The sequence below is a fragment of the Mustela erminea genome, chromosome 19, assembly GCF_009829155.1.
Source record: "Mustela erminea isolate mMusErm1 chromosome 19, mMusErm1.Pri, whole genome shotgun sequence".
Classification (NCBI taxonomy): domain Eukaryota; kingdom Metazoa; phylum Chordata; class Mammalia; order Carnivora; family Mustelidae; genus Mustela; species Mustela erminea.
In genome coordinates, this window is record NC_045632.1 from 23,411,679 (window position 1) to 23,483,293 (window position 71,615).

The 71,615-nt window shown below is 46.3% G+C and overlaps 1 protein-coding gene across 13 annotated transcripts; it reads left to right on the top strand.

Annotated features, from left to right (window-relative positions):
• Positions 1-12,884: 12,884 nt before the first annotated feature.
• Positions 12,885-42,045, top strand: LOC116579740 (ribonuclease P protein subunit p29-like). 13 transcript variants are annotated; one of them, XR_004281392.1, is made up of 7 exons: positions 19,413-20,905; positions 21,069-21,130; positions 23,221-23,320; positions 26,043-26,625; positions 30,009-30,102; positions 30,214-30,357; positions 40,393-42,034. XR_004281392.1 is itself a non-coding variant. In XM_032325428.1 (4 exons), exons 1-4 carry the CDS (start codon positions 19,270-19,272, stop codon positions 26,065-26,067), a joined length of 477 nt encoding a protein of 158 aa, XP_032181319.1. In that variant the 3' UTR covers positions 26,068-27,930. The 13 variants fall into 13 exon arrangements, 1 of the variants encoding a protein (XP_032181319.1); XR_004281391.1 differs by having other exon boundaries at positions 30,009-30,357; XR_004281393.1 differs by lacking the exons at positions 30,009-30,102; positions 30,214-30,357 and having other exon boundaries at positions 40,393-42,031.
• Positions 42,046-71,615: the final 29,570 nt, after the last annotated feature.

Genomic DNA, 71,615 nt, shown 5'->3' on the forward strand with positions numbered 1-71,615 from the left:
AGGCTCACCCAACTTCCCATCCCCTGCCCCTTCAAAACCCTCAGATTGTTTTTCAGAGTCCATAGTCTCACATGGCTCACCTCCCTCTCCAATTTCCCTCAACTCCCTTCTCCTCTCCATATCCCCATGTCCTCTGTGTTATTTCTTATGCTCCACAGATAACTGAAATTATATGATAATTGACTCTCTCTGCTTGACTTATTTCACTCAACATAATCTCTTCAAGTCCCATCCATGTTGTTACAAAAGTTGGGTATTCATCCTTTCTGATGGAGGCATAATACTCCATTGTGTGCATGGACCACGTCTTCCTTATCCATTCATCTGTTGAAGGGCATCTTGGTTCTTTCCACAGTTTGGCGACCGTGGCCATGGCTGCTATAAACACTGGGGTACAGATGGCCCTTCTTTTCACTACATCTGTATCTTTGGGGTAAATACCCAAAAGTGCAATTGCAGGGTCATAGAGAAGTTCTATTTTTAAATTCTTAAGGAATCTCCACACTGTTTTCCAAAGTGGCTGCACTGACTCACATTTTGTGATGTATTTATCTGGTTTTGATATCAGGGCAATGTTCGCCTCCTAGAATCGATTTGGTAGTTTTCTTTCCTATTCTATTTTTTGGAATTTTTTAAAGATTTTATTTATTTATTTGACAGAGAGAGATCACAAGTAGACAGAGAGACAGGCAGGGGAGGGGGGAGCAGGTTCCCTGCTGAGCAGAGAGTCTGATGCAGGGCTCCATCTCAGGACCCTGGGATCATGACCTGAGCCAAAGGAAGAGGCTTTAACCCACTGAGCCACCCAGGTACCCCTAACTTTGGGAATGGTTTGAGACAACTGGGTATGAACTCTTCTTTAATGTATGGTAGAATTTACCTGTGAAATATATAGATATAGATATAGGTAGATATAGATATATAGATATGGAATATCAAATATTCTGTAAATATATTTGGAATATTACTCAGCCATCCATTAAAATAATGAAATCTTGCCATTTGCCATGACGTGGATGAAACTAGAGGGAATTGTTCTAAGCAAAATAAGTCAGTCAGAGAAAGAAAAATACCATATAGTTTCATTAATAAGTGGAATTTAAGAAACAAAACAGGCAAACATCGTGGAAGGGAAAGAAAAATAAAATAAGACAAAAACAGAGAGGGAGACAAACCATGAGAGACACTTAACTACAGGAAACAAACAGGGTTTCTGTAGGGGGAGTAGGGTGTGGGGATGGGGTAACTGGGTGATGAGCATTAAGGAGGGCCATTGAAGAATTGAGCACTGGGTGTTGTATGCAACTGATGATTCATGAAATTCTACCTTTGAAACTAATGATACAGTATATGTTAATCAAGTTAAATTTAAATTAGAAATTAAGAAATAATTGACCTACAAAACCACCTAGTCCTAGACTGTTGTTTGTTAGGAGATTTTTTATTACCAATTCAATCTTGGTAATAGTAATTGATTTGTTCACATTTCCTATTTCTTCCTAATTCAGCCTTGGAAGATTATGGTTCTAGTAACGTTTTTCCTCTAGGTTGTTCAATTTATGGGCATACAATTTTTCATAGTAGGTCTCATAGTTCTTTGTATTATTTGTGTGGTGTCAGTTGTAACGTTTTTTTTTTTCATTTCTGATTTTGAGTTCTCTCTCTCTCGTTTAGCTAAAGCTTTATCAATTTTTTTCTTTAAAAAAAAATAGCTCCCAGCTTTATCTTTTCTAGTTTTTTTTCATTTACTTACACACTGATCTTTCTTATTTCCTTCTTTCTGCTGACTTTTGGCTTTGTTATTCTTCTAATTCCTTCAGGTGTAAGGTTAGATTGTTTGAAATTTTTGTTTCTTGAGGTAGGCCTGTATTGCTGTAAACCTCCCTCTTAGAACTGCTTCTGCTCTATCACAAAGATTTTTTTTGACCACATTTTTTAAATTTCTTTTCAGCATAACAGAATTCATTGTTTTTGCACCACACTCAGTGCTCCATGCAATATGTGCCCTCCTTAATACCTGCCACCTGGCTCCCCCAACCTCCCATCCCCCACCCCTTCAAAACCCTCATATTGTTTTTCAGAGTTTGTTTTTCAGAGTCTCTCATGGTTCACCTCCCCTTCCAATTTCCCCAACTCCCTTCTCCGCTCTATCTCCCTATGTCCTCCAAGTTATTTGTTATGCTCCACAAATAAGTGAAACCATATGATACTTGACTCTCTCTGCTTGACTTATTTCTCTCAGCATAATCTCTTCCAGTCCCATCCATGTTGATACAAACATTGGGTATTCATCCTTTCTGATGGAGGCATAATACTCCATAGTGTATATGGACCACATCTTCCTTATCCATTCATCCGTTGAAGGGCATCTTGGTTCTTTCCACAGTTTGGAGACTGTGGCCATTGCTGCTACAAACATTGGAGTATAGATGGCTCTTCTTTTCACTACATCTGTATCTTTGGGGTAAATACCCAGTAGTGCAGTTGCAGGGTCATAGGGAAGCTCTATTTTTAATTTCTCGAGGAATCTCCACACTGTCCTCCAAGTGGCTGCACCAACTTGCATTCCCACCAACAATGTAAGAGGGTTCCTCTTACAGTGCCTGTTCATATCTTCTGCCCATTTTTTGATATGATTATCTGTTTTGTGTGTGTTGAGTTCGAGAAGTTTTTTATATATCCTGAATATCAATCTTTTGTCTGTCTATACTGCCTAGAGCAATATATACTTTTAATGCCATCTCTATTTTAATTTCAGCTCTATTTTTAATTTCTTGAGGAATCTCCACCACTCTCACCACTCTTGTTCAACATAGTATTAGAAGTCCTAGCAACAGCAATCAGACAACAAAGGGAAATAAAAGGTATCCAAATTGGCAATGAAGAAGTCAAACTCTCTCTCTTCGCAGATGACATGATTCCATATATGGAAAACCCAAAAGACTCTACCCCCAAATTATTAGAACTCATACAGCAATTGAGCAACATGGCAGGATACAAAGTCAATGTACAGAAATCAGTGGATTTCTTATACACTAACAATGAAAATACAGAAAGGGAAATTAGAGAATCGATTCCATTTAGTATAGCACCAAGAACCATAAGATACCTGGGAATAAACCTAACCAAAGAGGTAAAGGATCTGTACTCAAGGAACTACAGAACACTCATGAAAGAAACTGAAGACACAAAACGATGGAAGACCATTCCATGCTCTTGGATCAGAAGAATAAACATTGTTAAAATGTCTATACTGCCTAGAGCAATCTATACTTCTAGTGACATCTCGATCAAAATTCCACCAGTATTTTTCAAAGAGCTGGAGCAAATAATCCAAAAATTTGTATGGAATCAGAAAAGACCCCGAATCACTCGCTATGGAAATGTTGAAAAACAAAAATAAAACTGGCGGAATCACGTTACCTGATTTCCAGCTTTACTACAAAGCTGTGATCACCAAGACAGCATGGTACTGGCATAAAAACAGACACATAGACCAGTGGAACAGAGTAGAGAGCCCAGATATGGACCCTCAACTCTATGGTCAAATAATCTTTGACAAAACAGGAAAAAATATACAGTGAAAAAAAGGCAGTCTCTTCAATAAATGATGCTGGGAAAACTGGAAAGATATATGTAGAAGAATGAAACTGGACCATTCTCTTACACCATACACAATGATAAAACCGAAATGGATAAAAGACCTAAATGTGAGACAGGAATCCATCAGAATCCTAGAGGAGAACATAGGCAGTAACCTCTTCGATATCAGCCACAGCAACTTCTTTCAAGATATGTCTCCAAAGACAAAGGAAACAAAAGTGAAAATAAACTTTTGGGACTTCATCAAAATCAAAAGCTTCTGCACAGCAAAGGGAACAGTCAACAAAACAAAGAGGCAACCCACGGAATGGGAGAAGATATTTGCGAATGACAGTACAGACAAAAGGTTGATATCCAGGATCTATAAGGAACTCCTCAAACTCAACACACACAAAACTGACAATCATATTAAAAAATGGGCAGAAGATATGAAAGGACACTTCTCCAATGAAGACATACAAATGGCTCTCAGACACATGAAAAAATGTTCATCATCACTAGCCATCAGGGAGATTCAAATGAAAACCACATTGAGATACCACCTTACACCAATTAGAATGGCCAAAATTAGCAAGACAGGAAACAATGTGTGTTGGAGAGGATGTGAAGAAAGGGGAACCCATGCTGTCTTGGTGATCACAGCTTTGTAATAAAGCTTGAAATCAGCAAAAGTCATACACATACATGTACAAAAATATAACATTGAATAGAGAGAAAGGAAGCCAATAATGAAGAATATATCTATAATGTAAATGTAAAAAATGAAAGTTTTTAAAAAAGAGTTAAAAACAAAGAGTTGATATACACTATGGAGTATTATGCCTCCATCAGAAAGGACGAATACCCAACTTTTGTAGCAACATGGACAGAACTGGAAGAGATTATGCTGAGTGAAATAAGTCAAGCAGAGAGAGTCAAGTATCATATGGTTTCACTTATTTGTGGAGCATAACAAATAGCATGGGGGACATGGGGAGTTAGAGAGGAGAAGGGAATTGGGGGAAATTGGAAGGGGAGGTGAACCATGAGAGACTATGGACTCTGAAAAACAATCTGAGTATTTTGAAGGGGCAGGGGGTGGGAGATCGGGGTACCAGCTGGTGGGTATTATAGAGGACACAGATTGCATGGAGCACTGGGTGTGGTGCAAAAATAATGAATACTGTTATGCTTAAAATAAATTTAAAATAAATTTAAAAAAACCAAAGAGTTGATAAAAAATTTAAAAAAAAAACAGAAATGGAAAAATTTAACTGAAAGATAGATAAATCATGAGAAAACCCCTCAAATTCTATATTCTATTTTCCCCTGGCACTGGAATTTAAGTCTTCTATGGTCTGTAGTCTTGTGTTTCACATGTTCTTCTAGTTGGTTTTCTTGTGGAGGGAACCTGTTGTGCTGATTCTCAGGTGTCTTTACCTAAGCGGAGTTGCTTGCCCCTTTCCAGTGGGCTGGGCTCAGTATATGCTGCTTTTGGTTGCTCTGTGTGGCTTTTGTTCCCTGAAGACTTTTGCACCTCTTTAGTGGATCAAAATAGAAATGAACATCCTGAGTATCCACCCCAGTTGCTGAAGGATCAAGGTCCCCTCTGTTTGGTAAACCACAGGGAAAAACAGTCTTCAGTGTTGTGTGTGCCTAACTCTGCAGACTTCTGCAGTGCATGCCTGCACTTCTTCTCCCTGGAAAGGTGGAGGGCCCCTTGATTCTGTACTTTGTAGGGCCTTGGCATAAAGAGTTGTTTCCTGATCATGCATGCATCCACTCCACCCTTTCTGGGGGAAAGTGGAAAGTCACCCATTACTGTCCTTTACAGGGCTCCCACCCTGAAAGCTGTTGCCAAGTCGTGGGTGCACCCATTCCACCCCTCCTAGGGGAAGGCAGATGGTCGCCATGCAGAAAGCAGTCACCTGATCAGACTAAGGCTCATGGTTTATGGTGAACCAAACTGAAAGCTGCCTTCCAGCCTTGCTGACCATAACCAGTTTCCCCATTATAATGCCTGGGAACTCTACCTGCTCAGACGCCCTCATTCTTTCTGTGACACCTGGGATCCTGAGACCACACTGTGTGCCATACAGAATTCTGCCATTTCACCACTGAGCACCTTTCAAGCAGGGATGTCTCTCACTGGAGCCGATTTCTAAGGGTTCTGATTTTGCACTCTGGGTCTATATTACTTTCCAGCAGCTGACTTACTGAAGCTCCCTCACCCCATCATTTATCTTCTAATATATCCCTTCAGAATCACTTCTCCACATGTCCTACTTGCAAGAAGTGTTCACTTTTCTACTGGTGGAGTTCCAGATATTCCTTTTTTACATCTCAGGTTGAATTCATGGGTATTCAGAATGATTTGATAATTATTTAGCTAAATTCAAGGGACCAGATGAAACGAGGTCCCCTACTCTTCTGCCACCTTCCCTTTTTTTATAAGTTTTCTGTTCCTTTCTCTCTCTCTTCTTCTGGGACCCCTATAATGTGAATATTAGTAAGCCTGATATTGTCCCAGAGGCCCCTTAACCTATCCTCATTTTTAAATTCTTTTTCCTTTTTACTGTTCAGCTTGGATGCTATACCTTGTCTTCCAGGTCACTGATACATTCCTTACATCCCCTAATCTACTATTGATTCTCTCTAGTTTTCTTTTTATTTTTATTTTAAGATTTATTTATTTGAGAGCTCACACAGGAACTGGGGGCGTCAGAGGGAAAGGGAGAAGCAGACTCCTTGCCTGAGCATGGAGCCACACTTGGGGATCAATTCCAGTGCCCTGAGATCATGAACTGAGCTGAAGGCAGATGCTTAACCAACAGGGCCACCCAGGCATCCTGCCTCTAGTGTATCTTTTATTTCAGTTTTTGTATTCTTCAACTCTGATTCTTTTCTGTGTTTTCTACGTCTTTGTTGAAGTCCTCTCTGAGTTCATCCACTCTTCTCTCAAGTCTGATGAGCATTATTATGACCATTACTTGAAACTCCTTTTCAGGTAGATTGCTTATCCCTATCATTTAATTCTTTTTCTGCATTTTTGTCATATTCTTTCATTTGTAGCATAGTCCTCTGTCTCATTTTGTTTGACTGTGTTTGTTTCTGTGAATTAAGCAAAAGAGCCACCTCTCCGAGTTTTGAAGGAATGTTGTCTGTGTAGACTGCATGTGCCTGGTAACCTTGGCTGGCTGAAGCTGGAACAGGAGGAGGTTGGAGGTTGGAGGTTTCACTTTGTGCCAGGGTCACCCTGGTGAGATGACTGGAGCTGAGGTAGGCCTAAGTCAGAAAGTTGCAGGGGCTCTACACCAGAGCCCCTCAGGCAAGACAGCTGGAAATGGGAGTAAGCATAGGCCAGGTACTCCTGTGAGGCTGCATGGAGCCATGCTGGCAGAACATCTGGAACTAGTATGGGGTCTGGTAGGAGTTCCAAGGTACTCCATACTTGGGCCACCTGGGCAAAACAGGTGAAACTGAAGCAAGCATGGCCCAGGTGGTCCTGGGACACTCCAGGTTGGTGCCACCCTGGCAATTTGGCTAGAGCTGGGTAGGCACAGGCTGGGACCCTCCACACAGGGGGTGCTCTAATGGGACCATTGCCACTGAAGTGGGCATGGACCAGTGGGCCTCAGGTTGCTCCATGCTAGAGCCATCATGGTGGGATGGCTGCAGCTAGGAAGAGCATGGGCAGGCAGGCCTCTTAGGAGGCATGGCTGGAGTCACTGTGGGCTAGCAGCCAAGGTTCACTGAAGTGGTGGGCCAGAAAAATGCCTGGGCCCTGCTCCCATCTCCCATCTGTTACCAAGACAGAGAAGAAACATCAACAATGGTGCACGCCAGTGCCTCCAATCCCAGAGAGAATTCCAGAAGTTTCCCCCCAACATTGGTGGACTATCTGGTGTTAGTAAATGGGTTTTCTTACATATAGTCTAGTGGCCCTCTAAACCACTGTTTTTTGTTTGTTTGTTGTTTGGCAGGGTTTGTTTTGTTGCACATCAGGCAAATCTGCATGTGAGTCACTCTATGTTATCTCTCCCTATCATAGTTCATAGCATCAGGAATGGGGTCCCCAACACTACTGTGTCTCCATTTCTCCTGCCATTTTCTATGTGGTCCCACTGTCCTTCATTGTGCAGCAGCTGTTCCAACAACCCTCAGTTGCTTCTTCAGGAAGTATTTTTCCATGGGTACGTATAGATTCAGTGTGTCCATGGGAAAAGGCGATTTCAGGATCGACCTAGGCTGCCACCTAGGACTCCTCCTCCTGTACTAGCATTATAAAGTTTTTAAATTATTATAAAAACATTTTAAGGTATTGTCTTCCAATCCAAACATCTGGGTCATATATGGTTCTATGCTGGTGACGATCTTTCTCTTGATTATGGGTGAGAGTTCCTGCTTCTTTAGATGTTAGATATACTGGTTTTCAAATTTTAAGTTGTATGCTGAATATTAAAGAATAGAAGAGACCAAAGGAAACTAAGAAGTAGACCCATTTCTCGGAAAGGTCACACCTTTTCCTGTCAGGCAGGAATTTGCAGGTCTGAACTCTTCACTAAATCAGATTTCTAAATAGTTTCAGGTCCCCCAAGGAGATGAAGGAGATGCTGGGGAGGGAGAGAACTAATTTCTGTTGTGCTTCGTGATCTGTTCAGTGTCACTCTGTACCCTCCACATATATCCCTTTGTGAGATTTAAAAAAAAAAAAAAGTAGTACGTCGACTTTCAATTTTTCACAGCCTCAGCCTAGTAAAATGGTCCATGGGATAAACAGCTGGCAGTTTATCAGTTGTATCTAAAACTCAGATTGATTACATAAATGCCACAGCTTTCTGAAAGTTTTGATTTTGATTAACATTGACAGGATTACTGTGTGCTGAATTTTTTCTTTTAACTGAACACTGTGATTATGGGGTTTTGTAACTTAGCAGAACTCTTACTGGTAGAAAAACTAGACCTAAATTATGTGTAACTTTTTGGAAAGTTTAAACTGATAATCAAACTAGTCACGGAAATAACAGTTCCTTTGTAAAGTTGTACAGAAAGTTATAGAAATTATATTGTGATGCTGGGACGCAGAGTGAGACCCCTGTCCTGTGACAGCAACTCACAGTAGTTCTGCCTGTTTGGGGGGCATTACAGACACTTGGCCAGTTTGAGCTGTTGCCACTCAAAAGTTCATGACTGCAGATGTCCACAGTGTCTTCCTCTCCATAAACTCGAAGCCTAAAATAGAAACTCTTTGTGGCGGATAATTGGGTTTTGACACCGTGAAAAGGCCCAGTGCTCCTAGACCACGTGACCAACACCCCTTTCCCACAGCCATCTTACTGATTTGCAACTTGGGCTCCAGTAGTGGAATCTGTTTTCCTTGTAACCAAGACCTAAAGAAGAGGAAAGCCATGTATCTTATAAATGGCCTTATCTGTTTCCTTTCAGAGTCATGCTCTGCAGATTGCCTTTCACTTAAGAAGTACTCAAATATCTTGAAATGGAAGTCTGTCCCCTACTTTGGGATTCAAACAGAACAAAAACCAGGTTTCTTTGCTTTCTGACCTTGCCCTAATTCCAGTTTGGGTGATTTTATATTAGCTCCTTTCTCCCACCCACTTTCCCATACTTTGGCCCAGAATGGACTCATACATATGTTAACACATAGCTCTTAGGTCTGGAGTTGATGGCTGCTTCCCCAACATTGAGCACAGGAGAGGGGGAGTGTGAGCTGCATGCACACATGCTCCATGAAGCTGCAGAGATTCCCCTGCAAATCCTTCAAATGACTCAGCAATTACCCTTTGAATCTAGTGAAAGAAATCTCTTAGGACCCCAAAGAGCCTCCTCTTCATTCAGACATTCCATCATGAAAAGCAAAAAACCAAGACTGCATCAGTGGGTTTAGCTGAGAAGGAAACTTCTTCACGGAACTGGAAGAATCTATAATGTTGCACTTAGACATCTGGGATCAAGGTGCCCTTGAAGAGTCACTTTTGGATTTTGGAAGACTGAAAAGTCTGGATTTCAAAAAACGGTATTTCGCTACACATGCTAAGTGTTGTAATCCCTGCTGCTTGGAATTCCAAACAGTTGACCTGAAATTGACTTAGAGCTTGGTGCTGTCTCTTGACCAAAGGGGCTGGTAGGTCATCCTTCATGAGCATCAACTCTTTGACTCTTGTAGCCAGAACACCCCATCGCCTAGCTGGAAAGGGGTTTTCTGGCAGGAATGTCCAGTGTTAGAACTGGAAACTTACTGCCCTCTCTCTTCACTTTCTGTCACACAGTGAATCTCCTACAGCACTATTAAGCCTGAGGAATGACTGCTGGTGCCACTGTGTCTAGGTCCCCCACCACCAACACTCCAAGCTCCTTTGTCAATCAATATGCCATGTTTGGACCAGCCTACAGATCAAGGGGCGAGAGACATTCTTAAACCTGAGTCTCAGGGATGTGCCAGTTTTATGAGATTTCAGATAATGATGGCTGTCCTGTCCAAGTGTGTCACCAGGCTCTGCTTTAACAAAGGCATCACCTCACTCTATGCCATGTTTGTTTATTCAATAAAGCAGGTTCCAACTTTCATAGATATCCACTTATTTAGTAGTATTTGAGGCTTAATTTTTTACTTTAAGTATGAAACTTTTGAGTACTCAATCTAACAGCCTGTCTTAAAGCAGCAATGAAATGAAACCTGTTCAAAGACAGCAAAATATGAACTGGAGAACTTAAAAGCATATGAGTATTTACTGTAGAATTCTTTCCATTTTTCTGCACCTTTGAAATCTTTCACAAGTTGTTCAGGGGGAAGGGGATGATCATTTCAATGATGCTCTTGAACTGTGACTTCCCATGGAAGTTTCACAGAGCCACTAGTGGGAAAACACGTGTATCCATGTTTGAAAATTTATCATTTATAGCTGTTAAATGAAAAAAAAATTAAGAAAGTCTTATTTTCTCTAAAAAAAATTTAGAAAATAGACAAAAAGAAAAAAAAAATCTCTTCATAAGCTCACTTAGGCTGCTATTAAAAACTTCCTATATAGTAGTATGTCTTTCTAATCCTTTTATGTATACATTTAGTTTTGTGTTAATATTTTGTAATCTTTTAAAAAATTATAATTTGGGATTCCTGGGTGGATCAGTTGGTTAAGCATCTGCTTCTGGCTCAGGTCATGATCCCACCATTCTGGGATCGAGTCCCACCCTGGGGTCCTTGCTCAGTGGGGAACCTGCTTCTTCCTCTGCCTGCCACTCCCCCTGCTTGTATGTACTCTCTCTGAGAAATAAATAAATAAAGTATTTAAAAAATTATAATTCAAGTGGCTATGTGGTGTTCTATCACATTAAATTCTACAAATGCATCATACTATAGTTCCCAAAACTAATTACTGAACAAAATCACATAGGAACTTTTTTTTAAAAAATACTGATTCTTTTTTTTTTTAAAGATTTTATTTATTTATTTGTCAGAGACAGAGGGAGAGAGAGCAAGCGAGCACAGACAGACAAAGAGGCAGGCAGAGGCAGAGGGAGAAGCAGGCTCCCTGCCGAGCAAGGAGCCCGATGTGGGACTCGATCCCAGGACCCTGGGATCATGACCTGAGCTGAAGGCAGCTGCTTAACCAACTGAGCCACTCAGGCGTCCCAAAAAAATACTGATTCTTGAGACCCATGTACTAAATAAGAATCTCCAGGAATACTGAGGAATCTGAATTTTTTAAGTTCATCCTGTGATTTCAATGCACTTAATTAACCTACTTAATTAACACATACTTCATTTACTTAATCAACTACTATTTAGTATCAGGTGGTTTCCAAGTTTTTGCTATTATAAATAACGATCACAAGAATACTGATATCGGGAAGGACAAGTACCAGTCTGCACACACAGACATCTGCTTCCTGAGGACAATAAAGTGGTTTGTTTGCTTTTTAAAAAACAATGTAGTGATCAGGGAGTTACAAAACAACTGCACTTCTCAGTGCTCACCCCACCACAAGCAGGGAACTCCATGGAAGACTGGCAGTCCTCCAAGCTGACTTGGACGCCTTCAAAAAGGTCAGCTGGGACATAAAGAGTTTTAACAACCTTAAAAAAAGCAGCTCTCAAGAAGGGAGAGGTCTGCCTTCTTCCTTGTCACCATAATCACAAAGGTCCTCTCAAAAGGGCCCCCTTGTGACTAGAGCACTGAAGTTGGCTCTTACTATCTTCTGCTGTCTCATGCGGCTCTTTTGAAGTTCGCATTTGGTAGTTCACATGGTATGGATCCCCAATAGCAGTTTCTCAAGCTTAGTCCCATAGACTCCTAACTATTCTCAGGCATCTACAGGTGCAATACATTTAAATCTGCAGTGTGTAATTCCACTTCGATGTTAATATACACACAAGGTTCACGTTCACCAGGACAAGCCACATGATAGCCACTGCATTTCAGGGCCTGCAGTCCTACGTTTAAGATCAAAATGGCTCAAGGTCACCACCCAAAAACAATTAAATCAATGTTTCCCAAACTAGGATCTGTGGACATACAACCTCAGGGTTCCTAGACAATTTCTGCTCCCTTAAAAGGACTTTATACCTTACTGGAAGTTTGGCCCGCTGACTTAAAGTGAAGGGGCTATACTGCTCTCCTGACCCGCACTCCGCAGAAATGAAGGCTGCACCGTGCTGCACACCAGGTCACTTCGGAGACGTCTGCACTGGCCTCCCAGCCGCAATTCTTGACCCCTCCCCAGAACAATGGGCATCAGATCCTTGCCTTTTGACTTCCTGACAGAAACTAACATTCTGGGTCTCAAGAAAACGTTCAGACTATCAGGCCCAACCCACTCAGAGTGCTGGGAAAAGGGACATTGGAGATGGGAAGTGCCTTAAGCGAGGTCACACAGCTAGTTTAGCAGCAGGACAAAACTAGAGCCTAAGCCGTCCATGCCAACTTCAGGGCCTCGGCTACTCTGTAGAGACGGCTGATGAGCGACCCCATGGACCTCATTCCCACCATCTTTGTCCCACTTCTGTAGTCCCCTGATACCCAAAGTCCCCGGAGTCCTCTTTGGGTCGACTGGCCCCGCTCTACTCCAGCTCTTCACAAGCAGTCCACACGCCCGAACCACAGCCCCGGGGTTTCTGGCCTTCCCCCGCCTACAGTACACGGGAGCTGAGAAAGCCTCACGAAGGAGACACCGTCAAGACGAGCCGTGCCTGCTGTGTAGCGGAGCCTCCACCCGGCGCATGCGCCCCCGTAGGTCGGCGCGCGTCAGTGACGTCACAGACGACGCCACCTGAGAGCGCGCGCGCGCCTGCGACTCCAGGTGAGAGTTGCGGCGTCTCAGTCTGGCGACTTAGCGTGGCGCGCGAGCTCGGGCACAATACCTCCCTCCAGCCCAAACTTTAACGAGAGTTTTGATGGCCGAGGGCTGCTGAGAAAAGTGAAGAGAGGTAAAGAGAGGGTCGCCCGCAGGAAACGTCATCAGAACGCACCGGAAGCGGCTGGAGGATGAAGAGTAAGCGAGGTTGATGGCCTGTGAGCAGGGGAGGGGTGGGATGTAAAGGGTCGGGAACTTGGTGCTGGTAGGTGGACCGGTTCGCAGCGGAGACCGACTGAAACTGCTAGGGGAATTGTCCCGCCTTGCATCAGGGAAACCGAGGCCCGGAGTCCCGTTGGCCTGGCTCAGTCTCTGCGCTGAAGTTTGATGTCAGAGCTGGCGGCAGGTCCCCTGGGGCCCGCTCAGTGTGCTAAAGGAGGGCAGAGGGCCTTGGGCCGACTTGGCCGCTGCCTGCCACCTGCTGACGGTGGTAAAGGCCCCGATCCTCTCTACGACCTCGTTTCCCCTTCTGTGAGGTGCTGATGGTGGTTCCTGCCCTGGCAACTGTTCTGTGAAGGACCCTTCTCTGGTGGAAAGTGATGTGGAAAACAAAGGCAGAGGAAAAATTATTAAATTTCCTTACTACCTGCAGCCCATTGGCAAGTCCTTGAAACAGGGAGAGTAGCCTTCCTCTAAGGACTCAACTGCCTTGATGTTGACATTTTGCTAAGGGCATAGAGCAGTGCTAGCCCCACCCCGTCCCAGTATCTTATAAATGTACTTTAACATCTAAAAATCCTTTTGGATGGGGTGCCTGGGTGGTTCAATGGGTTAAGTCCCTGCCTTCAGGTGGCGTCCTGATCCCAGGGTTCTGGGATCAAGCCTCTCCTCAGGCTCTCTGCTCAGCAGGGAGCCTGCTTCCTCCTCTCTCTCTGCCTGCCTCTCTGCCTACTTGTGATCTCTATCTGTCAAATGAATGAATGAAATCTTTAAAAAAAAATTCTTTTGGAAATTTCCTTTATTTTAAGCCCCCGAAAATCTGTGTAGGCGATCATCTCCCAAGCATATGGACCACTGATTAACTTCTGAAGGGCCTCATGACTCAGGTTTTATTAGATAGTAATAAATGACACTTTTTAAAAAATTTCTTTTCAGTGTTCTAGAATTCATTGTTTATGCTTCACACCCAGTGCTCCATGCAATACGTGCCCTCCACAATACCCACCACCAGGCTTACTCAACCCCTGACCTCCCCTCCCCTCCAAACCCCTTAGTTTGTTTCTGAGTCCACAGTATCTCATGGTTTGTTTCCCCCTCCAATTTCCCCCAACTCACTTCCCTCCATCTCCCCATGTCCTCCATGTTATTTTTAACAATAGCTATCCCTCTCATGACCCTGGAAACCTTGCTTCCAAAATTCCACCATCCCTAACCCTGTCCCAACCTGAAAGTATATAAAGGGCCACTCTTCATGACGCTGGTCCAGCTCTTTCTTCCCATGGGTTGTGTCCCTGAGCTTAAATAAAACTACCTTTTTGTACAAAAGAGGTTTCAAGAATTCTTTCTTAGCTGTCAGCTTCAAACCCTAATGTCGTTACTACGTCCTGATCTGAGCATGCTGAAGAATGGTATCATAACCCAGGACCCTGGGAGTTGAGCAGAGAATAGCTGTGTCAAGGAAGGGAGCAATCCCTCAGGGCAGTTGTAAGCAGGGGAGTATAGACACCATTAAAACTGGTCTTTGGACCACTACGTTCATCTCCACCTCTGCCACTCCCTATCTCTGGGATCCAGTTATGGGTCTCAGCATATCTGAGCTTCAGCTTTCTCATGTGCATTATAGGAATAATGTCTACTTTAAAGGATTGTTCAGAAAATATAACAAGATAAAATGTGTAGCTTCTAGCCAGGTGCATGACAAATAATGAGTGCTCAGTAACTTTTAGATGTGGTTTATTCCAGAAAAGACTTTCAAGTCTAATCGAAGCACCTGTGACAGTTGAAGCAAAGTCATTCTGGGGTTGCTCTTTAGAAACAGGTTTTAACGCCATTCTTGCATTTGAAGCAAAACAAGACTCTGTACATAATATAATATAATATAATATAATTAATATACTGTGTATATTGTATAATATAAGTGCTTTGGTTTTCTTGTCCAGATGTACTCCAGGAAGCCCAAGGGAGCTGGGGTGGAATTTATAGAGTGTTGTGTGAATCAGATTTTGTAGTCTCTTGGACCTGAAACCAGGCCTTTCTGCTATACATCCTGCATTTACACCCATACTGTGTTCCCAAAGTCATGTTTTTCTTTATCAGAAAATTAAGTAGAAGCAAGAGTGTGGAAGTTTTTAAGGCTGAAACTACATAGATCAATATATATTCTTAGCTTAAAGAAAGACCTGTGTTTCACCAGTGAAGGACACCATTGTTGTATGACACACCCAATTTCTTTTTTTTTTTTTTTTTAATTTCTTTTCAGCGTAACAGTATTCACTGTTTTTGCACCACATCCAGTGCTCCCTGCAATACATGCGCTCCCTAACACCCACCATCTTGTTCCCCCAACCTCCCACCCACCTCCCCTTCAAGTCCCTCAGGTGGTTTTTCAGAGTCCATAGTCTCTCATGGTTCACCTCCCCTTCCAATTTCCCCCAACTCCCTTCTCCTCTCCATCTTCCCTTGGCCTCCATGCTATTTGTTATGCTCCACAAATAAGTGAAACCATATGATAATGGACTCTCTCTGCTTGACTTATTTCACTCAGCATAATCTCTTCCAGTCCCGACCATGTTGCTACAAAAGTTGGCTATTCATCCTTTTTGATGGAGGCATAATACCCCATAGTGTATATGGACCACATCTTCCTTATCCATTCGTCCGTTGAAGGGCATCTTGGTTCTTTCCACAGTTTGGCGACCGTGGCCATTGCTGCTATAAACATTGGGGTACAATTGGCTCTTCTTTTCACTCCATCTGTATCTTTGGGGTAAATACCCAGTAGTGCAATGGCAGGGTCATAGGGAAGCTCTATTTTTAATTTCTTGAGGAATCTCCACACTGTTCTCCAAAGTGGTTGCACCAACTTGCATTCCCAGCAACAGTGGAGGAGGGTTCCTCTTTCTCCACATGCTCTCTAACACATGTTGTTTCCTGTCTTGCTAATTTTTGCCATTCTAACTGGTGTAAGGTGATACCTCAATGTGGTTTTGATTTTACTCTCCCTAATGGCTAGTGATGATGAAAATTTCTTCATGTGTCTGAGAGCCATTTGTATGTCTTCATTGGACAAGTGTCTGTTCATATCTTCTGCCCATTTTTGATATGATTATCTGTTTTGTGTGTGTTGAGTTTGAGGAGTTCTTTATAGATCCTGGATATCAACCTTTTGTCTGTACCAACATTTGCAAATATCATATCCCATTCCATGGGTTGCCTCTTTGTTTTGTTGACTGTTTCCTTTGCTGTGCAGAGGCTTTTGATCTTGATGAAGTCCCAAAAGTTCATTTTTGCTGTTGTTTCCTTTGCTTTTGGAGATGAAACATATCTTGAAAAAAGTTGCTGTGGCTGATATTGAAGAGGTTACTGCCTATGTTCTCCTCTAAGATTCTGATAGATTCCTGTCTCACATTGAGGTCTTTTATACATTTTAAGTTTATCTTTGTGTACGGTGTAAGAGAATGGTCACGTTTCATTCTTCTACATATAGCTGTCCAGTTTTCCCAGCACCATTTATTGAAGAGACTGTCTTTTTTTCACTGTATATTTTTTCCTGTTTTGCCGAAGATTATTTGCCCATAGAGTTGAGGGTCCATATCTGGGCTCTCTATGCTGTTCCACTGGTCTATGTGTCTGTTTTTATGCCAGTACCATGCTGTCTTGGTGATCACAGCTTTGTAGTAAAGCTTGAAATCAGGTAACATGATGCCCCCAGTTTTATTTTTGTTTTTCAACATTTCCTTAGCGATTCGGGGTCACTTCTGATTCCATACAGATTTTAGGATTATTTGCTCCAGCTCTTTGAAAAATACCGGTGGAATTTTGATCGGAATGGCATTAAAAGTATAGATTGCTCTAGGCAGTATAAACATTTTAACAATGTTTATTCTTCCTATCCAAGAGCATGGAATGGTCTTCCATCTTTTTGTGTCTTCTTCAATTTCTTTCATGAGTGTTCTGTAGTTCTTCGAGTACAGATCCTAACCTCTTTGGTTAGGTTTATTCCCAGGTATCTTATGACACACACCAATTTCATGGACATAAATATGTGAAAAATCTTTTAAACATCTTACAGTGAACAGAATGTAATTATTTCCAAAATCTGCATGCAGGGAATCGCTATCATATAACTTTTATTAAATATTTATTTATTTATTTATTTGAGAGAGAGCACACTCAGTCAGGAGGGGAAGAGGGAAACAGAGTGATTCTCAAGCAGAATCACCTGGAATTCAGAACCAGACACAGAGCTCAATCCCAGGACCCTGAGATCATGACCTCGGAGAAATCAGAGTTGAACACTCAACTGACTGAGCCACCCAGGCACCCAGAGAAGCACTGTTTGAAAGCACACTCTTGTAACTCCTAGGATGTGTGGCCAGAGGGTAGAATAAGAGGCATCCAAGAAAGCTTAGAAACCTCTAAGAAGACAGCAGCCCTGTCTTCTATGTCTAAATAACCATAGTTTCATAGTTAGAAAAGTCATGAGTCTTATAGTCATGCCCAACCTGAATTATCATTTCTTATTCGTTTGAATCCCCCAGGTGTGGTCTACCATGCCTTTTCTCAGAAAGAGGCCAAAGAGTTCAACATTCAGATACAGTGGATGGCAGGAAGTCTGGGAGCAGCAGAGTTGATGACAAGGATGGCTTGATCCCCAGCACTGCGTTAGATGTCCTTCCCATGTCTTACTCCTCATCCTTCCAGTAGATGTGTTGGGCTCCGTTGAAATCTGCTGTTCTGACAGCCTATTTCCAGATGCTGGCCTTTCTCCCTTGTTTGATTAACTGAAACCTCTTGATCATGTGTCCTCTCCCATTGTGTAGGGGACACTGGCTATGCCCACCTGAAACCTGCCCTGGTGAGCTCTGTTATTTGACTTTGTCACTGCACACCCTTCACTCTTGAAGAGGCCAGGTGATCACATTTCCTAAGTGGAATTTCTGGATTATATCTGGATGCTGCCAACATGCTTTGTCAGTTTGGCAGAAGCTCCACTGGGGACTCCTAATGAGGGAGTTAACAGGAAATCAAGATTTTGAAAAACTGTACACTTTTATTTGGTTTCTTCATGAAGAAGGCCACTTAGGTATTTTTAAAAAGTAAGTAATTGCCATGTCATGGTAATAATACTGACGATAATGAATCTTTAGTTAGTATCTAAGGTGCAAAGTCAAAGCTGACTGCCCTCCTGACTGTGAGCTGCCTTGAAGGTCCAGTGTATCACATCATTCCTTCACTGCCCGCTTCTCCATAAGGGAGAGTGTAATTATTGACACATTAGCTTCCCAGGGTTTACAGCCCACTTACTGCAGCAGGGGGTCAGGAAATCCCCAGCCAAGAGGCAGGACCTGCATAGACACTGCCTGGGCTGTGGCCGACCTAGGACGCAGGCAGCCAAATGAGGAGTAGACCAGTGGAACTCCCCACGTGAAAGGCAGGGACATTTGAAGTTCTCTCAAGAATTTCACACTATTAGTGCAGTTCTTTTGCCCACATGTCCTAGGAGTCTGTGCTGAGTCACGGTCAAGTGCCGTTGTGCTCTTGGGAGAGAGTGAGCCCAGGAGGCTGAGATGCATTGGTACTTCCTTCCCCCAAGTGCTGCAGGAGCAGACTTAGCGAGTAGCCATGACACATCCATGGGGTCAAACCCAAGTAAAGGGGATTACCACATGGGCACCATGTCATTCCTGCCCCCAAGGTGTGGCCCACCCTGGGGCACCAGGTGGTACTGTTTTCACAAGTGTTCAGATAATTCCTTTGAGGCCATAGCTTGCCTTCATCTGGTCGTGACTGAATAAATATTGTTAGCATACATTTCTCAAGCTTTCCACCCTGCCAAGGATCAGAGAAGTCTTTCCTTCCTAATGTTAAGGGATTTGGGCTTTTTTCTTTGTAATCCCTTCACAATAACGTCAGAGATGTATAGTAGGAAGTTGAATTTTGACGTGGCTGTTTTGTGCAGCATCTGAATTGGTATTTGAGGGTGACTTTCACATCTGGACAGCTGCGGGGAGCTCACCTTCAGCAGATGAGAGGCTGTGTGAGGCTCAGTCGGGAGGCAGGTGGGTCAGGGAAGGCACCTCACCTGCTGTGTCTAGGAGGGCCTGGGGTCTGCGGCTGCCCCCACCAGAACAGTGGGCCCTGTGCCGCCCTGTCCCCATGCGGCTTCCGGGAGCCCAGCAGGCCGAGACCTTCGTGAGGGCCTTCCTGAAGCACAACACGCCACACATGAGCCAGCAAGCCCGCGAGGACCAGCTGCAACGCAAGGCTGTGGTCCTGGAGTACACCACTCGCCGGAAGCACAAGGAGAAGAGAAAGAAATCCAAGGGCCTCTCTGCAGGCAGAGGAGGGAGCTGCACCTCTTTGACATTAAGCCAGAGCAGCAGAGGTATGCCAGGGCATTTCTCCCAAAGGCAGCTTCCTCCTCCTGGAGTGGGTGTAGCTTTGGGAGACCCAGTTCCCCTGAAGCTAAGAGAGCTTCTCCCACTGCCACCACAAGGGGGCAGCCTCCCTTTACCAACTCAGGCTGGGTTTGCACTTGGCTTTCACAGCAAGGCACAGCCAGGCTCTTGCTGTTTGACTGTCTGGCTCCTGTCCTAGCCTTAACTAATGTGCCCCCACTGGAAGTGAGTCTGTTACCCATGGCAACAGGCTGTTTGTCTTTCGGCTTTCCCAGAGACAGGGGAACTGATGGATCTTAGTATATACTCTTTATAGCTTTTACTAGCACTAGACAGAATCATCCCCTGGGTTTATTGCCAAAGAACATGCTGCCCGCATGTTTCAGAGTTTCTGAAAAGGACGCATCACTCTGGGAGGACATGCTCTTCCCTCCAGCTGACACTGCATCCCTCCTTGGTCACGCTTCTGCACATGCTCGTCATCGGACGGTTTGTAGATCTCGCTCCAAGAGCTGCAGCCAAATAGCCTCCCACAGACACAGTCAGTCACTGTGTCTGGGACCCCGCTTGCAAAGAGAGCTGTGCTGCGGGTGGAGGAAGGGGCCACTTCCTGCCCAGGTTTCCCTCGCTGGTGTCTACACAGGTAGAACCCACTTTGAGTTTGAGCCTGAGGTTTCCCAACAGTTTCCTATAACAGGTTCCCCGTGAGGCACCAGGACCCATAATAATGACCCCAGAGGAAAGCCTCTGAGATCCTCTCACCTGGTCCCTCCCTGGCATCCCACCACTGGCCTACCTTTCAGACACACCTGGTCCCTTACGTGGGGACGTGTATGGCAGCCTGCAGCTCCTGTCTGCTCCCCTCAGGGTTGGCTTCTGTAGCAGATGATCTCAGAGAGCAATGTTGAAGCAAGATATAAGTTTAGTTCATGAAAAGCCGTCCAGATGAGCACATCCTGCCCCCTGGGCTGGTGTGGCAGAGACTTGGGCAGTGCTGCCCTGGGAGCACCCGGCTGCTCCCATCTGTGCAGGGTGCCTTGTGGTGTGAGGGGTGTGCTGGAGTGCTGGCCATCCAGGCTGCATGTAGCCAGCAGGAAGGATGTAGGGGCACCAGGAGGGTTCTAGCAGCAGAAACCGGTTCAGGAGGGGGACGCAGATGTCAGTCTGTTGGGTTATCTGCTGTGGAACTAGGATCTGCACCCAGTTCCCCATGACCTGGGTAGGGCTCCGTGGCATCAGGCTGTGCTCTATGCCCTGTTGATGTCACAATCCCAAGCTCATGTCGCTTAATTCTTTACTTCTTTCTACCTTAGCCACAGATAGTCTTTTTCCCCCCTACATGAACTCTGGAAGCAGTACATCCGGGACCTGTGCGGTGGTCTCAAGCCAGACACGTGAGTTGCATGCCTGCAGACCTGCCCTTTGGGGCAGAACCCAAGGCTTACGATGACTGTGAATGCAGCCTTCGGAGCCAGCTGGCTGCAGAAGTTCGTAGACCTGTGTGCCCCTTCAGAACTCTCGCTCATGGTGAACACAGGCCTTCTGCTTACCTTCTAGGCAGCCGCACGTGATCCAGACCAAGCTGTTGAAGGCGGATCTTCACGGGGCTCTCGTTTCAGGTACCTCGCCTATGAGCCCACGGTCCCCCGAACACCCACAGCATCACTCAGCAGCGCGGCTCTGTGCCACAGGGCTAGACACACTCTTGTCACGTGGACGTTTCCAGATCACCAGCGTTGAGGGTGGGAGAGGACTAGCTACCCCAGCCAGTCCTGGCCACTTTCTGGATACATTCTAAATGATCTTTATGTGTGTCTTTCCACACGGGGACCCCTGCTGCTCTCCCACGGGGCACAGCAGCTGTTGTACGTGTCCCCAGCCCTGAGCAGAGAGTCCCTTTCACCCATTTCCCCCGCTCAGTCTCAGCTGCGGACTCCCAGCTCCCAGTGTCCTGTCCGGGGCAGACCGTCCCCTGAGCGTCGTCATTCATCCAGCCGCCCTGCACACAGCTGCCCCCCGTCCAGCAGGCCTCACGACCCGTCCATACCCAGAACTACTCCGGCCTGCTCACATCAGCCCCTGCCCTGGGGTTCCCAGCTCCGATCACGGTACCAGTGTTTACCCTGGTTGTTCACCCAAAACCTGGGCGGTAACACCTTTCTTCTTCCCTGATCCATTAGCACATTCCATCCGCACGTCCTAGCTCCCAAATCCAAGCCACTGCCATTGCCCCTGGATTCTGGTAGAAGCTGCCTAGCCCTCTCCCTGCTGGCACACTGCTTCTCCCCAACCAGGCAGCCCGAGGGTAGGTTTAAGGCCAAAACTCAGGCCATGTTTGTCTTCTGTTTCCTTGCTGTGGTCTAAAAGGCCCCTCTGGCTCTATTGAGCACCAGGTCTAACCACATTGGCCTGCTTTCTGCTTCTCACACACTAGGCCCTACCTCAGGCCTTTGCTGTTGCTCCTTCCCTCTGCCCAGAGTTCTGTGTGTCACAGACTGATTGCTTCTCAGTATTCAGGTCCCTACTCACACGTCACTTCCCCCCAGGGCTTACCATCAAGAACAGTGAACCTTCTCCCCATGACCTTGTGTATTTTCTTCATAACAATTACTACGATCAGAAAATGCAGTCATACTATGGAGTATTATGCCTCCATCAGAAAGGACGAATACCCAACTTTTGTAGCAACATGGACGGGACTGGAGGAGATTATGCTGAGTGAAATAAGTCAAGCAGAGAGAGTCAATTATCATATGGTTTCACTTATTTGTGGAGCATAACAAATAGCATGGAGGACATGGGGAGTTAGAGAGGAGAAGGGAGTTGAGGGAAATTGGAAGGGGAGGTGAACCATGAGAGACTATGGACTCTGAAAAACAATCTGAGGGTTTTGAAGGGGCAGGGGGTGAGAGGTTGGGGGAACCAGGTGTTGGGTATTGGAGAGGGCATGGATTACATAGAGCACTGGGTGTGGTGCAAAAACAATGAATACTGTTACGCTGAAAATAAATTTAAAAATTTTAAAAATTGTATTAACAAATATCATTGTATAACAAAAAAATTATATTAATAAATATCAGTGTATAATGAAAAAAAAATGCAGTCATCTGATGTGGCACACATTCCCTCCTACCATTAGAACATCAGCTCCATGATAGCAGAACCGAGAACAGTCTTGTTCACTGTCATGCCTGGCACTGACCTCAGACGGTGCCAGGTATGTGGTAGGTGCTTGGTGACTTGTCTACAGGCTTCATGGGACATGGGTCAGGAGAGCCAAGGGGCCAGCTGCCTGTGGTGGCAGTTCGCCTCAGTCACTGCTTCAACGCCTGTAGCAAGATCCCATTCTGGCCAGAGTTTGGTGGGTCGTGGGAAGGATGTGATGCGCTGGTCTTCCTTCAGATCCCATCGCTGAGACTTGGGCCCATCCCAGCAACCTGTGGATCTTGGTGGTGCTGGACACACATGTGACTTCTTGGCTCCAGAGTCCTTCCCAAAACCCCTGTAGCTGCAGGCCCTCCAAAGGACATCTTGTCAGAACAGCTGAGAGGCTACAGAGCCATAGTCAAGGGACAGGGACCCTGGACTCTCATCCAGCTTGGTCCCTGTCCAGCTGAGGAGCCCCCCACTCCCCACTGCCCCCACCTAGCTGGTTGTGGCTGCCCAGCACCCCCAAGGCTGAGGGTTTGAATGCCCTTTTCCTTTGCAGTCACGAAATCCAAATGCCCGTCCTATGTGGGTGTTACAGGAATCCTCCTACAGGAAACAGCACATTTTCAAAATCCTCACCGAAGAAGACCACCTGAAAGGTACGGAACTGTCTCAGGGTGTGTGGCCTGTGGCCTCCCTGGCTTTGTCGGCCCTTTCCTCGTGGCTTCAGTGAGTCCATTTGGCTTCCTCAGGTCAGCACAGATTGCAGATCCCAGCTGGTCCTGCATTCCACGTCTGCTGAGAGTGCCCCTGCCCTCATGGCTCTCCCCAGGGCATCTGGAGCCTAGCCAGCAGCGCAGCCAGATAGGACTGGGGGGAGGGCTTCTGGGCTGCGCATCCAGATAGGAGGGTCTGTTTCTATGACTGAGACCTTCCCCTGCCCCAACCTCCTGCCCTGCCCCAAGGAGTGGAGCTAAGCAGACCCTGAGGGTAGCTAGCTTAGTGCTTGTCCCTGGGGTTCCAGGATCTGGCCCTTTCCGGTAACCCTTTGGGTTCCAGGAAAGCAGGTGCAGCCTCCCCTGCTGGGTGTGCCAGAGTTCCTTGTTCTGGCAGATGAGCCTAAGCATCTGGACTGTCGACATTTCCACACCCCTTAAAAGCAGATCTGAGATTGCAAAACCACAGTGGGAGGCTTTTGTTCCTTTATTTTGGAGTTTGCTTTTTCTTGCTGCTTCCTTCTGTTTTCTTGTATGTTCTTGTCTCATTTTAGACCTCAGAAAGTGGTGTCTGGGTGCCCTCACGGCATAAAGCCATGAGTCAGTCTGAAAACTATGCGGGGAGACCTGTTTTTTGCACTTTTTCTGGGAGTTTGCTTTAGAGCATTTGATCCTAAAAATTAGTGTTGAGTTATATCCAAATCTGAATACATCAATCTTAGGGCAGAAAAACAGCCTGTTGTCCTGGTGCTGCTGAGCTTTGTGGACTCTCTGTTCCTTACTAGCTTACGTTCTAATGTCTAATGTAGACATTTTAGGAAGGTCTTGTGCTTCAGCGTGAGCTTAACTGTCAGGATGGGTTTTTTTTCCCCTTGTCCTTTTTCTCTTGGTTGTTGTTGTTGTTGTTGTTTTTCCCAGTTATCCCCAAGCTAAACTGTGTGTTTGCAGTAGAAATTGATGGCTTCATTTCCTACATTTATGGAAGCAAATTCCAGTTTTGGTCAAGTGAGCGATTTGCCAAGAAATTCAAAGTGAAGTGAACAGCTGACCTGTGAGCTCTCTGCTGCGGAGACAGCCGTTTGGGACCCCAAAAACGGGGACACCTGCATGCCCACCTTTCAGCGGAGAGACGACGGGTTGGTTCTGCTTCTAGATCACCCCAGCCCATTAACATCGGAGTTAAGAACAGTTCATCATCCGGGAAGAAATGTCTCTTACTGAGCAAAGTCAGGGAATGGAGGGGTGTCTGTTTCTAGGTGACGACCGGTGTGCATTGCTCCCGTGAGAGAAAATCCTGGCAGGATCGGCACAGGTTGACCTGACTGGTGGCATTATTAGGTTTTTATTATTTCTCTTTTATCCTTTTCTTTGTTTCCTGAGTGTTCTGTAATGAATCCATTGTTTATGTAATAATAAAGTACATGTGTCAGCGATAAGGGGGTCCTGGTGAAGGACCGAGCCCATGGCCCAGCCTGGCTGGAAGGGAGGTGGGCTGGAGGCTGTCCCTGGTAGGCAGTCCCACTTCTATAGTGTAGACAGCTGCCCTTAGGTGCCTGCTTCCCGAGGGCAGGGGCTTGGAGCATCTGACATGTTAGTTTAAGTCACGTCCCCTGTGGAACTCTTGGACCTAACTGCTGTTTCCAGAAAGCTGGAGAGTGAATGGTGAAGTCGCAGAGGGCCTTTGGGCTCACTGGCTCTGGAAAGTAGTACGGGGCCGGGGCCAGGATGCAGGATGCCAGGTAAGCTGGTGCTTGCAGTGGTCGTTCAGTACAGGGAGCTCCGACCTGCAGCTCCTTCTCATTGCCGTGGCTCTTAGGCTCCAGGGTGGGCTGAAGGGGAACAAGACTGTAGCTCTTCCCAAGCTCTCATGTCCTGAAGAGTCCGCAACAGGGTCCTCGCTGCGTGCTGCCGCCGGAAGCCTTGACTCTTCGGTCTGACTCAGCCTGTGTGCCTTGTGTCTACCAGGCATTAGGTGAGGTGCTCGCAGGCAGGCCCGAGTGGGGACAGGGCATGGGCGGGCCGGCTTCCACTGTGTGGTGGTCGGGAAGCCCCATGGCTCAGAAGGACGGATGGCCTGTTCCTTTGAGAAGTCCGCGTTTGCCGACCAACCAGGTGAGGGCAGAAACGTTGCTGGGAACAAACCAGCAGCAAGTCCATGAGGTTTTTTTTTTGTTTGGTTTTTTTTTTTTTTTTTTTTTTTTGCTGCAGGAGCAGCAGCGGGTCCAGACACTTGGCTTTGTCCGTATGTCCCGCTGGGCCCCTGCACTGGAGGAGAAAGGCCGTGGGGAGGGAATGTAAACTCCAACTCTGATGGGAGAGCAGGAAGCCCTCACTCAGTGCCTCTGCACCTCCCAGAGGCTTGGGGAGCGCCCGTGTCCATCTGTGTGGGGGCCGCGGCTCATCAGGATGGTCCAGGGTCAGCTCAGATGCTCTCCCACTGCCGCCATCACTGCCTGTGCTGCAGGCCTCAGGTCCCAGCCCCGCTGGGGACAGGGCAGCTGGCTGGCCATGGACGCCTGTGCTCTGACAGCCTGGGTTTGCCACATTGGGCTCAGCCTCAGGGCTCGCTACGCAGGGCCTCACCACCTGAGAGGGCTGCCAACGTGTAAATATACAACTGCTTCCAGAACCATTGGTGCCACTTGGTTTGTGAAATGTTTTTCAGGGTGCAGACTCAAGTTTCTCTGTGAATGGCTGTTCATTAGTAGCCTTCTCTCCCCGCTTCCCCGAGGACACTTGACAAGAACGCTCATCTGCCATGACGCTGCCACTGTGCCCGCCTGTTTCCAGGATGCCCTGTTGTCCCCACAGCCCACCTAGGGTCACTGGGTCCTATGCCCTGAGGACTGTGCCCCTGAGGTCCCAGGCTAGGCAGGACACTGGCTCTCAGTGAGCGTCCTAATGAGGCCACACCAGCTGCTCCCCAGAACCAGGCTGAGGCCTCCGGCGGTGGACCAGGGCTGGCCACGTCCCCACAGCTGTGGCACAGGGCCGGTTGTGGAGGGTGCTGTGGTAGCCTGCAGTCCGGGCTCCTACCTCCACTGCCTTGGGAGCAGAACCCCAGTAGAGCTGTGGCCTTGGAGGTGTAGGCCTGTGGGAGACAGCTACGTCAGCCTCACTTGTTGGTCTCACCCACTGGAGGAACCAGAGAGGCCCACGGAGCAGCAGAGTGGTGACCACCTGGGGACGGGACTCAGGAGCCGCAAGGCCAGGACACATCAGCCCAGGCACCCACTGTTCTCCAAAAAGTGAGTGGGCCCGTGGGCCCTTTACGTTCCCTGGAGTTGACTGCGTGTGGGGAACTGAGACTTCCTGCAGGGCCCATAGAGGACAGGCGCCTCCAGAAAAGGATGAAGCACCTGGAGGAGGAAGCGAGGGCAGCACGGGTCATGGCCCCTTCGTTAGCTGGGGCTGCCCTAACCAAACTGCAGACGGGCAGTGTAAACAGAACATCCTTCCCCACCGCTGCAGAGGCTGCAAGTCCGAGTTTAAGGTGCCCTCCTGGCTGGGGTCTGGTGAGAGCCTTCTCCTTGGCCCCTTCTTGCTGTGTCCTCCTGTGGCCTTCCTCAGTGCACACCTGCAGGGAAGGATAGCCATCTGGTGTCTCTTCCTCCTCTGACTGGGACATCCGTCCTGTAGGTTAGGGTTCCACTATACGACTCATTTCACCGTGATTGCCCCCTTAAAGGTTCTGTTCTCAGTGCAGTTACACTGGGGATGAGGGCTTTGAGAGAATTTGTGGGGACATGATTCAGTCCAGAACAGTGGTGGAGCTGCCCACCCAGAACAGAAGCCCCTAGCAGAGCCCCTCAGAAAGGCTGCAGTAGCCAGCCTGGCTCCCGTCCTCAGACACTGGCCTGGCCGGCCTGCAGCCCTGACTAGGTTGCTGGCGCCACTAGCCGGTTCAGCTGGTCCAGCTGCTGGGCCCTGAGCTCCCCTCAACACTGGGTCCCATGCCTGGCTCAGACGGGAGCTTAGGTCCAGCGGCCTCTCCACTGCCGGCTTCCCTCGCTTCTGCAAACCACTGAGCTCCTCCGTCACCCTCCCTTCAGGCACAGGGACAGTGGTGGGGGAGGAGACGCACCCACGGGGCGGGGTGGACAGGGAGGCTCCCTGGAGGAGGGGGCTCGATGCAGGTTGCCGTGGGATGTGAAGAGGGACACTGAGGCTCAGGACCAGGCTGGCAGAGCAGTCATGGAGACCCCAGGACAACGCCTGCCCATGAGACTCAGGGCCAGCAGGAAGGAAGGTGGGAGCGGGTGGCAGAGCTCTGGCTACTGATCCCAAACCCATAGGAGGTGCTTTAGGTCCTGCCTGGTTCCGTGGGAGGGGAGAGGTGTTAGAGAAGTTGTAAGCCCCTGGGACGGGGCAAGGTGCGGAATCCTGCTGACCCGTTCGCCCAGTCCTGACATGCTTGGGGGCCTCCATTTCACCAATTGGCAAGTGGGGCCATGAGACCAGATGAGGGTTTCCTGAAGGGGGATCCTGGGGCTTCCAACACATGCATCAGTGTCACCAGGACACCCATTCGAAGCAGCCAGCTCCTGGGCTGCTGTCAGCCTCCAGGGGCCTAGACGACTTCATGGGTCTGTCAGACCCCAGCTGGCTCCTCCGGTCACTGAAGTGTGAGGATCGTGGATCCCAGATGGTGGCGCAAGTGTCTTCCAGCTCTGACACCTGGACTGTGATTTGAGATTTGGGACTCTCGGGATGGCGTTTTCCGGATGCTGGAAATGCTGGAAAAGATTGTCAGTGACGGATCTCTCAGGTTCTGAAGAGTAAACATGAACATTCCCCCAAAAAGCCATAAATTATGGTAAAAAGCTGTCTTTCTGGACAATGGCTTTCGTTTTAATTTAGTTTGCATTTCTTAGCTATAATGTCTAATTAAGACATCTGTTAAATGTCTATAATATTAATTTGATGGGGGGTTCTAATAGAACTGTATTGGAATTGTCCATTTAATTAACCTCATGGGCCTTTAATGGATGTCTTAAATAGACATCATTAACAAGAGTGCTAGACAAATTAAAATTAGAGTCAGTAACATTCTTGGTAATTTTTCCTGAGCTGTGAAGGACGAGTGTTGCTAAGTAGACGGACGCAAAGACGGGCTGCACAGAGGAGTGTGGGGGCTGGTGTCCCCAGCAGGGCTCCAGCACGGACGAGGCCCCAGGTCGGGCTCAGCCGTTCTGTGTCCTGGCCTCCCCTTCGTGCACCTCCCACACACAGCGCTTGCTGAGCTGTCAGATCGAGCTCTGATGAGGAGAAGGTAGCGAGGGAGGAAGAGGGACCCAAATCCCGGGTCTCTGCATGGCTCGCATTGAGATGGAACAGACATGAGACAGGACAGACCAGGATGGGGCAGGCTGGGCTGGGCTGGGGGGGTGGAGTGCGGTAAGAGGGGAGGAGGTGGCCCATTTCCCCCACCACTCCGCGGAGCAGTCTCCCTCGGGTGAACTACACTCCCAAACCCAGGGCTGGGTTCCCCATCTCCACATCCCAGGTGGCCTCTCAGGGCGGCTGACCGTTAACCACTGCCTCCCTCCTGAGGCACTTGTGTCCCCACACTCCCTGACAGTCCCCCCCCTCCTGGCCACTCCCTCTCTGTCCTTTCATGGAACCTCCTCCTCCTCCTCCGAGCTTCTAAATGTTGGAACGCCCTGATCTCCGTCCTTGGACTCCTCACCTTTCCCCTCAGCTGGTCCCACCCACAACCCCCAACACACCTGACTCAGAAGATCCTGTTGGCAGCCCTGCTTCTCCCCAACCCCACTGCCGAATCTGGAGCTTTATCATCGGCCTCCCCTAATTCCAGTGGGAGCTCCTTTGAGCTCACGGTGGCTCTGTTTTGATGGCTGATGTGTCCCCAGTGATCTAGAAGCACTCGCTGACCTGGAATGGGTGCTCAGTGAACATTCGCCGGGGGAGTGGAAACCACGGCTGGTTGACCAAACCCCTGGGAGTGTAATGGGCTCCTGACCTGAAGAGGCTGGGCAAGAATCAAGGACTCTCTCCCACGAGGACGCTCCCCTTCAACCGCCATCTCAGTGAACAGCCTCTGTCTCTCCATTTAGGTCAGAAACGCAGGAGGCCTCCTACTCCCTGCCTGCTGTTGGCGCCTGCCCCCATCCGGTCTCTCAGGAAGTGCTGGTGGCGCTCCCTTGTCTTCCCTGCGCCCGCTCTCACCCCCCCTCCCACCACCCTCATGGCCTCCCTGCCTCCACATGTGGCCCCACACAGCTCAGGTGACCGTTGGGAAGCAGGACTCAGATCGTGTCACTCTTCTGCTCAAAACCTACAAGTGACTTCCCAGTACACTTAGAACTAAACCCAGTGTCTGACCAGGGTCATCAAGGGCCCCCCAGGACCTAAGCCCAGCCTGCCTCTCCCAGCTCCCCAGTGTCCTGCCCCCGTGCCTTCTCCACAGCTCTGTCCCACTCAGACCACTCGCACCTTCCCGGGACCTGTGAGCACAAGGCAGCCCCCTCCTCTGCACTCAGCTCTGCACCGCTGGCCAGCCTCCCTCTCAGCGGTCCCCCAGCGGTCCCTTAGCATGTGACCTCATTTCACACTGGACACAGCGCCTGTCAGTAACCTTCCCTGCTGGGTCATTGTTTTCTTCCAGCAGAACGTACGCGTCATGAACTCCAAGACTTGGCCTGGCTCGTCCACCCCTGCAACCCTTGTCCCTCAGTGCCCTCTAGAGCACTGCCCTCCACGTAGTAAGTGTTCCGTTAAATACTTCTAGTCTGACAGCGAGCCGAGGGTGTGGCCCTAATGGTGGCTAAGGGTGGCCACACCCAGCCATGGTGACCCCCATCTGGCCCCTACAGACGCCTTCCCCCACTGTGGCTTTCCACAGCAGAGCAGCACCGCGTCCTGTGACCCCCAGGCCACCCCAGCCTTTCAGGCAGGCAGGCGCCCCAGACAGCAGCAGTGCCTGGACACCATGTGGGTCCTTCTCGCATCCCAGCCAGGTGAGAGCTTACACACTGCGGGCAGCTGTGACCTGCAGCAGGCGTGGCAAAGCCCCTCTGTCATCTCCAACTTTACCCACTGGACCCAAGGTGCAGGGGGAGGCAGGCGGGGCTGGTGCTGGGCAACCCGGCCTGGAGTCCCTGAGTTCAATCAGGAACCTGGCACTCAGGATACCCAAGTTCAAAGTCAAATTACTCTTGACTTTCATTTTCAACCACAAGGGACAAGGCTGAGTGTGGTGTTTACAATAGATTCATTGAATCTGCAGGAATTAAACTGCAGCCCCTGTCAGGAGGGAGGGAGGGAGCTGCGGGTGCCTTCCTCTCTGTTCTGGGGACATCCGCCTTGTGGTGGCTGAGAAGGAGAAGCACCCCTAGTTGCTCTTCATCTCCCCGGAAGGGGTGTGAGCAGAACGCAGTTCCTAGTTAAACCGCCGCTAACCAGTGGTGTGCTGGCCCGGGGCTGGGGGCTGGGAGCACGAGCACCTCACTGGCGGATAGCTCGTCGGGCTGTAGTTTAGGGTTCGTGACCTTGCTGTGTGTGTTACACTTGGATTAAAACTGTGCTTGTCAATGACCCGCTGAGTCCGCGGTGTGGCTGCTTCCTCACATCCGAAAGGGAAGCGTCTCTCTGTGCTGGTGTGTTGTTCCCGATGGCCATGCCCGTTACCCTCACGGCCCTTGCCTGAGAATCAGGGGTTTCTAGCAAGGAAACCCAAAGTGCTCACGGGGGCGTTATGCCCTGAAATTCACCCTCTTAACATCTCCCACCTCTCTCCCCTGGACCTCCAGGGACTATGACATCAGCAATCCTGTCACAAAGGAGTGGTTGCCACAGACCTGGTCCGCACGAGGCTCTCAATGAGTGCTGGTAACGGCAGCCATGAGGGGTGTGGGCTGGGCTGGGGAGGGACACAGTGCCCATGTCAGAGGGACCTGGCGGGTCTGGAGGTAGAGCAGGCTTCCCTTGGGAAGTGACTTTAAGATGAGGCCAGAGAGCTGAGTGGGCTTCAGTCAGGAAAGGGACCCCCTGCAGAGGAACCTGAGGTGGGAAGTAGGGCCTGGAGTGGACAGCAGGGACTGGCAGCTAGTGCCTGGGGCACTGGGCAGGATGTCAGAAGCCAGGGAAGGGAGGGGCCAGAGTGAGGGCTGGAGACCAGTAAGGAGGCTGAGGGTTGTGAGGGCCATCTGTGGCCTGACCCACGGTGTCGGCTTCAGAGATACACAGAAACAGGTTTGAGGGGTGCACGTACCACCCCACGAATAAGATCTTAGGTTCACATGCCTCCACAGGTCTGCACCTGACCATCCACTCACAGCCACGTGGCCTGTGAGGTTGGAGTCCAGCTGGGTGAGCAGAGGTCGACCCCAGCCTGCCAGGCTGATAAACAGAGGGGGTGAGTGCAAGACCAGCAGGGCCTAGGAGGTAGGGGAAGCCACTGAGGTCTTCTCCGAGAAAAGAAGAGGGGACAGGTGGGCAGATCGGCAGGTAAGGAAGGAAGAAGGAGCCCTGGGTCAGAAATGAGGAAGATGGCAGAGCTGGGCCAGGGATGGGGAGTGGTGTGGGCACATCCCCGGGATGTCCTTAACTGGCTTGGCTCTGTGACCTTAGGCAAGCCACCTCCCAGTGCCTCAGTGTCCTCATCTGTTAAGTTTAAGTCTCCTGAATAAAGCAAAAGGAGCAAGGTTTACCACGTGGTCTCATCTGAAAACTCGGAGTTCAACAGTGTCCCGTCTCATCTTCTAAACACATGGGACCTGTCGCTTGTCAAAGCTGTCCCCTCCAAGCCCACACTCTTGGTGGAGCCTTGGAATATCCCCCAAGAAGTTAGCCCTACTGGCCTGTGTGCTGACCAAGGACACTGAGATCACCCGTTCCAGAATCACCCAGCCACGGTGTGGCTAGGCCCCCTCCCCAAATCAGAATCCATGAGGGCTCCCTTTCCCTCTGTATTTTAAGCCCCCACTGTCTGCCATGGTGAGGACAGGTCTCTGGTTTGCAAGACAGGACCCCTGCCAGCTGCTGGCTCTGGGCAGTGCTTGCTGCGGAACTTAAAGACCGCAATAACTATTGAACATCCTATTACGAGGCTGCCTAATTAATGCAAATGAGAGTTATCGTCCGCTCACAGAGGCTGATGCTTCTCCAAGGAGGCCCTGCCAGTCTCCCAGGCCCCATTCCAGGGCCATTTATGGGGGCAGCCCCATTCTGGCTTGGTTGAGTTACAGGTAAGTCATGGCCCTAAATAATGAAGACAGAGTGCTCACGAGTCCCCAGGAGTCAGGCGGCTCGGGCTCCAGTCCCCGAACCAGAGACACTCCCTCTCTGCTTTCCTCAGACCCAAAGGTTCAGCTGTGCCCTGAAGCCCAAGGAGCAAGAGACTCTTGGCCTTCTGGCAGGGAGGCCAAGGAGCCTGTCCCCTGGTCTCTGCACTTAATACAGTCCTTTGAGGCCTGTAGGGCCGGGCCGCCTACCTCCAGACTGCCCCCCGCCCCCATCCTGGAGCTGCAGGCCAGGTTTGCTGGGACCAGTCAGGTTTAGCACAGTCCCAGGCAAATCGGGACCATTGGCCATCCTACTCCAGCCCTGCTAGGATGCTCTCTCGGGATCAATATCCAGCTCCTTTTAGCTCCTGGGGGGACAAGGATCGCACTGAAGGCCGCCTTCTCTGAGAGGCCTTCCCAGGCAGTCTGTCTTAGTCAGTCCCCTCCTTGCTGCTCACCCCTGGCCATATAGTAGAACCCTGTAGCGAGTTTTTCAAATAGTACCAAAGCTCAGAGCTTATCCCCTAAAACTACACCAGAATCCCTGGGTGCAGGACCCAGGTATCTGTAGGTTTTCACTCAGTGGTAGAAAAATCTGAGTTCAATTCCCAGCTCAAACACTGCATGGCCCTGGGCAAGTCACTTGGCCTCTGGGAGTCCGGGCTTCCTTGTTGGAAATAGGAATATCTATCCCATGTAGAAAGAAGCCAAGAGGGCCAGGCACAGAGTAAGTCTCATTAGGTTATGCTCTGTCCTGGCTCTTTCTATTGCTGAATGGTTGGTTCCTGAGCTCCAAGAGCTAGCCTGAGAGCTTGGGCTTTGCCAACCATGGTGCTTTGCAATGACAGACACATGGACACAGTCTTTAAAGCTGGGCAGGGGCCTCTCAGCCAGAGCCCAGATACCAGGTACCCACATTTGCCATACCTCTTTGTACCATGCAGTGAACACATGGCTGTCTCCCCACCAGGAGTCTGAGAAATCCACCCTGGAGTCCTGGGCTCAGCACGAAGGCGGGCTCAACGTCAGCATTTAGAGAATGAGCAAGTGAATCAGCGAGCGTGCCCACGGCTGGTGTGGTCATTTCAGGGCCACTTCTGTGGCAGGACTGTGCTTCTGAGAGGTGTCTCTTGACACCCTTACCAACTGGCCCATCCACAGGCTGGAGCCCTTCCCAGCATGCCTTGTAGAGGGTGCATGGCGCTGTTTCCTAAAAGTCATTTCCAAACAACCCGAATGAGTCTTGTAATCAATATAGCCCATGATGATCAGGGCTCTCTCTCTCTCTCTCTTCATGAAGTAGAAGAGCCTTTAGGATAAAGTACCAAAGCGAATCACACATACATCTGGTCATGTCATTGCCTCATGTTTTTTTTTTTTTCAGCTCTCTGTAGAAATGGGCCTCTCTGGACACAAGGAGTACCAGACTAGGTCTAAGCTAGGGAGCTCTACACCAGCACCTGACAGAAGAGATAATGATGGCTATATGCATAAGGAAACGGTGCTGGGAGGAGTGGGTGCCTGTCCAAGGTGTCACAGATGGTCAGGTGCAGAGCTGGATGCCACCCTAGGCTTCTTCCTCCATTGCCCACTCCTGATTTGTCCCCCCTCTGCAGAAGCCCTTGATCTTCTCTGGCTCAGGAGCACTGTGGTGCGTATTTTTCTCCAGTATGGTCCCATGAAATCAGAGCTGTCACACCAAGAGACACTGATTTTGTCTATGGAGCATCCGTTGGTACTACTTTGGTTGCAAGTAACATAAATCCCAGTATAAACTGGTGAAGGGGGCACTTATTGGCCCCCCATAATTGAAAAGTCAGAGTAGAACTGCCTTCAGGAATGGCTTGATCTAGAGGATGAACGTCTTTAGGACCTCTTCTCTCTGGCTGTATCTTTGCTCTGTGCTGCCTCCTTGCTCAGACAGGCTCTCCCTTCACAGCAGCAAGGTGCGTGTTCAACGCTCACACTCTCTCAGTCTAGCTGAAATCTAGCTGGAAGGAAGGACATGTTTCTTCCTGGTACCCTTCCTCCCCTCCTAGAATTCCTTCACCCTCATTTGGCCATCTGATCAGACTCTGGCTCAGACATCCGAGGGGCAGATTGGCCAGGCCTGAATCACATGCTCCTGCCCCGACAACATGTTGATTAACTGTGGGAAAGAGATTGCTCCTCCAAAGGCACCGAAGTGCTGTCTTTAAAAGAAGGGAGAATGGATAATGCTGGCGGCAATAATAGTAATACACGTCCACTGCACTGAGCTCTCAAAGGAGGGAACAGGTGCCATGTAGCAAAGGGTTCGTGGGACGGACTGATGTCATGGCAACTCACCCGAGCTGGACCCACACTTCCCAGCACTCTCTCCCAAACCCTGCTCCCAGTTAGCCTGGGTGGGCCCTTAGGGAAACTTGCCCTGATTTGGGAGGCAGAAGTGTGCCGGCAGCGGGTCCTTCTCAGGGTCCTGGAGGTCGGTGCAGGTTTCCAGGTGCTGATGCTGCTCACATTCAGCAGATCTGCTGGGTCATGGGACGGATGCAGGCAGCAGCCTGGCCCACAACACCTCCAGCTGTGGCTGTGACCTCCTTCAGCTTCTCTGGCCCTGGGCCATGAAGAAGAGCGCCAGCCCCTCCTGGAGGACACCCTCATGGATGAAATGGGAGGCTGGGAGCCCAGGAGGGGCTGATGCGGAGCCAGCCTCTCAGGTCCCGGCTGTCCTTGTGTCCTCCACTTCCCATCCCTCCTTCTCTCCCTATCTCCTGCCCCTCAGGCTGCAGGTTCCAGGCCCTGGCAGAGAAGCAGACACTGCGTCTATGCTGTTTAACCAGCTCCCACAATGGGGTAAGGTCAAGTTCCTATAATAAATCCTTTAGGACGTAAAATCTCCTAGTGGCTCTGCTCGTCTGACGGAATCCTGATGGAAACAGTTGCTGAGCTGCCTGCTCTGAAATGTCCTGGTGAGCACAGGCAGGACACATAGACCAATGGCAGGAGTGGCCTTGCTCCCCCTGCTGTCGGGACTCCCAGGGTCACCCCAGGTACTATCAGGGGGATGACGTCAGCCAAGCTCCCACGTGCATTTTGAAAGTAGCTTTCACCCCATCGAAGCCTGGAGTAGCGTCTTCTGCCTCAGGACACAGATCATGTGGGCTAAGGCCATCTTCCCCACAGCTCCCTCTCTGGCTTCTTCTGACAATACCCTCACCATGTGTATCTCACTAGTGACAGGTGCACTCACAGGCCGCCGGGGCCTCCATGTTGCCTGGCCAGCCTCCGTGCCCCATCCCAACAACTGCTCTGGGCCCAGCACGGTCATCCTGCTTGCCTGGCCAGACACTGGTGTAGAGAGGGGCATGGGGGCCCCATGCCAGACCATGAGAGCTGTTGTTGTGATTGTCTGTGCTATCTGTCCAGTGTTTCCAGTTCTCCCCATTTTGAGCAGTGAAATATTTATTTCCTGGTCTCCTTGTCGTCAGGTGAGGCCATAAAACTAACCCAAATCAATGAGTCATAAGCGGAAGCCATGTGTGTCATTCTAAGCCAGAGTGTTTGACTGTGAGTACAAGACCCTCCAACCTTCTTCCCTTGGGCACAATCACCAACAGCGTTCAAGACGGCAGCCGATGCCTCAGCCTGGGTTCCTGAGAGGGTTTGGAAACAGCCCCTTACTGACCTGCTATGGCCTGTAGCATCAGTGAAAAGTAAAGCTTTGATGTTTAAAGTCACTGAGATGTTGAGATTTTCTTGTTACAGCTGTGTAACCTCATTTATCCTGTTACAAAGTTTTACTGGTGGTAAGGGAGCAGTTTGTTCGTAGGAATGAAGCATGGAAAGACAGCCAGTCAGTCCCTTTTCCTCCTCTAGATGGTGCTGCACAGGGGAGGGAAGCCTGGAGCTCGGCTGCCATCTTGAGACCAGGCCAGTCTGAGGGAAAGCTCGCACCCTGGGGACCTGGGTAGAGGAAAAGAGAGAATCAGGATCCTGGACGATAGGGCCAAACTCCTGAGTCAACAACCCAGCAGACTCTTCTACTTCTTAGCTTGCTGGGATGTGAAATAAAAGTCCTTCTTGTCTAAGCCGACGTAGGTTCGAGTTTCTGCTACTTGTAGCTGAAATCATCTTAACCGATCAATGTAATGGACACATTTCTTCCTCAGGCAACTCCTGGAGGGTTTTAAACCAACTTTGCCCATGAGGAACCTACACCCCAGAGACAGAGAGACACATTCTGTCCTCCCAGTCCGAAAGTGAAGCAGAATTGAATTATGTACGGTTCACCCTTGATCAACATGGGTTTGAACTGTATGGGTCCACTTACATATGATTTTTCCCCATAAATATGGAATGGTACTGTAGATGTATTTTCTCTTCCTTACATTTTCATAATAACAATTTCTCTTCCCCTGCTTGCTTTATTATGGGGATATGGTATACTATACATATAACATACAAAATATGTGCTACTCAACTGTTTATGTTATGTAAGAAGTCTGGTCAGCAAGAGATTATCAGTAGCTAAGTCTGGAGGAATCAAAATTATACACAAATTTTCAGCGGCACAGGTAGCCGGCGCCCCTAGTCCCCACATTGTTCAAGGGTCAACTGCATTTGCCAGTTGAAGTACAGAAACCGAACTCAAAATTGGCTTATGAAGAAATGGTGGGGGGGGGGTAGATAACGGTTCCTGCAACTGGAAATGGTGGGGCAATTGTAACTTCAGACAGGGCTGGTCTCAGATGTGTTGTCAGGAATCTGCCTTTCTCCTCCTCAGTTATTTTTTCTTCCACGTCTACTTACTCTCACTCAGCATCTCACCAACAGATGGTGGGAAGTATCTGGTTCCCGTGTGAGCACCCTGAACTTCCCAGTGCAAGGATATGTATTTCCACTTGCAAGCCAAGGGCCTGTGTTGGGTTCTCGTTGGCCTAGACTGGATCATGTGTATGTCCCCAAATCACCATTAATTGAAGTGTCAGAAGAGAATGGCCTTCAGGAATGGCTTGATCCAGAGGATGAACCATCTTCAGGACCGCTTCTCTCTTGCTATATCTTTGCTCCATGCTGCTAGAGAATGTGGTGCTCTGGTTGGCCAGACTCATGTCTATCTCTGGGCTGACACTTGGGTCTGTCTTCCCTGAATCAAAGGACCGGAGAGAGAGAAAGGTGGAGTTCTCCAAAGATAATAGGAATTTCTTCCAGAAGGGAGAAAGGTTCCCAGGCTTACAAAAGTAGTAGATAAAGCTGTGTAAGCATAGGCAGGCCTGCGGTGCCTGGTTTCAATGAGGAGGCTGGGCATGAGGATGGCAATATGACTGTTGTGTCAAGTCCTCACCAATCCCGCAGCCGGGAGGGAGGGATACATCCAGGGGGAAGAAGAGTGGGGGCAGGGATTTGGACCCCAGAAGACTGGCTCAGACTCCTTGCTTTCTCCACCAACCCCCACAAATCCCACAGGGTATTGTAGGCCACCTGAGGCTTCCCAGAGAAGGAAAGCAAGCGGTCACTTCAGTGACCCTCCAGTGGCCCACCTTTGCTGATGGTCACTCTGTGGGGTCTCCCCCGTCTTGGGTCCCTGGGGTGCCCCCTGTGATCAGCAGGCAGCTCTTCCCTTCTGAGACCTCAGATTCATGCAGACTTTCTTCTCAGGCATGTTTTTCTGCAGATGCTAATGAACGAACCTGACGTTTCCCAGAAAGGCTCCCCCTTTCTGAAGTGGCTTAAGATCTCCGCTCCTGATTGCAATCTTCCCAGAGCTGATTTTGGCTACTTGGCTCTTATTTCTGAAGTGTTGATGGACATGGGAGGAGAGGAGAGTGAGAAGGGGCACACTCAGGGCTCCACTCTCCTGTAGAAGACGCGATTCCAGGGGTTCGGCTCTCAGAATTGCAATAGGCAAAAGAACTCTGTTTTCTTTTCAGTTCTAAGCATAATTGATCCCTGGTTTGAACCCGATATGAGGCACTCATTCTGCATAAATCCTGACTTGTTTTGTGAAGATCAGCCCCTGTTTCTTGGTAATTTTGGTTTATCATAGGGACAAAATTCTTCTAGAAATCTCATCCCTAATTTTTGAAATGAAGGTCTATGGGAAAATGTGAATTGAGTTGGAGAGGTTTCTCTATATGTAATTTTTAAGAAGTCACCTGCACATGCTCGCAGGTGTACGAACACTTAGGAAGCACTTGCCAGGCACTATTTTGAGTGTTGTGCACATATTAACTCCTTTCATCCTCGCAACAACCTGGTAAGGTCAATGCTATCATTATCCCCATTTAGCAGATAAGAAAATTGAGGCCCAGAAGAGTTGTCACTTGCCCAAATGGAGCTAGGATTTGAACCCCTGCAGCTTGGCCCAAGAGTATGTGGCACAGGGACATCTGGGCCTCTGCAAACACATACTGACACCCACACACACACATGCACACCTGCCCCAGCACTCCTACAGGCATGAGTGCACACAGCCCTGTTTGCTGGCTCTCCCCGAGGCTGTGCACCCTGGTGCGTCCTGGTACAAAGAAGTAAGAGAATACCTCCCTTCTTGCAGCCCCTCCGGGGAACGTGGGACTCTTGTCTCCTGATTAAAACCAAAACTCCTCTGAAATGGTCTTCCTCCTCTCCTCTGAGTGGGAGGGAACCCCAGCTTCTCTGGCACCTCTGTCCATCTGGTTCCCCCTATGACCTTGGAACGCAAGTGGGATCTGTCCCTCCTGTCCCGGGGAGGGACCCAAGACCAGATCCATCTCATGTGTGGTGGGCAGGTCCTCCTGGGGTGTGGATCACGCCTCTGGAGGGCCCAAAGCAGGGGCCGGGCCACACTACTGGCTTCTCCAATAGCCGGACAGTCAGATTAAGGCCCAATTAGCTAATGGCATTTTGGAGGGTCTGGCACAGCCCAGAGCAATAATACCAACACCCAGAGGTCAGGGTCTGAGGGATGGTATCAAGTAGTCGCCCCAGGTGTCCCGCCCACGGGCCTGCCTGCCCTGACCTTTGCTCTCTAAGACCACGGAGGCCCATCCCCCCAGGAAGGCTTTCTGTTTAATCCTTTAAAGTCAAGCCCCAGTGAGAGCCAAGGCAGCCAACTCAGCAGCCAGAGCTGTAAAACTCAGCTTCCTTTCCCAACTCCCTGGCTTCTCCCTCATCCTTTGTGTGGCTGGCGGCTTTATGGGAAGACAAAAAATTAAAAAAAAATTATAATAAAAAACAGAAAAATAAGTTACTCAGGAATTTGTTTTTAATTAAGCAATAAGGCTCGATGGGGCCTGGCTGCTGCCTCATAAAGCCGCTCCCAGGGTGTGGGGAGGCATTTGGTCCAGATGAGTGCCTCAAATCAGCCCAGAACGTGATTAGGTGATGACTCCCCGGAGTTCCCACAAGATGATCTTCCCCAGAGTTGTCTTACTGCGATTATAAAAAGTCTGCAGGCGGGAGGGGAGCTTGGCTGCTTTGAGAAGATGTAAACGCTGTCAGGGCAGCCATGGGGCCCGAGCGCCCCACCCCCGCCACACCTGCTCCCGGCGGAACCCCGGGGTGGCCTGCCAGGCTGGGTGGGTGCTGGCAGCTTTCCAAATAAGTGGGTCCTGTGCACGGGGAATAGGACGTCTCAACAGAGAAGCAAGGGGGACGGATGCAAGGAAATCTGACTTGGAGACATTTTCTCCTCTTCTGCAAGGAGCGACAAGCCATCAGCCTCATTCTCAGGCCAGCTCAGAACTCACTGGTGCCCCAGAGATGAAAAGTATTCCACCTTCCTCAATTTCTCTCTCTCTCCCCCAGGGCAAGGAGTCTCACTTTCTGAGTCAGACAATGACCTACCGTTGGACATGCTGGATCTGGGCAGTAGACCAAGGAAAAGAGAAAACTGAAGACACCTGAGAGGGGAGGTTGGTCGCAGGATAAAGAGCTGCGATGGGAAAAGATGAGGAAGAAAAGGAACAGCAGCGTCTGGCTGAGTGTCAGGGAGAATCTGGAGGGCCAGGAGACGGAGTGGGGGAGAAAGGGAGTCTTGGGGAGCTGTCACTGTGTTAGGAGGCACAAGGAGTGGTGATGGTGAGGAGGAGTTTTGAACCTTTGCTGGACCGTGAGATCGTGCTTTCTCCTGTAACATTTCTTCCAGCATCTGAGCCTGGATTTGGAAGTTCTCTGAAGTACTTTGTGACTGTGGTTCCATGTTTCTGTGACTGCCACACGCACACACAAACGGAGCCACGTGGGACCCCACTTACCTTTGAGCTACACTAACGAGATGAAGGCAAAATTGGAAGACCTAGAGATGGCAGGGTCAGACAGCAATCCCTAGGACAAGCGTTAGGACCGTCCATACAAGTCATATACGAGTGGGAAATCAGAAGCAGCCGGAAAGAAGCCGAGGCCGACCCAGGGAAGATAAGGGCTCCTTCGTACATGTAAACAGCCAGGAGCAAGAACTTTGGGTCGGACAGCCCTGGATGAGAGCGCCCGTTCTGCTTCTTTCTAGAGGATGGCTTTGCAAAGTCCTGTAATCTCTCTGAGCCTCCCTTTTCCCAGTGCAAAATGAGATGAAATACGGGGCTGATCATGGGACTGTCCTCACTGGGATGTTGCCAGGCTCGAGTGAACTATCAGCCAGAGCACTTGGCACATGGCCTAGAGCACAGAAAGGCCTAGAGGGGGCTCTGTGGTGTTACTATTGTTAACGTAGAGCTGCCTGAGCCTTAAGATGATTCTGCTCAAATACATTTTTAAGGGGCCCCCAACTCAGACCTGCAAGTCAGAGGTCACGCATGTGGGACTTGGAAGGCCATAGGTCTGTTTGGGACTCCCCTGAGGATGGATGGACTTAGGAAGAGTCTTTGCCCCTTGGTGCTGTGCTCTGGTACCACAGTAGAGAATAGGGATGAAGAAGGCGGCTTTTAGATGAAAAATTCACTGTATCTTTTCATGCTAGAAAAAAGTAAGTTAAAACAACAGAAATGATTGCGCATTATTGGTGTGCCTAAAAGTTGTTTAGTAAACACGAGAATGTGACGGGTGGAGTACTGAATGCTAACAGCACTAAAAATAGAATTCAAGATAAAATGTTTTTTAAAAAATTGTCTTATTTTGATAAAATGAACAATTCATTAAAAAATATAATAGACCAGAACTTTTAGAGAACATCAACCAGATAATGATATGACAATTCAAAACAGAATGCTTTGAATTTTGATGGGTTAAGAAAATTGATAAAATAATTAAATGTTTTTGCAAAACTTGACTCTTACGACCAAGAAATAAGAGTCACACATTACGCAAAGGATATCACATTGAGCAATCACACATCGCGTACAAAACGTATGCCTTCTCCAAACCAGCATAACTCAAGCTTTGATCATCTAAGAAAGCCGGCAGTTGCAAGTGTAATCCATGCTTTGTTAAACTGAAGATAAACACTTTGATAACTTCATTCCATTTTTGAAGTCCCAGTCACGTTTTCCTTTTCTTATTTTCTCTGTGATTGTGAGTTGACTCACGTTAAGGGATCATTCTCTGAGAGTTATTGTCCTAGATAAGCAAGGACCCCTGCATGTACCATGAGCTGAGGTGTGGGTGTGAGGTTTCTTTCTCCAGTAGAAGACCTTGGAAGGAATCAAGTCCCATAAATAGCAGACACCCACCAGTGCTTTCAAATGCAACTGTGATGTCAAGAGTCAAAAGGGATTCCTCTTAGAGAAAACAGCTTCAGCATTTATGGAGTGTGGTTGAATAGGAGGCAGTTGGCCTCAGAACATTTCTATTGTGTTCTCTGACTCTAGCTGTGCTTCTAAGGGGAAACTCAAATCAAGGGAAACTATTACTGTGGGTGTGCACATGGGGACTGAGCCCCTGGCCCTTGTCCTCAGGGCCTACGTCTCCTGCAAGGCCAAGTCACAAAAAGATTCAGGACGCTGAGCCACAAAACAGGACCGGGGACCACCAGGGATGCTGTAGGTGGAAAAGGAGAGTGTGACTAACGGCAAAGAACCACTCCAAAATCCAGTATTGGGCTTTTGGGCTTCCAAGCCTCTGAGGGCTCAGGAAGGAGCAGCTTGAGGGGCTACAGGTGGGTGTGGAAACCGCAGCTCTCCCTGCCCAACCCCAGAAATCCAAGGTGGGTGCAGGGCAAGGAGACCAGCATGGTGGAGGCAGCTGAGCCTTTCTGCCCATCCCCCCACTCCCCTACCCCCAAGGGTCTTCACTGTCTCTTGCAGCCCTCTCTGCAGGCAATGGAAATAAGGAAGGGCCCTGGTCACCCCATGCACTCTGACCAGAGAAAGGACACAGGCCAATGCTCCAACACGGAGGTGAGACCTTCCCAAGAGCTGGGCAACAGCAAATGCATAATAAGCATAGACGTAGGCATGGGGACAGCTGCCATCGCGGCTGGAGCTGGAAACGAGCCAGGCACTCCAAGGATGGCAACAGGACAATCTGCTTTAGTTGATGGTTCTGTTGTGTTCATCCTGTGAATTGTAGGATGTTTAGTAGCATCCCTGGCCTCTACCCACTGAAGACAGGGATATCCCAACTTGTGACCATCAAAACCGTCTCCAGACATTGGGCAATGTCCCTGTGGACCGGAGTTGTCCCCAGTCGAGATACATTGATTCTAAGGATGAATTTCATGAAGACCATCTCTAGGTTGTTCTCCAAGAGACCCAGGAGATTGACCTGCCCACAGAAGCATCAAGTGTAGGTTTATGCAATGGGAGAGCCTATAATAATCCCAAGGTAGTTGTAGAAAGAGAATAGAAAAAGAATCCCCATTCTCTGCACATTTCCTTTCTACACTAACAACTTAAAAAGGGTGCCCCCTCTGGGCTGGTGCAGCCTATCAGACACAGCTTGTAAAGTGCAGTGAAGGTTGGATGTTGGCTCTCTCTCATCTCTGCTGAGTATCTTCGTGCAGTGAACAACCTACTCAACTGTATGCTATGACCTTGAAAGGAAAACTGCCTTCTAGGCCCAGAACTGGGAAATATTCCAAACCAAAGGCAAATAAATACAGTCCAGGTTTTAGTTAGATGCAGCTCTACCCATTAGGAAAGTCTGTTCTATGCTTTAAAGGATGAATTCAGGACAAAATGTAAAGCTAGCAAGAAGGTTTGAACTCTAGATAATCAAACACCCTTTGCCCAGGTGAAACCCTAATCCCTAATTGACTATAGCCAGAGCCCCATGTGACCAGTGCTCCTGTCATGGAAGGTGGGGAGAAGGGGACAAGAGGTTGAGGGCAGTTTTAACACAAGAGAATGAAAACCAGAAGGGATCCACATTCTTAAATAGGACATAGGTATTCCAAAATCACTCCTGGTCACAACTCAGAATGCTGCTGTGTGCTTACACTGCCTTCAACGCTTCTGGTGCCCTGGTCCGCATACTCTGAGAAGGGCTGATCTCTTCTGCCAAGAAGCTGCAAATTCAGTCTTTAACTTCACGCACAGTCCCCTGGGATTGAGGGGCTCAGGAATGCCCAGGTCTGGCTGAGACTGACGACAAGGGTTTAACAAGCCTACAAGGTGCACATAAACCAGCAAAAGACAGCCAAGTGGCTGGCTGGGGGAGGACAGGAGATGAGGAAGGGACTGCAAGGTAAGCCTCTGGGATCTGTGTCATTTGGTTTATTTAAACCCTGAGATTTAATTTGATGAGGAATTGGGAGTTTTTATTGCTTTTTTTTTTGGTCTGTTTGTTTTACAGTTAAGTACTTTAAAGTTTTGTTAACACACACCCACAAACACACACACGAAAACACACACACACTTTAAAGGGCCCTTATGTAATGCAAAGGCCAGTCCTGACAGAAATTTGCATTACATAATTTTAAGTTCTCTGTCCTTTCGTCTCTTAATGACATAATGTCAGGACAGCCCTGTTAGCTGTTACAGCCTGGTGTGAGGGGGCTTCGGGGATGCATTAATGTCTCCCCCTTTGGTGGACACTTGGATGCCCTATAGTTCCTGCAGAGGTCTGGCCAGAGACTCCAGGCAAAGCCCCTGAGTACGAAATAGTCAATGCCTGCTCTGGATGGCAATGCAGATGGGATGGTGAGGTTCCTATCACCAACAAGTGGGCGGGACAAGGGCATGTAGGTCCTGGGTACAGCTCAGTGCTGACTTTGGTGGGATATAGGGACGGTTTTGCCTCTGGGATCTAGAATTTTTTTTTTCATTATCATCAAAGGAAATCAAAGTACGGGGCAGGTCTAGGTGGGAAGACATTCAGAGGTTTGGTCAGACCCAGAAGCAGCCATCTGTTTGCCAAGTCCCTAGGGAATGGGTGGCTGGAGAAAATTAAAGCAATGTGATGTGATTGTTCTGTCTTCCATCTCTAACTGTGCTTCCCAGCCAGGAAAAATCAACGCAAGGCCAGGTGGTCCGACTTGCCTCCATAAGTCCCTGGAGACTGTGGGGCCATGGAGGCCACTAATAATTTCTGCATCTCTTCCCTGAGCCACTCAGGGGCTCAGTCTTTCTTTGATTGGATGGTATCACTGTCCCAGCAGGCTCCTACTCTCTCTTTCCTCCCCCTTACAGCTTTGGGGGTTGGGGAAAAGGGTCAGGGCAGTGTTAAGAACTAGGCTCATTTCTGAGTCGTGTTTCTTGTAACTCCAGTTCCCCTTTTAGGAGGATTTTTGGTGTGCTGTTTTGCCCGGGCCTTCATAAGGCCTATTCTATGCCTGGATTGGTTTTTGTATTGTTTTGTTTTGTTGTTTCTTCCTAGTTCTATTTTATTTCATTTAGTGTGTGAGGGTTTACTTGTTGTTGTTGTTGTCATATGTCTTTGATTTTGCTGATTGATTTTGATTTATTCTGAGTTCTGCTTGTCAGGGTTTGGGGGAGGGAGACTCTGATGCTCTACTTGGAAAATTCCCTCTGGGGGGTTCCAGAATGGGAGGAAAGTCTCTACCCTGACCTCCCAGTCAGGAAATAGCTGAAGAATTCACCCTGAATGTAAGAATCTCCTAAAAACAGAAGGCTAAGCTTGCTTTTTTTCCCCTACTCTCTAACAATAGGCAACTTAGAAGTTTTCCAGCATAATTTTCTTTAATACCTAGATGGATGCCAGACCCCAACTCCCAGAGATCATCATTTTTTAAAAATCTAATACATGAATACTGTTATGCTGAAAAAAAATAAAAAATTAAAAAAAATCTAATACATTAAACTTTTGAAACACACACACACACACACACACACACACACACACACACACACACATGCTGAAGTAATTGGCTACCATGTGAAGAACAAATGTGGGAACTGCTTTACTTACTAGGAGATTCTAAATTACAGATTACATAATTATGTGTTTTACTAATACTTGTTTTTATTTTTTAAATTAAACTAAATGGCATTCTGCTAGTTTACAGTGCCATGCCTTCTGGAAAATGTAGATATTGCAACCACTACCACAATCATAATCTGAAAGCACTTCCAAAATTGTCAAAGTTACCCTCATATTGGTCCTTTGCCATCAGTCCACACATAACCAGATACAATGCTGGTCTGGCCTTCATCTTTATAGTTTTGCCTTTCAAAATGTCCTCTCAAAGGAAACATGCAGGATGGAGCCTCTGTGTCTGGATTCTTCTTCTAGAACAACACCCTTGTGATCCAGCCCTGTTGCTGAGACTCTAGTAGTTTGTGACTTAGTAGGAGAGAGCTCCTTTTTGTATAAGATATGAGATAGAGCTAGAAGTTGACTTTTTGCATTTGAACATCTAATTATTCCAGCATCATTTGTTAAAACACTGTACATTTTCGTCCTCTTTGTGGAGTCTAAGCACAGAAGTTTGATGAGTATTTTTGAGGATGCTGCTGGATTTTGTCTCAAGAAATGGGAACAGAATGCATCATGAAAGAGGTGATGATCTTTCTGCTTCAAGAAAACTCCTGGTCACAAAACAGGACTCAACCAACACTGAAAGATTGAGATGATTCCCTGCATATTCTCAGACCACAATGCTTTAAAACTGGAACTCAACCACAAGAAGAAGTTTGGAAGGGATTCAAACACCTGGAAGCTAAAGACCACCTTGCTTAAGAATGCTTGGATCAACCAGTAAATCAAAGAAGAACTTAAACAATTCATGGAAACCATGATATTGAAAACACTTTAGTCCAAAACCTATGGGATATGGCAAAGGTGGTCCTAAAGGGAAATACATAGCCATCTAAGCCTCTCTCAAAAAAATCGAAAATTCAGAATACACCAGCTGTCTTTAGCCCTTAAAGAACTGGAAAATCAACAACAAATTAAGCCAATCCATGCACAAGAAGGGAAATAATTAAGATTAGAGCAGAGATCAATGAGATAGAAACTAGAGATACAGCAGAATGCACCAACAAAACCAGAAGCTGGTTTTTTTAGTGAATCAATAAGATCGATAAACCATTGGCCAAACTAATCCAAAAGAAAAGAGAGAGGACCCAAATTAATAAAATAATGAATAAAATGGGAGAGATTATGATGAACACCAAGGAAATAGAAACAATTATTAACAGTTATATGCCAATAAATTAAGCTACCTAGATGAAATGGATGCATTCCTGGAAACCTATAAACTTCCAAAACTAAATGAGAAAGAAATTGCCAACCTGGAGAGACCAATATCTAGTAACAAGATTGAAGCAGTCAAAAACCTCCCAAAAAAGCAAGAACCCAGGGGCACCTGGGTGGCTCAGTGGGTTGAGACTCTGCCTTCGGCTCGGGTCATGATCTCAGAGTCATGGGATCGAGCCCCACGTCGGGCTCTCTGCTCAGCAGGGAGCCTGCTTCCTCCTCTCTCTCTCTGCCTGCCTCTCTGCCTACTTGTGATCTCTGTGTGTCAAATAAATAAATAAAATCTTTAAAAAAAAATGAAGAGCCCAGGACCTGATGGATTCCCTGGGGCATTCTACCAAACATTCAGAGAAGAAATAATACCTGTTCTTCTGAATCTATTTCAAAAAATCGAAGCAGAAGGAAAACTTCCAGACTCTATTTATGAAGCCAGCATTACCCTGATCCCCAAACCAAGCAAAGAACCCACCAAAAAGGAGAATTTCAGACCAACATTCCTGGGGAATATGGATGCTAAGATTCTCAACAAGATCCTGGCTAATAGGATCCAACAGTACATTAAAAAGATTATCCACCATGACCAGGTTGGACTTATCCCTGGGATGCAGGTGGTTCAACATTTGAAATCAATCAATGTGATAGAACAAATCAATAAGAGGAGAAACAGATGGTCCTCTCAATCAATGCAGAAAAAGCAATTGACAAGATACAGCATCTGTTCTTGATTAAAACGCTTCAGAGTATTGGGATAGAGGGAACATTCCTCAACTTCACAAAATCTATCTATGAAAAACCCGCAATGAATATCATCCTCAATGGGGAAAAGCTGACAGCCTTCCCTTTGAGATCAGGAACACGACAAAGATGCCCACTTTCACCACTGTTGTTCAACATAGTATTAGAACTCCTAGCAACAGCAATCAGACAACAAAGAGAAATAAAATGTATTCAGATTGGAAATGGAGAAGTCAAACTCTCTCATCGCAAATGACATGACACTTTATATGGCAAACCCAAAAGATTCCACCCCCAAACTACTAGAACTCATTCAGCAATTTAGTAATGTGGCAGGATACAAAATCAATGTACAGAAATCAGTTGTTTTCTTATACACTAACAATGAAAATTATGAAAGGGCAGTTAGAGAAACAATTCCATTTACTACAGCACCAAGAATCACAAGACACATGGGAATAAAGCTAACCAAAGAGGTAAAGGATCTATACTCAAGGAACAACAGAACACTCATGAAATAAATTGAAGAAAACACCAAAAGATGGAAAAACATTCAAAGCTCATGGATCAGAAGAATAAACATTGTTAAAATGTCTATACTGCCTAGAAAAATTTATACTTTCAATGCCATTCCAATCAAAATTCCACCGGCATTTTTCAAAGAGCTGGAACAAACAATGCTAAAATTTGTATGGAACCAGAAGAGACCCCAAATTGCTAAGGAAATGTTGAAAAAGAAAAACAAAACTGGGACATCACATTGCCTGATTTCAAGCTTTACTACAAAGCTGTGATCACCAAGATAGCATGCTACTGGCACAAAAACAGACACATAGACAAGTGGACCAAAGTAGAGAGCCCAGATATGGACCCTAAACTTTACAGTCAAATAATCTTCGACAAAGCAGGAAAAAATATACAGTGGAAAAAAGACAGTCTCTTCAATAAATGGTGCTCAGAAAATTGGACAGTTATGTGTTGAAGAATGAAACTCGATTATTCTCTTACACCGTACACAAAAATAAACTTGAAATGGATAAAAGATCTCAACGTGAGGCTCCTCTCATAGAGGAGAACATAAGCAGTAACCTCTTTGACATCAGCCACAGCAACTTCTTTCAAGAGTGTCTCCAAAGGCAGAGGAAACAAAAGTGAAAATGAATTTTTGGGACTTCATCAAGATCAAAAGCTTCTGCACAGCAGAGGAAACAGTCAACAAAACAAAGAGGCAACCTATGGAATGGGAAAAGATATTCCCAAATTACAACACAGACAAAGGGCTGATATCCAAGATCTATAAAGAACTCCTCAAAGTCAACACACACAAAACAGATAATCATGTCAAAAAATGGACAGAAGAAATGAACAGGCACTTCTCCAATGAAGACATACAAATGGCTCTCAGACACATGAAAAAATGTTCATCATCACTAGCCATCAGGGAGATTAAAATCAAAACCACATTAAAATACCACCTTATACCAGTTAGAATGGCCAAAATTAACAAGCCAGCAAACAACATGTGTTGGAGAAGATGTGGAGAAAGGGGAACCCTCTTACACTGTTGGTGGGAATGCAAGTTGGTGCAGCCACTTTGGAAAAGAGTGTGGACATTCATTAAGAAATTAAAAATAGAGTTTCCCTATGATCCTGCAATTGCACTACTGGGTATTTACCCCAAAGATACAGATGTCGTGAAAAGAAGAGCCATCTGTACCCCAATGTTTATAGCAGCAATGGCCACAGTTGCCAAACTATGGAAAGAAACAAGATGTCCTTCAACAGACAAATGGATAAGAAAGATGTGGTCCATATATACTATGGAGTATTATGCCTCTATCAAAAAGGATGAATACCCAACTTTTGTATCAACAGGGACAGGACTGGAAGAGATTATACTGAGTGAAGTAAGTCAAGCAGGGAGAGTCAATTATCTTATTGTTTCACCTATATGTGGAGCATGAGGAATAACACAGAGGACATGGGGAGAAGGAGAGAAATGAGTTGGGCAAAATTGGAGGGGGAGACAAACCATGAGAGACTGTGGACTCTGAGACAAAAACTGAGGGTTTTGGAGGGAACGGGATTGAGCCTGGTGGTGGGTACTATAGAGGGCATGTATTGCATGGGGCACTGGGTGTGGTGCATAAACAATGAATTCTGAAACACTGAAAAGAAATTTTAAAAGAAAGAAAGAAAGAAAGGTAGAAAAAGAGAAAGATAGAAAGAAAGAGAGGGGGGGAGGGAGGAAGGAAGGAAGGAAGAAGGAAGGAAGGAAGGAAGAAAGAAGACTCTCAATAGCTAACACAATCATGCAAAGGAAAACATAATTGGAACATCACACTTCCTGATTTCAAATTAGATTACAAAACCACAGCCATCAAAAGAATATGGTACTGGCATAAGAACAGACACACAGATTGGTGGAGCAGAATTATGAGTGCAGATATAAACTAACACATAAATGATCACTTATTTTATGACAAAGGAGCCAAGAACATTCAATGGGGGAAAAACAGTCTCTCTAATAGATGGTGTTGGAAAACTTGACAGGCACAGCGAAAGAAAGAAACTGGACCACTGTGTTACATTATAAACAAAAATTAACTACAAGTGGATTAAGGTCTTGATTGTAAGACCTGGAACCATAAAAGTCCTAGAAGGAAACATGGTGCTAAGCTCCTTGACATCAGTCTTGGTGATGACTTTTTGTATCTGACACCAAAAGCAACATAAACTAAAATAAAGAGGTGGGACTCAGTATATTGATCACAATATATACAAATATTGAGTCATTATGTTGTACACCTGAAAATAACAATGTTACATGTCAATGATATCTCAATTAAAAAATAAAATTAGAAACTAATTTTTTTTAAATTTCTAATTAAAAACAGTAAAAGAAAGTTTCCCTGAGATGTGAAGAGAGGGTAAATTAAATCTCTTCTATTACCTCAGTTGGAAAGGAGGAGAGAGATAAAGATATAGGATGTAAAGGAGGGCAGAGGAGTGGCAGGCAGACATTAAAGAGTCTGGAGGCTGGGGACTTGGGTGGTGGGGAGACCACTGGTACATCTATGTCTGGTTGGGGTCTTCTAATAAGCAGACACTAACACAGGAGCAGACATGCAGCTCATGAATTGAAAGGAAGACCCACGAAGGATAAAGAAGAGGTTTCCAGGAAAGTTGGGGAGAGCCTGCAGACTACTCTGCTGGTGGCACACCCAGAAAGAGAGGAAGAAAGAACTGGGTAGAAAAATTCTCAAACTTCAGAACAGTGCCAGGGAAGCTTTGCCAGGCCAATGGGGTAATCCCCAAGCCAACATAGCCTGACATGAACTAAGTGTGTTGCCTCTAAAATTCATATGTTGAGGGGAGCCTGGATGGCTGAGTGGGTTAAAGCCTCTGCCTTCGGCTCAGGTTATGATCCCAGGGTCCTGGGATCGAGCCCCGTGTTGGGCTCTCTGCTCCGCAGGGAGCCTGCTTCCTCCCCTCTCTCTCTCTGCCTGCCTGTCTGCCTATTTGTGATTTCTCTCTCTCTCTGTCAAATAAATAAAATCTTAAAAAAATTTTTCTAAAAAAAAAAAATTCATATGTTGAGACCTAATCCCAATGTGATAAGATTTGGTCCTCTCAGAGGTATACAGGTCATAAGGGTGGAACCCTCATGAATGAGATTAGTGACCCCATGAGAAGAGGCCAGAGAGCTAACTAGCCCTCTCCCCCATGTAAGGGTACAGGAAAGAAATGACAGTCTACAACCCAGACCAAGGCTCTCCTCCCATGATGGCACCTGATCTCAGACTTCCAGCCTCCAGGAGGGTCCTTTTAGAGCCCGTTCCACCCATCTCAAACCCATAGCTCTCTGATGACAAGGTGAAGCAGGATCCAGGGGACATTTTAAGAACCTTTTAAGATTTCAAAAGGAGGTTTTATTTATTTTTTTTAAAGATTTTATTTATTTATTTGATAAAAAGAGATCACAAGTAGGAAGAGAGGCAGGCAGAGAGAGAGAGAAGAGGAAGCAAGCTCCCTGCTGAGCAGAGAGCCCGATGCGGGACTCGATCCCAGGACCCTGAGATCATGACCTGAGCCGAAGGCAGCGGCTTAACCCACTGAGCCACCCAGGCGCCCCTCAAAAGGAGGTTTTAGTTCACCAGTAGTAAGTTTCAGAGTTGGGCAAAGCCAATAGTTATCTCCTAAAAGTTTTTGGAAATCATTTAGAGTTTTTAAATAATCTAAGCATGGGCACATGGGTGGCTCAGTTAGTTGAGTAGCTGCCTTCAGCTCAGGGCATGATCCTGGAGTCCCGGGATCAAGTCCTGCATCTCGCTCCCTGCTCAGCAGGGAGTCTGCTTCTCCCACTGACTTCTCTCCTCTCATGCTCTCTCTCAAATAAATAAATAAAATCTTAAAAAAATAAATGATCTAAGCATATCTGTAACTTTTGAGGACGAACATGACACCCTGCAATAAGGTATCCTAAATAAGAATACAGAGCAGTTAATTGAAAATTTTCTGGTGCAACACAGAGCCCAAAATTTCCCAAAGAGCACTGTAAATCATTGAGATTTTTTAAGGTGGTACTAACATCCAGATGAGTTAAAAAGAGTGGATGATATAAGCTTGTGGGATTTTGTAATTGGATAGGTAAAATGGCCTGAGCCACAAATTTTTGACATAAAGTGGGCCTGTTTGCCATCCCTTGAGGGAGAACGTTCTAATGATATCATACCATGGGTGTGTGAAAATTAGGAGAAGCAAATCGCTTCTGATCTGAGGGGTGTAAAGGGATGGTAAAGAAACAATCCTTCAAATCTAGAAAAAAAGGTGAAAATATGAAGGGAGAGCAACAAGGGAAGGAAGTCCAGGCTGTAAAGGACCCATGATTTCCATGTTTTGATTTATACCCCCTGAGATTCTGCAGCAAACATCATTTACCAGATTTCTTTTTGGTAGCAAAAATAGTATTCCGTGGATTAGTATAAGACTCGATTTGTCCCTGATGCAATTGCTCCACTACAAGTGAATGTATAGCATGCAGCTTCTCCTGAGAAAGGGGCCATTGGTCCATCCATAAGGGGTTATCTGATTTTCAAATAATAGGATCAGCTGTGCCCTAGACATGGGTTTCAGGAAATACTGGGACCCCTAGGAAAAACCCACTCCCTAATGGGAGATGTTGGGCCAAGGGGAACAGAAGAAATTATTCCCTGTTGTTCTTTACCTAGCCCCTTAGTGGAAATAAAGACTTGATTCAACATCTGTGGGCTTACAGTTTCATTTGGACTGACTAAGCAAACACCCATTTCCATTAGGATATCTCAACCCCACAGGTTCACAGGAAGTCCTGCTAATACATGGGGGTGAAAAGATGGCCCTCCGTATCTTGCCAATGTAATATACTAGAACTCTGCAGAGGAGATCTGCTCTGTTCTATACCTGTAACTCTGTAACTACAGCATTTGTAGGCCAGGATGAAGACCAGTGATGTTGGGCAGTAACAGAAACATCAGCCCTTGTGTCCAAAAGTCCCTGAAAAGTATGACCCTGGATCACTAGCTCCATTTTAGGGCATACTTGCCCTATTTTCTGAATCCAATAGGCAGCATCAGAGGAACGAAAACCATGACCTTTCTGGGGTGTTTTTGCAATGTTGTTCCTTGTTTAGTGAGAGGAAGAATAACAACTTGGGCAATCTTCATGTCTGGGGAAATAGTAACAATATGGGTAGGAGCATGATCCATGACCTTAGTTTCACAAGTATTATCAGAGTCAATGACTCTAGGGAGAACAAAAAAAAATCCCTTCAAGTTCAGGTTGCTGTGTCCTAAAAGCAAACCAACAGTATCAGAAGTGGTCCAAATATTCCAGTAGGAATGGCTTGAGGACCCACTTCAGGGGGAGGAAGTGGGAGGAGGGTCTGAGGTCCAGTCCTCTGCTTTCTTTGGTAGCCTGGGACAACTGGGATATTCCAGGGGCTGATGGGGGGGGGCAGAATCCATGATGGATACAGGGACATTGCCCCCACCATTTGATGGGGGCAGGGCTCGCCCTGAGATCCAATTCCCAGGATTTCAAATCTGTCTTCAGTATACTTAGATTTACATTCATTGGCCCAATGTTTCCTTCACCCACAATGAGGGCAGAGGCCAGGAGGCCTCCCTGTGGGAACAGAGGCAAGCACAAAAGCAGTAGCAGAAGCAGAACAATCTGAAACAAGATGTCCTGGAGCCCCCTCTATAACAAGTTTGGACAGATGCTTGTTTATGCACCACAGGAGGGTCTTTTGTTTGTTTATAAGACTGTGGGCCTGGTTGGGTGCCTTGCATGGCAGCAGCAAATGCCACTCCCTGCATATGAGAAGGCCCAACGTTGGCACACAACCTGATGTAACCTGACAAATTACCTTTCTTTCTATAGGGGCGTCTAGCGGTCTAGCAAGCATCATCAGCATTTTCTTTTCTTTTTTTATTTGACAGAGACATCACAAGTAGGCAGAGAGGCAGGCAGAGAGAGAGAGATGGGGAAGCAGGCTCCCCCACTGAGCAGAGAGCCCAAAGCAGGGCTTGATCCCAGGACCCTAAGATCATGACAGGAACCAAAGGTAGAGGCTAAACCCACTGAGCTTAACCCAGGTGCCCCAGCATTAGCATCTTCATAGGCCAATTGTTTTATAAAAATCATGCCTGCTTCTCCATCTACTATTGAACAACAAAAGCCAGCAAGAGGTGAGAAACAAAATCCTGATAAGGCTCATCTGGCCCTGTCTAATTTTACTCAATTCCTCCATCTTTCAGCCAAAACCAGGCAGTTGCCTCCATGCTTGTGTGGCAAGGCAATTAATTTGGTGATAATCAGCACCGGGATACATGAGCTGCGATTCCGTAGGTGCATACTGACCCCCTCCCACCAACATCTCAAAGGTTATAGGAGTATTATGTTGGTGATTCCATTCAGCGTGCCCAGAAGTTCGATCTGAATAATCTGATTTCCACAATAAATAGTCTCCCTGGGAGAGGCAGCCTCGAGCAATGTATCTCCAGTCATTAGGAGGAATAGCCTTAGTAGTCTGGGTATCCACTGAAGTTAAAGTTGCTAAAAGGCCTTACGGCACAAGCAGCCTTTAATTCCTTAAGATTCTTAAAAGGTAGCGGTTGATGCTCTCGAATGACCTGACCTTGAGCATTGACAGACTCCATGATAGGGAAGCAGGCTTTCCCACGTCCCCGTGCCTGTATAAGTGCTTGCTGTAAGGAGACCAGATGGAGCTTTGGGAAAAGCTCCAGCCAATGGTATGTGGGGAAGAGGAGGCCTTGAAGGGTGAGCAGGTGTGGGAGGAAGTTAATTAGCAGTAATGGCTGATTTAGAAAAGGCAGCAAAAGCCTCATGGGGCCCTCTTCCTCCATATTGGAGGGAAGAGGAGATTCCTTTCCCTTTTCATGCTTTCTTTCTGCATCCTCTAATTCTCCTAGGAATTCCTCTGGCAGAGGATCATCCTTTAGCGTTGGCTCTGGAGGAGCAGAGGGGTCCATTTGAGCCTCTTCAGAAGACTTGACCAGAGCATCGATAAGAGCTTTGTCTTTTTCATGTGTCGGATCAAGACAATCACGGATCAAGCCCCACAAGGGGAAGGTGTCCACAGACACATGCAAGTGATGAAGTTTTAGAATACAGTTGAGTTTTAGTGGGGTGAGGTCTGGAGCCAATGACCAAGAAGGAATTCTTAAGTCTTCGGGGAGCCTGGGTGGCTCAGTAGTTAAGCTTCTGCCTGGCTCAAGTCATGATCTCAGGGTCCTGGGATCAAGTCCCACATCAGGGTCTCTGCTCAGTGGAGAGCCTGCTTCCCTCCTCTCTGCCTGTTGCCCTGCCTACTTGTGATCCCTCTCTGTCAAATAAATAAATAAAATCTTAAAAAAAAATGACAATGAATACTGTTACACTGAAAAGAAATAAAAAATTAAAAAAAAAGAATTCTTGAGACATCTTTGGTGCAAAATGGTGGTTTTAAAGCATGGGGACAGGACCCATGGGCAGGAAGAGCTGCTGCCCCGGGGTTGTGAGGGGTGGCAGGTTATGTACCATGGGGGTGGGAGAAGGCAAGGAAAAGGGAGGGGTTTTTAAAATTAATTTATTTATTTTCAGCATAACAGTATTCATTATTTTTGCACCACACCCAGTGCTCCATGCAATCCGTGCCCTCTATAATACCCACCACCTGGTACTCCAACCTCCCACCCACCCGCCACTTCAAATGCCTCAGATTGTTTTTCAGAGTCCATAGTCTCTCATGATTCACTTCCCCTTCCAATTTCCCCCAATTCCCTTCTCCTCTCTAACTCCCCATGTCCTCCATGCTATTTGTTATGCTCCACAAATAAGTGAAACCGTATGATACTTGACTCTCTCTGCTTGACTTATTTCACTCAGCATAATCTCTTCCAGTCTTGTCCATGTTGCTCCAAATGTTGGGTATTTGTCCTTTCTGATGGAGGCATAATAATCCATAGTGTATATGCACCACATCTTCCTTATCCATTCCTCCGTTGAAGGGCATCTTGCTTCTTTCCACAGTTTGGCGACTGTGGCCATTGCTGCTATAAACATTGGGGTACAGATGGCACTTCTTTTCACAACATCTGTATGGAAAAGGGAGGTTTTAATAGAACTTTCATGTGCTAAAGAGGACCTACAAGATGCCTGAGGCGTTGAGGCCTTGCTATTGTCAAGATCATTTTTCCCTCTAGCAAGGTATTAACATTAAGATAGTTGGAAGAGTCCTAAAGAATGTCACAATATGTCCCACCCAGGAGTGGGGGTGGGGGAAGGTTGGAGGGTGTCAGCTTTTGCTTTGTCCTCAGCCAGTCTTCTGTTCCCTCATCATTTCCCCTGCACAATTCTGACCCTTAAATCTTCAAGGTTGTTGAAGGTGGAAGGTCTCAGCTTCTGTAACATCTTCCTGATGAACAGGGGTGTACAGTTGTCCCTACCTACTTGAGTCAACACTGGTCAGTTGGGGAATGTTTAGGGGAGTTCTGAAAGACAGAGGCAGCTGAATCCATGGGAGACTGCTCAGATGATCTTCCCAAGTGGAAAGGATCATCTGTGGAAGTTATGACAGCAAAGGAGTTGACAACAGGTGGGGAGACATGGGAGACACGGGAGAAAACACCAAAACATGATTAGAAAAAAAAAAATGAAAGAAAAGAAAATGAAGCTCAAGTAAGTTTTTTGCTAGTTGACAAAAAAAAATCCTTTTCCAGTCCAGGAGTTGAATCAATCATTAAAGGAGGGAGGGACTGTTAAAGTGCTAACTTGAGTATGTCGGAACCCAAGAAATATTTTGTGATAGTCTGGAACATACACATAGTATTTTGTTTTTGTCATAGCACAACTTCTACCTTGTGTAGCAGTTAAAATATCCAATGCCATTCTGTTTTGTAAAGCTGCTTTACACATTTGTATGACCATAGCATTTTCATAGAGAAATGCTACCATTTGTATGACCATACACATACACTTTACACATTTGTATGACCATAGCATTTTCATAGAGAAATGCTGACCATCTACTTAGTAAGAGCTTCCACGTGCAAAACATCCTCCACTTCCAAAGGAGGAACAATAGTGGATGTTGTTATTTGGTCAAACCAATGAGACAGAATGAACTCCCCACTGTTTTAAGTTTTGGAAGGTTGGCCATGTTAGTAAGGGTTTTAATAATGCATCCGTGATTCCAGGCAAAACCCAGAGTACAGTGGCCTATCCCACCTGGGGGGAAGCCAAGAACACAAGTTAGAGTCATATAACTATTGGGTCTGTTTAGGAGACAGTCCACCAATTTGGGGTTTCTGTAACTGCAGTCAAGATATCAAGGACTATTCAGTTTTGGAGGGCCATCTTTTTAATACATAATAAAAGGCAGTCCATTGTTACTTTGTAGGGAAAGGGGAATAAAAACCTAAGGACAATTTTCCTTCATGAAGTTTTTCTCACCTCCATGCCCTTTTTGCCCAAATCAGCTGCATGGTGTAAACCCTATATTACTTTCATTGGTTCCTAAGGTCCTATACTTTGATGTCCTTTGAGGTGAATTACAGCTATCTCCTCAGGTAGGTGTACAGCCTTATTAGTAATAACTTTAGGCCTGTATTTGATTGTGGAGTTATGGCTTGATAATAAACCTCTTTTCTTCCAAACTGCTCCATGGACATTTAGGACTAGGAAAGCATATTTGGGAGTCAGTATTAGTATTTATTTTTGAGGCTTTGGCAATTGCAGAGTGCTAGTGAGTGCTATGGCATACCCAGCTTTTCTTGTTCTTTTTATAAAAACTATTGTTATCAGTGAACCAACTGTCATTTGTATTTTTAATAAGGGAATGTTAAATCTGGACAACTAGAGAAGCAAGATCAATAACCTCTTAACAGTTATGCTCTATAGAGAAGTACAATGGTCAGGTTCACTCATACAGTTTAAAGGTGACAAGTTTTAAGAATTATTTCTGGCATATCTGTAAGTGTAGCCCAGTATTTATTAACTTGGCCTCCATCATCCATTGGTGGCTTTTGGTTTCTAAGACAAATATGGACCTGATATGAAGTCATTATAGTCAAAGACTGTCCCATAGTAAGCTTTAAGGCTCCTATATGCTTAGCTAAAGCCTTTGTTTGCAATTGTACCTGAATAGAGTTGGCTTCTAGGATAAATATGACTAAGAGATGAAACCATTAAGATGCCCTTGAGTAGGCCAGACTTAATAATATCCTAATTGCAAAGGATCCCTGGCAAGTGGGAGAAAACTTGTCAAGAGATAAGGGGAGGCCCACATGCCTCATCCAATCCAATCATAAAGAAAGTGGGGTCATTCATTGTCAAGTCCATAGTTAATTCTATGGAGTGGGGGTATGTTGGCTTTTAGGCAATTACCCTAGCCCCACAAAATTGGTCAAGGTGATAGTTGAGTTATACAAGTGTTGGGGAATTAATCCCCATTTTTCAGCTGTTTAAATAATTATGTGCCCATGGGGTTCTGTTATTATCCCCACAGAATAATCAGCAGAAGATTGTTTATATGAGTTACTGTGGTAATTTCTCTTAAGTTTACTTCTAGTTGTCTAGCTTAGGTAAACAACAATTTAAAGACAATTTAAAGAACAATTTAAAGACAATTAAATTAAATTAATAAAAATTTAAAGACAATTAAAGACAATAAAAAAACAATTTAAAGACAATCTAATCTAGAACTTAACATCCACAAAGGTGTATTATTGAAACAATTTTTCTCTCTAAAATAACCCTCATTTCCAGATATATCAAATTAGGACTAATTTATTTGAAAAAGAAGTCCAGTTCCAACAGATTTGGCCTAATTGTTTACATAAGCTCAGCAAAGACAGTGAGTGATCATACAGATCTTTTAAGAATCTGCTTTGCTGGAACCTCTTATAAAGAATCTCTGGGTTGAACTTTTAGTAGCCTCTCCAGGCCAGAAGCCAAGCCAAGTACTTGCCATCAGACATACCTGCAATACCTGTCAATTTGGGTGAATTCCTCTTCGTGAGGATCCCAAAATATCCTGAGGTTCCCTCACCTGCCAGGAAGTGACATTCTTTAATCATCTGGTGAGGCTGCTAGGAGCTCTGTAAGCAAGGTACCAGGCCAACAGTTCCAAGGGGTTTTATGGCTCCAGGTTTCATAAAATCAACCTTAGTTCCTTTAAGCTGTCTGGTCATATCTGAGTCTATGCATGTCTTTCTCAAATATGACATTCCAGTCAAAGCCTTGGTAAAATAATCAATGTTTCCAATAGTATCTTGTTATAAGGAGAAAAGATTCTTATTGAACTTATGCAAATGACTGATTGTCATGGAAGAAAGAATACTAATGGAGTCCTTTTGAGTTTCAGAGGGTTCAGACAGAGAGAAAACTTGAGTGCTTTGATTTGTTTACAAATGAATATTCTTACATTTCTGTAAATCACAGACAACTTAAGTAAAATTTTTCTTACTCTGGGAGAGCAAACATTAGAGAACCAGCAATGTTTTAAATGAGACATAACATCAAGAGACACAACACTAAAATGTTTTAGTTCATTTAGTCCCATGTTACTAATTTTGGTTTGGTTTGAATGTAGCTTTAGTTAATTATGGAAATTATTATTTGTCTCAGTTCTGATCTTAAGGATATTGAATACCTGTGTTGTCCTAAAAGTCATTTTTATGAATCTCCTTTAAGATAAAACTCATTTTACAAGAGAATTAGAAAAATTATAAATGACAAAAAAACAAAAAACAAAAAACGAAACCCTCAGAAATGGACATTGTTAATGATCTGATTCCAGAGTTCCCTATGATACTATAGACAAGGAAACTCAAGTTATCCTGTGACCCACTGACACGTAATATTTCAGTAATTACAATATCAAGTGATGATCTATCAAAACATTAAAATTTTAGAGAATGTATAGAAACTCTAGAATCATTATAGCATTTACCCAAATGTAACCCAAGGTTTATCATTTAACAGTACTTCCTGAGTACTGTAGCCTACCAAGGAAAAGCATGATGAGTTAAAGAGATTTCATTTACAATTTAACTCTTGTCAACATTCACTAAAATCTTTTTTTAAAGATTTTATTTATTTATTTATTTATTTATTTGACAGAGAGAGAGATCACAAGTAGGTAGAGAGGCAGGCAGAGAGAGAGGGAGAGGGAAGCAGGCTCCCCACTGAGCAGAGAGCCTGATGCAGGGCTGGATCCCAGGACCCTGAGATCATGATCTGAGCCGAAGGCAGAGGCTTAATCCACTGAGCCACCCCAGGTGCCCCAACATTTGCTAAAATCTTATAAAGTTTTAAAGCACATGCCTAAGTAAAATTAGAGATGTTAAAGACCTGATATAGGCAAAATGTGGAAAACAGTTTTTCTGGACAGGCAAAGAGGAAACAACTGTTTATATTTTCTTCCTAACAGCAGATTAATTTAAGAAAACCTTTTTGAATGGAGACAATTTTAATCTTATACCAATATACCTTTCAACTCATTCATTTCAATCTTAGTCTGTCCTGACCAAACCCAAAACTCTTTTTTCTGAAGATTTCCCTTCACAAACCTTCTACTTTCTTTTACAGTTTGATTTTGTCCCAAGCCATTTCTTTCCAAACAACTATCTCATTTAGAACAAAATTCCTTTTATCTTTAACAAAATGCATTCCCATTCCTTTTCTTTCTTCTGTACCTACTTTTCCACATACAGAGTTGTTTCCCTTATTTCCATTAGTTTTAGTTACTTAGAATTTTGTACTCTTAGAAACACCTAAGCCTCTCTAGTCAGTTAAGTATTAATTAATCAATTGTGAACTGTTACAACAGAATTCTTTATGAATCAGTTAAGCACAAAACATATTTACCAACAGATTTAAATATTCTTAGTTTCTTTACAGTAAGTCAAAAGCACAAACCTATGCCTAGTAATTAATGACTTAGCATTTTATTTTAAAGACCTAGATGTCCAATGAAATTAATTCCATTTACCATTCAAACAAAACTTTGTAAATTTTCAGGTTACCAGTGACTCTGAAACCTATCTCAACAATTACCCATGAAAACTTTGAGACAGACAATCAACCATCAATTTAGTCACCTTTTCACTAACAAGCCAACAGAGGTAACATGAGTTTATTTGACCTTCAGTAAATCTTCATAGAATAAAAGTTTCACATTTACTGCTGTAGCTTCAAAGACATGTCTATCTTAATTAAACCAACAAACTTAACTTAGTTTAAATAATGATTTATTTCCACCTGGGCCCACCCCATTTTCAGTGTTTACCTGAGACGTGGGTGGGGAAATCTGGAGTGGGGGGGTGTTAGGTCCAGGGGGTGCTCTTTTTGCTCCTTGACAGTGAAGAGAGAAGGAGCCATGATGCATGGTCTAGAGGCCACTCACGCAGGCTGCACCCACGTTGGTGCAGAAACAGGAGAAGGGGGAGACAGAAGAACAAAGTGCTGCCAGAATTCAGAGAAAGGATTCCCAGTTTTAGAGCTCATCAGCCTCAACAGAGCAGCAGATGCCATGCTTTCCTGCCAACAAGGGGAGAGGGTTCAGACAGTCCACATTGGGCCAGAGAAAACAAGGAATTTCCATGAAACAAAAAGTAGTTTTGGCAGCTGCTTGGGAATATTCCTTCAAGTCTCCATCTTGAGTTAGACTAACCCCAGTTGGCTCCAGTTATACCCATTAACATGGGAAATGAGTGAGGGAGAAACCCCACATCTATTAGGAAGAACAGAGAGAGATGAAGGCAGAGTCCCGTTTGCTAGGAATGGCCTGTGTATCCTCCACCAACCTGGGTTTACTAGTTGAAGGCTTATTTAGATAATTATTATCTAATTTGTCAGGACAAAGTTTGCTAGCTGACTCATTTGGGCAAACACATTCTGCAAAAGGCCCTTAGGTCAGGGTCCTGGTGTAGAGCAATGAAGGCCTAGGTATGAGCAATGAAGTATCCTAAGTCCATTTGCCCTATTTCCTGCAGAGATCATCTAACAGATAGATACCACTGAGGCCATGCAGTGTTACAGGAGCTCAGACCTTTCCTAAGTTTTGCAATCTAAATTATTTCCAGTGGGTTAAAAGGCACCCCAAGGTAGAGTCCTTGGGAACTGAAGAAGCCTACTGATGCCATGCTCCCAGAAAAGTAAAGAAGGTCCATTACCAAATCCTCCCTGATTCCTGGGTGGCATCCCACGCAGGATATGTCAGAGGATCTGTGTGCCAAAAGCGGCCGGAGGTGTGATGAGGGAGCAGAAGACTGGCTGAGGACAAAGCAAAAGGCTAGTGATGATGAACATTTTTTCATGTGTCTGAGAGTCATTTGTATGTCTTCATTGGAGAAGTGTCTGTTCATATCTTCTGCCAATTTTTTTTATATGATTGTCTGTTTTGTGTGTGTTGAGTTTGAGGAGTTCTTTATAGATCTTGGATATCAACCTTTTGTCTGTACTGTCATTTGCAAATATCTTCTCCCATTCCATGGGTTGCCTCTCTGTTTTGTTGACTGTTTCCTTTGCTGTGCAGAAGATTTTAATTTTGATGAAGTCCCAAAAGTTTATTTTCGCTTTTGTTTCCTTTGCCTTTGGAGACGTATCTTGAAAGAAGTTGCTGTGGCTGATATCAAAGAGGTTACTGCCTATGTTCTCTAGGGTTCTGATGGATTCCTGTCTCACATTGAGGTATTTTATCCATTTTGAGTTTATCTTTGTGTACAGTGTAAGAGAATGGTCGAGTTTCATTCTTCTACATATAGCTGTCCAATTTTCCCAGCACCATTTAATGAAGAGAGTGTCTTTTTTTCACTGTATATTTTTTCCTGTTTTGTCGAAGATTATTTGACCATAGAGTTGAGGGTTCATATCTGGGCTCTCTACTCTGTTCTATTGGTCTACGTGTCAGGCCCATGAAAAAATGTTCATCATCACTAGCCATTAGGGAGCTTCAAATTAAAACCACATTGAGATACCCTGAAATTGCACTACTGTGTATTTACCCCAAAGATACAGATGGAGTAAAAAGAAGGGCCATCTGTACCCCAATGTTTATAGCAACAATGGCCACGGTCGCCAAACTGTGGAAAGAACCAAGATGCCCTTCAACGGACGAATGGAGAAGGAAGATGTGGTCTATATATACTATGGAGTATTATGCCTCCATCAGAAAGGATGAATACCCAACTTTTGTAGCAACATGGACGGGACTGGAAGAGATTATGCTGGGTGAAATAAGTCAAGTAGAGAGAGTCAGTTATCATATGGTTTCACTTATTTGTGGAGCGTAACAAATAACATGGAGGACATGGGGAGATGGAGAAAAGAAGGGAGTTGAGGGAAATTGGAAGGGGAGATGAACCGTGAGGGACTATAGACTCTGAAAAACAACCTGAGGGTTTTGAAGGGGCGGGGGGGTGGGAGGTTGGCGGAGCCAGGTGGTGGGTATTAAGGAGGGCACATATTGCATGGAGCACTGGGTGTGGTGCAAAAACAATGAATACTGTTATGCTGAAAAGAAATTAAAAAAAAAAGCAAAAGGCTGACACCTCATAATCTCCCCCTCATCCCCACCACTCCTGGGTGGGACAAATGTGACATTCTTTAGGAATCTCCCAACTAACTTGATGTTAATGGCTTGCTAAAAGGAAAAGATAACCTTGATCAATGCAGCAAGACCTTGGGTATTGGGTACCTTTTAGTGCCTCTTTAGCATATGAACTTTCTGTTGAAACCTCCCTTTCCCTTACCTTACCCCAACTGCATGGTACATAACCTGCCATCCCTCACAATCCAGGGCAGCAGCTCTTCCTTCCCATGGGTCCTGTCCCCTGTTTTAAAACCACCATTTTGTACCAAAGATGTCTCAAGAATTCTTTCTTGGTCATTGGCTCCAGACCTCACCCCACCGAAACTCATCTAGATTCTAGAACTTCATCAGGCATCCCACAACAAGACATCACTAATGATCACAATCCTGTCTCCCCTGGGATGGCATTCCTGCTGTGAAAAGCCCTGGAGGGGTGCTGGCGCCCCTACCCTTCCCCATCGCATCCTAGGCTATGGATGGGTGCCTGGTGAATGGACCAAAACACAGTGCCATGCCATACCATCGTCTGTCCTGAAGACTACATACTGTTTTGCCATTTTAACCCATGAAAATACTAGAAAAGTTTGGTAAGGGGAAATCACCCAATTTCGTAGCTTGAAATACTTTGTAGAAGACACTGACAAGAAACAGTTGTAAGGACCTATTTTATATTTTTATTTTAGCCAGAGGCTTCCATTGAGGTTAAACAATAACTTTGTTGTTTAACCCTTACACTGTCCCTGCTTCCCTTCCCCCAGGGGACTTAAAAACAAGTCCCAGAAACCAGCTCCAGGTGTGGAGGCCAAGAAAAACAAGGCCTGTCAAGGCCCTCAAGTCTAGCCCTGACATAAGTACAGCCATCTTGGTAAGGCAAAAGTTGGCACCTTGCACTGTAAGAGTGGGTTAGCATAAGAATGGCCATCCTGAAAGACCTCAACATGAGACAGGAATCCATCAGAATCCTAGAGGAGAACATAGGCAGTAATCTCTTTGATATCAGCCACAGCAACTTCTTTCAAGATATGTCTCCAAAGGCAAAGGAAACAAAAGCGAAAATAAACTTTTGGGACTTCATCAAAATCAAAAGCTTCTGCACAGCAGAGGAAACAGTCAAGAAAACAAAGAGACAATCCACGGAATGGGAGAAGATATTTGCAAATGACAGTACAGACAAAAGGTTGATATCCAGGATCTACAAAGAACTCCTCAAACTCAACACACACAAAACAGACAATCATATCAAAAAATGGGCAGAAGATATGAACAGATACTTCTCCAATGAAGACATACAAATGGCTATCAGACACATGAAAAAATGTTCATCATCACTAGCCATCAGGGAGATTCAAATTAAAACCACATTGAGATATCACCTTACACCAGTTAGAATGGCCAAAATGAGCAAGACAGGAAACATGTATTGGAGGGGATGTGGAGAAAGGGGAACCCTCTTCCACTGTTGGTGGGAATGCAAGTTGGTGCAGCCTCTTTGGAGAACAGTGTGGATATTCCTCAAGAAATTAAAAATAGAGCTTCCCTAGGACCCTGAAATTGCACTCCTGGGTATATATCCCAAAGATACAGATGTCGTGAAAAGAAGGGCCATCTGTACCCCAGTGTTTATAGCAACAATGGCCACGGTCGTCAAACTGTGGAAAGAACTAAGATGCTCTTCAACGGACAAATGGATAAGGAAGATGTGGTCCATATACACTATGGAGTATTATGCCTCCATCAGAAAGGATGAATAGCCAACTTTTGTAGCAACATGGACAGGACTGGAAGAGATTATTCTAAGTGAAATAAGTCAAGCAGAGAGAGTCAAGTATCATATGGTTTCACTTATTTGTGGAGCATAACAAATAGCATGGAGGACAAGGGGAGTTAGAGCAGAGAAGGGAGTTGGGGGAAATTGGAAGGGGAGGTGAACCATGAGAGACTATGGACTCTTGGAAAACAATCTGAGGGGTTTGAAGCAGCGGGGGGTGGGAGGTTGGGGGATCCAGGTGGTGGGTATTAGAGAAAACAGGGATTGCATGGAGCACTGGGTGTTGTGCAAAAATAATAAATACTGTTATGCTGAAAATAAAAAAATAAAAATAAAAAAGAATGGCCATCCTGAAGGCTGGGAAGCCATTTTACTGAGCTTCCCTAACCAGCCCACAGGGCGCATGTAACTTGAGATAAGAGAAAGTAGCTAAAACCTAAAAAACAACTAAATCATATGCCACCAGGGCAGTTAGGTGGTGGTGCCACAGGGAAAAACAAATAGTTAACTTGCAGATATCACAATCCTGCAAGACAGGAGTCTCCCTTGGTTTGCAAAAAGGCCATCTCTTCAATGGCCCAATTTCCAGAGACAAATGGCTCAGTTCCTGAAGGCCTAAGGTCACCCTCCCCACCATAAAACTGAAGGAGGCTGAGGCAGAAGGAAATGTAAATAAAGTTAAATTTCTTCTATACCTAAATCTCACTTAACCACCAGGATGGCTCCAGGGTGACACCAGGGTGGCAAAAGGTTAAATAAAGTTAAACTGTCAAAGTGGGGTGCAAGATATGTATGTAGCTATGAAAAGGTGCCTTGAAAATGCTATATAAACCCTTGGCTTTGAGTGCTCGGGGTCCTTGTTGAAACCCACTGTGCCAGGCAGATACTTGGCCTGCAGCCAGCTGGAAATAAACCTCGCTGTGTGACTTGCATTATTGAGAGTGTTCTCTAATTGAGGGGTGATTGACTCCATACCCTAACACAGTAAAGACTGAAATCCATCATGGTCTATGCGACATTCCAACACATGTGGTCTGTACAACCAAATTCCATAGGAAACGGTCCCGGGTTGCACTTTAATTCAATTGGGTACTGGTTTTGGCCAGCTCCCTGTGGAGGTCCTGCAGCCAGAAGTGGCTAGACCAGGGATGTGAAAGGGATCACATTAGATCAATCAGGAAAAAACCTCACACAGGAGTCTTAAGATTGGCAGCCGTCCTAGTGACTTAGGTGGCTGTCCCTTGCCCAAGACAGACAACTTTGTATAAGAACAGGAATAAAGAGAGGGTATCAAGTTTCTGGGTCTTATTATCATTCTGGCCAGAGTACTACCTTCCAAAAGGCAGATGCTCTCCTCCCCACAGAATAGCCACAGGCTAGAGGATTACAGCCTGAGAAGTCAACATGCAAGTGTTCCAGTAAGACCACACTCCTTGAAAAGCCCCTGAAATGAGCGTAAAGGAAGAGGAGAGAAAGTACTCACCAATTTTGCACTGAAGCTCAGAGTCCAAATGTAAAGACTCACAGACCCATGTTCAGGTGCCAAATGATGAAGTTCTAGAATCTAGGTGAGATTCGGTGGGGTGAGGTCCAGAGCTGATGACCAAGAAAGAATTCTTGAGACATCGTTGGTGCAAAATGGTGGTTTTAAAGCACAAGGACAGGACCTGTGGGCAGGAAGAGCTGCTGCCCTGGGTGGTGAGGGATGGCAGGTTATGTACCTTGCGGCTGGGGGAAGGTGAGGGAAAGGAAGGTTTCAATAGACTTTCATCTGCTAAAGAGGACCTACAAGATGCCTGAGGCCATGAAGCCTTGCTATTGTCAAGGTCATTTTTCCCTCTAGCAAGGTATTAATATTAAGATAGTTGGGAGATTCCTAAAGAATGTCACAATATGTCCCACCCAGGAGTGGGGGTGGGGGAAGGTTGGAAGGTGTCAGCTTTGCTTTGTTTTCAGACAGCCTTCTGTTCCCTCCTCAAGACATTGCTATAGGAACATGGGGCCATGAAGAACATAACAAGCTCACAAACAATGGCCAGCCTTTTCCCGAGTAGCTGAATTAACTGTACCCTCCTCTGGAAACCAGGGACAAACATCCTGGTCATGCTGCAAAAAATGTTCCAATTACAAAGTGTGGACCCAACGGCCTCGAGCCTCACACATAGATTTCAACATATGTACAAAAAGTTCTCTTGGGGTGCCTGAGTGGCTCAGTGGGTTGGGCCTCTTGCCTTGGGCTCGGGTCATGATCTTGGGGTCCTGGAATCGAGCCCCATATCGGGCTCTCTGCTCAGCCGGGAGCCTGCTTCCTCCTCTCTCTCTGCCTGCCTCTCTGCCTACTTGTGATCTCTGTCAAATAAAATCTTAAAACAAAACAAAACAAAACAAACAAACAAACAAACAAAATCTCTCTTGCCTTGGAGCTGAGCTGTTCCATAATTTATTACTCCAGACTAACTCTCTCCCCACAATAAAAACTTACTGCACGTGCAGGGGGGGATGTTCCTCACCTCTTCACTTTTCACTTTAAAGGCATCTTCTCATTCTCAGGTCCCTGTTAGGGGGTGCCACTTGTCCTGGACCAGAGGAAGAAGTCCCAGGGAAGACCAACAGAGATTGGTGAGGCTGGGATCGGGAGGTGTCCATGGGCTGATGACCCAGTGGAGCCCCAACATGCATGAGAGACTGAAGGAGCAGGAGGCTGGCTGAGGACAAAGCAAAGGCTGGCGCCTTGCACCCCCCCTTCATCCGCTCCCCTCCATATGTGTAGCATTCCTCAGGCACCCCTGACTGCCATAAAATGATAAATAGTTAACTTGCTGAGATCGCAATCCTGCAAGACAGGAGTCTCCCTTGGTTTGCAAATTTCCTTGAGATTACAACAAAGAAGTTACCTTATCAATAGCCCAATTTCCAAAGACACAGAACTCAGTTCCTCAAGCCTAATGTTACCCTCCCCTCCATAAAAACCGAAGGAGGTGGAGGTAGAAGGAAAAGTAAATAAAGTTAAATTTCTTCTAAACCTAAATCTCATTAACAAGGATGCTTGATAGCAGGAATGTAACATTCCACCAGGAGACTCCCAATTGTCTTTACTTGATAAGTAACCAGGCCTCCAATATCCTGGTAGTGCTTTTTTTCCACATGCGTGGGCTAACCGGCCAGTTCTGCTTCTGTAAGATTGCTTTGTCTGCTTTCGCGCGGGGTCCCCTGACCCAATCCACTGACGCCAAGTATGCCTGTTCAAACTATCAATCAATCAGCTCAGCCCCACCCGAAACTTGTTTGTATCTGTCTATAAAAATCCTGCACCAACCCAGCTCTGGACCTCTCGGCGTTATCGGCAAACGAGCGCCGCAGAGGTCCAGGTTCGAACCTGCAATAAACGACCCTTGATGTTTGGCTTTGACTCACGTCTCTGGTGGTCTTTTAAGGTGGGGGTAATACTCTATTGGCATTACAAGACTTATTTTATAGTTCAATAACAAGAACGTTTATCAAGGCGCTCGAGGTCAGAGGACCACAAGCCCCATATGATCACCTTGCCCCAAAACAAGAGTATTCTCCAGCATATTTACAGAGGAGTTCGAGGATTGTGTCAGCATGACCCAGAGCGCTCATGTGAGCCCAATCAGGTAGTGACTGAATAGCAGGGATTGCGGGAGCCAGCCCTTGACAAAACTCCCTTGACTGCAAGGATCCTGTCTGCTTGCAGTTAGTTCCCCCACGTGAATGCATTGACCCAGATGGAACCTGACAATCCCCGGCTGTCAGAGCTCTCTCAGTTTTACCCTCTTCAAGAAAGTAGGTGTGAATAAATCATTCTGAAGATTATCTTTAATGCAACATTTATTTCATCCATCTGAAGTGTTTTTCAAAGGGCAGTGTTTCTCTTCTCGTGTTTCTGGCTTTCTCCTTTGGCCTGGTCAGAGCCTCATGGGGACACCAGCGATGGGAAACAGGTCTACAATGCCTGCAAATGTGACAAGGAGGTGCAGACTTGGAATGACACACATGGGCACACACATGCATAGGAAGGAGTAAATATCAATACAGCAGAGGCAGGTAGGGGGAGGAGAAACCACGGCTTTTCCGTGATTGCACAGAGTACAGGTTTCCTCTCAGTTTCAAATCTGACACTTCAGCAATCCCAAACCAAACAACCCTTAAAAAAAAAAATCCAGCAGTCCCAAACCTCTCAGGGGCTCCTCCTTTAAAATTAATCCTCTTAACCATTGCATGAGAAACCTTTCCTAATGTCCACGTCTCCGTGGCTTGCGGACTCAGCCTCAGGTGTGTCACTGATAAAGCAAGCAGCGTGCAGAATCGCCGGAAGCGAGCCAACATGAAGTTGAGTTCATGACCTGGCCATGAAAAGTAGGACAACCACTATTTCTTTTTTTCTTTCTTTCTTTTTTTTTTTTTCCTTTACTTGTTTGCCCAACTTTCTGTTTTGAATATGTTCAAAGGAGAAGGTTGTAAGGAACAATGATGGACATCTGTAAAGTCAGGGGCCAGCAAACTCCTGCCTCCTGCCTGTTTTTGCATAACCCGTGAGCTAACAATGGAATTTATATTTTTAAGTGGCTGGGAAAAAAATGAAAAGGAGTATAAAGTTTCATAACACATGAACCAGATTGGACAGTCAGACATCAGCGTTGTTGAGTGAAGCTCGCTCACGGGCGGGCCGCCGTCTAGGGCTGCTCTCTGCATTGTTGCCAGGGGTCTGGGCACATAGACACCAACTGTTGACTATTTGACCCTTTACAGAATGTCTGCCGACCCCTGACCTAGCGTCAGCACCTGTTTCTACTTTGCCCCATGTGTTTTCCCTTCCTCTTGCTGCAACATTTGTGCTGGTCCAGATCCTTTGCCCTAAATACTTTGTGTCTGCCTCACTTTCTCAAGCCCGGTGTGGGGAATGACAGGTCTAGGCTGAGGAGACACAAGATAATATGAAGTATTTCACTCACAGCACTAGGCACTTAGACAAAACTTAAGAAAAAGATCCAATATAAATTTCTGGCTTGCCCACCAAGCTGATTGCCAGAACTCCTAACTTGAAAATCGTGAGCCTTGGCAGTTTAATGAAAGCCTGGTTCCTGAACTCTGGAAGCCAGCTCTCCCTCAGAAAGGGTTTCTTACCCCAGGAGAAAAAAAAAAAAAAAAAGCCTCGGGGAGAGCTCATTTTTCCACACCTTGTAGCTTGGCTAAGTTAACTTCTGTCTTTCCCTGAGTCACGAGTTCTTCCTCTTATTTAGAGGAGCAGGCCCTCCACCCAGGTCTTCTCCACCCAGCTGGTCCCTGCTGGGAAGGGGTAGACAGCTCGGTGAGCAAAGTCTCTGCTGTATCCACCCGGAGGCACAGAACATTAGCGCTCTAACCAGGGACAGAGAAGGAGACTGAGGCCCCAGTGGGTCCTGGACCAGTGTGAGACAAGGCTAGTTGGGGTCTCCCACCTCCAGACCAATAGGTGTGCCTCCTCCCTCTGGTTTTCCTGGAACCTCCTGGTTTCCTCCCTCCCTTTCCCTGACACCTGCTGTGTGCCAGGTGCTGTGATAGATGGCAGGGTGCCATCTGTAACCGGATCATCCTGCCTTCAAAGGCTTTCCAGCTCCCTTTTGTGGCCTCCTCACCCAAGGTAGGGCCTACCCTCCCCATGAAGCCCTTCTTGCTAAGGAAGTGGGGGACCTGGTCCTGAAGCAGTCATGGAACATGGCCTTGAAGTCTCAGTGCAGTGTCCCCCTCCAGGACCTACCTCCAGCAGCAAGCTCTGTGTACACATGAGGTGGCATT

What these genes read in the sequence shown, in the direction of transcription:
- LOC116579740 (XM_032325428.1), top strand. Translation starts at nt 19,270, where the DNA reads ATGCGGCTTCCGGGAGCCCAGCAGGCCGAGACCTTCGTGAGGGCCTTC. An exon ending in ATTAAGCCAGAGCAGCAGAG is followed by an intron (nt 19,499 to 21,130) that starts GTATGCCAGGGC and finishes CTCTCGTTTCAG; the next exon opens with GTACCTCGCCTATGAGCCCA. An exon ending in CCAGATCACCAGCGTTGAGG is followed by an intron (nt 21,254 to 23,220) that starts GTGGGAGAGGAC and finishes TTTCCTTTGCAG; the next exon opens with TCACGAAATCCAAATGCCCG.